The sequence below is a fragment of the Coptis chinensis genome, chromosome 2, assembly GCF_015680905.1.
Source record: "Coptis chinensis isolate HL-2020 chromosome 2, ASM1568090v1, whole genome shotgun sequence".
Lineage (NCBI taxonomy): Eukaryota > Viridiplantae > Streptophyta > Magnoliopsida > Ranunculales > Ranunculaceae > Coptis > Coptis chinensis.
The window spans coordinates 75,471,584-75,543,672 of record NC_141457.1 but is presented as its reverse complement, the minus strand read 5'-3'; the positions used below and the strand labels follow the sequence as shown (position 1 = coordinate 75,543,672).

Below are 72,089 nucleotides of genomic sequence, written 5' to 3'. Positions count from 1 at the left end.
TGCATGAGTAAAGTTAATCCTCCATATATAACTCTCCATAACTTTCTCTTTCTTCTCTTCTCTAAGTAATTTAGAATAAATTTGTTATTGTAATTTGAAAGTTAATTTAAAGTAAGTGTAGTGTAAAACTTCCACCTAAAAGCCTTCTCTCATTAAAGGTTTCTTGTGATTAGTCGAGCTAAGTTGTAAACCAAACGTGCTTCAATGTTAGGCATGGGGCGATACCTTTACTCGAACTATATTTCAACATGATTTAAGAGTAAGGTAATTGATATAAGTGTGAGTTGGAGAAAGTCCAATTAACTACTTATCAGTTGCTCCACGAAATGAAGCACCAAGTTCACAGAGTACAAGTTGGTATGCAGCGATTGGTAGCGACTAATCACATGACTACTTATTACACCAATCTGGAATTTCCTCATGCATATAATAGATCTGATCAAGTCACTGTTAGGGATAGACAAGCTATAAACATAGCTAATACTGGTAACATTACTTTATCTAATGCCTTCTTCAAAGTTTCTACTTAAAGATGTGTTGCATGTGCTAAGAATTTCCTAAAACCTTTATCGTGCATAAGTTTACCTCGATAATGATTGCTCTTTGACTTTCACATCATCCCATTTCTTTGTGAAGGACAACAAGTCCTGAGAGGATCCTTTTTTCAAGGACCACATAGGCATGGCCTATATCCAATTTCTCTATCAACTTCTCGCATCAAGCACATTTCCTTCCTCTGTTTTCATTGATAACAAGACACAAGCATTTATTGGTGAAAGAGTTGTTCTTATCCTTTGGCATCAACGACTTGGTCATTCTCCGCATCTTTTGTCTTCAACAAAATTATTCACAAGTTTCAAACTCCTTTGAATAAAGACTTCGAGTCAAGTTTTTGTAGCAACCCGGTTTGGCAAAAGTTGTAAACTCTCTTTTGAAAGGTCCAAAACTAGAGCTACTTGTCCTCTAGAACTTGTACATGTGGATCTATGGGGTCCATCACCATTTATATCTACTTTTGGATTCAAATATTATGCTAGCTTTGTGGATGATTTTTCAAATTACCATTTGGATCTATCCTTTGTTTGTGAAGTCGATTTTCATGTTATTTTTCAACACTTCAAAACTTAAATAGAAAATTTGCTTGATAAGAAAATAAAGATTTTTAGATCGGTTTAGGGAGTTTACTAGCATTGCCTTTGAAGACTTTCTTATCACTAGTGGTATTAAACATCGGTTTTCATGTCCTCACACTCCACACAAAATGGTGTTGTAGAGAAAAACAAAGACACATCAACACGACTTTAGTAGAACATTATTCTCTCAAAGCAATATGCCTTACTCTATTGAACTGAAGTCTTCCAAACATCGAGTTTTCCCGATCAATAGGTTACCCATCAAACATTTTGACTATATTTCTCCCTATGCAAAACTATTCAACACAAGTCCAAATTATACTTTCCTTAAAAGTTATGGTTGTGCATGCTACCTTTGGTTAAAACCCTACACAACAAACAAGTTTCGTGCTATAAGCAAAGAATGTATTTTCATAGGATATAGTCTTTAATCACAAAGGCTATAGATGTCTAGACAGATCTTCTGGGGAAGAGTATATGTCTCACGGCATGTTGTTTTTAGTGAAAAACATTTTCCTTTCAAAAATCATGTTTTCTTCTCTCCTTCAGTTCAATCTTCTTCGATCAAATTCTTCAACATTAATGTTCAACCCCTTCATACCTTCTGAAAATTCATCCAATTCTTCATTTGTCCAAACATCAGACTCAAGTCATTCTTCCGTATTACCAATAAACAACAATTCTGCATCAGAATCAAATCCTTCATTACATGATATACAATGCAACCATCTACTACAAATGTTACAGAGCACTCAATGCAAACAAGAGGGAAGGCTGGTATTATTAAGAAAAAGAAAATCATTTCAGTATTGGCTACCCTCAACAGCACTAAACACCCTCTTCCTCAATGCTATTCAGCTAATGTTCATAACTTACCATATGCACCAACATGTTTTAGTCAAGCCATTAAAGACTCAGGTTGGAGACAAGCCATAACAGAAGAGTTTAATGTATTACAGAAGAACAATACTTGGGTTCTAGTTCCTTATAGAAATCAGCATGTGGTTAAGAATAAGTGGGTTTTTCAAGTTAAACAAAAACCTACTGGTGCACTTGACAAACTAAAAGCTAGATTAGTTGCAAAAGGCTTCAGTCAACAAGAGGGAGTGGACTACTTTGAAACATTTAGTCATGTAGCCAAAGCTGCTACAATTAGACTTGTTCTAACTCTTGTTGTTCAAAAGAATTGGAAGGTAAAACAATTGGATGTTTCTAATGCATTTCTACATGGAATCTTAAGAGAAGGGTGTAGCCACAAGGATTTGAAAACAAAGAGAAGCCTACTCATGTGTGTAAGCTTAAAGTCACTCTATGGCTTGAAACAGGGCACCTCGAGCTTGGTACTCTTAAACATATATGGTTGTGTTGTTATCAATGGGCTTTTATGCGGCAAGTGCAAATAACTCTTTGTTTGTTCAAGATCAAAAGGTAATCTCACTTATCTATTAGTGTATGTTGATGATATACTCATTCTGGGATCTTCAACTTCTCATTGTCAACAAGTTATTGAGTTTCTAGCCGACAAGTTTGCCATTAAAGATATTGGTGAGTTAAGTTACTTTTGGGCCTTGAAGTAACTAGATCACAAGAAAGAATGCTTATCAATCGGTCAAAAAGTATGTAGTGGATTTATTGAAGAAATATAATATGGAGGGAGCAAAGCCTATGTCAACACCGATCATCTACCTTGAAAAGCTTGATACTACATCGGTGACGAACTACAAGATCTCAATCTACATATCAATGGTTGGGGCTTTGCAATATCTCACATGGACTCGGCCGGATATTGCATACTCGGTTAATCAAGTATGTCGAAGACCCACATTGTCCAAGAACACCACACTTTCTTTGCAAAAGGATTCTTAGATATTTGAAAGGTACAATCTCAAATGGTCTTTCGATTACAAAAGGTTCAAATTTCAGTTAATGCCTATTCAAATGCAGACTAGGCTAGTTCTCCTTTTGATAGAAGGTCGACTAGTAGATATGTTGTTTACTATGGTTCAACCCCTATTTCTTGTTCTGCCAAAAAGCATCCAACTGTAGCTCGCCCCGGCCGTAAATCGAGTATCGATCTTTAGCACACTGCTCGCCAGCAGAGCTATCTTGGTGAAGAAATTGTTTAAGGATTTGAAACTAACAATGTATCACTTACCAATCTTGTGGTGTGATAACTTGAATGCTATATCTTTAGCTTCAAATCCAATTTTTCACGAGAACAAAACATATAGAAGTTGATTACCACTTTGTCGAGAGTTAGTTCTCAAGCATTAAAATCAAAATACAATTTGTTTGTAGTCAAGATCAACTGGCGGATATACTCACTAAAGGATTATCAAGACAAAGACACATTTACTTGCAATCCAAGCTTTCAATACTCTCAAAGAGTACTTGACTTGAGGGGGTCTGTAGGCAGGTTATGTAAAGCTAAAGCTTCGGAAGATAGTCGATTCTGAGAGTTTGTTGTTATGTTGTAACAAAGTGACACTTGTCACTCATAGATAGGTTAGTGTAATCATATATAAATAGGATTGTAATAGTTTTACAAGTTAATGAAATCATTCATTTTTCAAAGTGCACTCTCTATTCCTCAATAACACTCTCTATATATGGAGAGTTATATTGAGATAGGGGGGAAAAACCATTGCCACTCTTTCCGCTTTTGAGGGAATGGAGAGCCATTGCACCCAGCCTAATAGCTCCGAATGTATGTTGAGTTTTAATTACACAATAGATGAGGCCCAATTGTGGATTGGGCTCAGTGATAGCTAAGGTGGTGACAGTATTAAGCTTGGGTGAAGCATGTTGAGAGATGCGTGAGGCTCCATGCGGGAGCCTTATGCTTTTGGTTCCGGTCTGACATCTTTAGTAGAATGGTCATTGCCTCCACCATGACTCTTAGCGTTCAATTTATCCTTGTCATCATTGTTAACCACTTAACCACTGGAATATTGATCATATATCAGATTGGCGCGAACGCAATCACGGCCGGAGTCTGTTCTAGACTTACTCTGAATTTACATATGTTGTTGGAGACTTTTGGAGTTCGACAATAAAAAAGAAATGAACTTTAGGGTGCAGGCAAAAAGCCCAAAAAAACATGGATCTGATTTGGTATAAAAATGAACACAAAAGGCACTAGCATAATGATTATTTCATGTTGTTTTCAATTATCTGACAAGCCCATTTCTTCTGCACCAAAAACAAAAATTCGACAATAAAAAAGAAATGAACTTTAGGGTGCAGGCAAAAACCAAAAAACATGGATCTGATTTGGTATAAAATGAACACAAAAGGCACTAGCAAAATGATTATTTCATGTTGTTTTCAATTATCTGACAAGCCCATTTCTTCTGCACCAAAACAAAAAAAACAAAGCCCATTTCTTTTCCAAGATCCTAGATGACACTTTTCTCCATTGGCAAAAGTTCCAGCTTAACCTCAATCGTATATATCTAGCTTGTCGTGGATCGTGATATTCAGAGCTTCATTAACTCAAGGGTGTAGCCTAATGAGCACGTCCTTTGAATCACTTTGAAAAGGATACGTACGACTGGTGATTGGCGAGCACAATTATCTTTTAGCTTACTTTTTACATGTGAGATGCATACAACACTTCTTCTTGGCAATTTCAGGTATATATAATCGTCAAAGTCAGACTTTGTTAGTTCAAAACATTCAAAACATTCTAAAAGGATTTGTCAGTGATAAATCACCTAGCACATTCATTGATCAGGTTCTTTAGTTATGACTTATGAGCGCTTATAGTTGTTAACCAGCCTTATAGGGTTTGTCTAAGAAATGGTGATTTTTTTGCTGTTTGATTTAGGTTTCAAAACAAGTCACAACTATGGTATGAAATTTTGCTCACAATAACTTTAATTTGTGGACAGCCTACTATTTGGTGTCCACAAGACAGCAAATGGTGATTGGTGGAGTTGGTGCCCGAAAAAACTGTTTATTCTGCCTGAAAAACTATTTGTGTCCTAAAATGGTTCGGACCAATGAGAAGCTGTTGTTTGTGGACAAGCCTCTCGACAAATTCGCTCACTTTTGCTCCATCAACACAAAGACTATTTTTTGATAATAACACGAAGACTATATAAGAGAGGGAGATCTCATATTAGGAGATTAAAGTCATAAAACTTATAGTTTGGGCTTTGGATTGGGCTTCATCTTTGCAAGTAATAAACCATGCCCAACATTTCTTAATTAGGCAATACTATAACCGATAAGCCTTACTGGTTTAGGTTTAGTATTTGGTTTGGTTTGGGCTCAATTACAAGCCCAACATTAAGGTAAACTTGGCTAAACTTTATTATTATTATTATTAGGATTATGTTTAATTTGGTATCACTTTTTAGACCGATATTAGAAAATACTACTACATTTCAAATTATTTAGGAAATAGTGAATTGAGCATTGATTTGTAAGTTGAAATCATAAACTAAGCTGAAATGCTCATTGGTTTTCCATGGAAATAAAACATGACTCCATCGCCACCACGAACCTTGGATCGTAGCAGGCTGACCCAATTCCATCACACTTTATTAAGTTTGCGGTCTATGAAAGGGGAAAAAAAAATAGAAACAAATTAGTTAGACTCATAATATACTAGCTAGCTACGAATTTGATAGATGTTTGATTACTATAAAAAAATATATACATATTTTATTTTATGAAGCAAAATACATAAAGTACAAGTGTACACTTCATATCAGTATCAATCTATCTATTATAATCTCAATTTTTTCTTACTTCTGCAAATGGCTTCACATTTTTTTGAATTGCAATCAATGAACCTTTGGTGGTGGTCTCGATTTCACTCCCCGCCCCATTACGTGTGCATGATAATTAGTTCATCTTGTATCTCTAGATTCTTTGTTAGCTTTTGCAAGAAGTGATCGAAGAAAGATGATTTGCAGAAAGAGAAGCAGAGGACTAGCAGTAACAAGTAATCCCAACTCTTATAAAACAAAATCCCCCAACTGACTTTTTTTGGGCCATTATATTGGATTGAATCTCTGATTTTGACTCGTGTATTAGTGACTTAAGTTGGTCAACGGTTATATGCCTACTCACGTGAAAAGCACATTAAGGTATTATGGACATTATGAATATCCAAACAAATTGAAACAGTGTGACATTGGTAAACTCGGTCAATTGACGAACAACTAATAGAAGTGGTATTATTTCTTAATTAATTTGAAATATGGTAGTATTTTTTAATATTCAAATCCTAAATAACCCTTATTATCCCTTATTATTATTAACACCTCCCCTTCCAAAAAATAAATAAAATATTGACTATTTTTTTTTTTTTTTGGAGGGGGGACCTAATTTCCCATCTAGTGGGGGTGGGTGGGTAGTTAACCCTTATTATTATTTGATAATTTCTAGGTTAAGTTTGAGTGTTCTATACCTATGAGTTGGTTGAACCTTAATAAAATATTAGTAAGAGTTGTGATGGTTTCAGAGAGCTAAAAAAATTAAGTGAACCTTGAAGGAAAAAAAATCTTGATCTATTGAAGTGTATAGTGTGTGGAAAATGTGAGTGGTTGGGTGTTGTAATGGAAAAGATTAAGAGTGGTTAATTAATTTATTTTCTATAAATATATAACTTAATATGTTTTTTTTTAATATGAATGAACTTTTATTTTTTATAAATATATGTTAGTTTAAACTAAAAATATCTAACTACTTTAAAGAGAATTGTTCGGTGAATAGTATATTTTTCCAATTATATCCCTATCCGGTTTCAATTATTACAATTATGGTCATAAAGACATTTTGTAATAACATAGGTGAGGGATGGATAAAACTGTCATGTAAAATCCAGACGTTTCTCCCTGATTTTACTACATTGCCCTCAGTTTTACAAACATTTGAGATATTACCACTAACCGAAAATTAGATTTTTGTGCTGCCCAGCATAAACCAACTGACAGCCTATCCCTATTTTATGATATTGCCCTCCATTTTAGAAACATTTGCGATATTACCACTGACCGAAAGTTAGATTTTTGTGTTGCCCGACCCAAAGCAACCGACCGCACACGTTGCGTAGACACATGCCAGAAACTAGTATATATAATAAAAGAAGAATTGATTAACATCGTTTATTGATGATTAAGAAGAAACATGCATCTATAAAATTAAATTAAATTACAACAATTGACTTAATGTTGGTCACCCTTAATGCTCCATAGATGCTCGACAAGGTTGCTTTTAAGTCTATCATGCATAGTCTTTGATTGAACTCATAAAGTCCCCTGAATGTAGTGTCTCGAAAGTAGGTGAGATATATGTGGTTGCTCTTTTGGATCAGGAATGTAACTCCTCATTTTATAATTTTTATTCTTAGCTCTGATTATCATATTGCGCAATATGATACATACTCTGATAACAGTATCCATTGTCTCCACATGCCATAATTTGCAAGCTTTTGCCAAAATCCCAAATTTAGATTACAAAGCCCTAAAAGCTCTTTCAATATCTTTTCTTGCAGCTTCCTACATCGTTGCGAACCACTACATCTTTAGAACATTAGGTTTTGAAATTGTTTGTATAAGTGTCGCATAGTTAGGATAGATACCATTAGGGGTGTGCACGCATGGGTCGAGTTTGGGTCTAAACTGACAATCGAACTAACCCTATCGGTCTATAATTTTTTGGAACCGAACCGAACTGGCTGTGTTATACTAACCAACCCGAACCAAACCGAACTAATTTCCAACCAAATCGATACCCAAACTGAACCAACTGGGTTACAATTTAACTGATGTTAACCGACTCGAACTGACCGGTTTTTACATTTTTTTAAATTAAATCAATTATATATATAGCGGGTTGATTTGGGTTTGTTTGGAACTAAACCGATGACCAAACTGACCTTATCGGTTTTCAAATATACTTAACCAAACCGAACTGACTCATAAACATAACCGATCCAAAACCGACCGGTTCGGTTCGGTTTTGTCGGTTTTATGCACACCCCTAGATACCATCAACTAAATAATATAATAACCCGTATTTTAGCTATGATGATTTACATCAAAATAACACAGGTGGGGAAGTACCATTGATCATGTGCTCAAACACCGACGAGTTGTCCAACACGATAATGTCATTGTGTGACCCTGGCATCCCAAAGAAAGAATGTCATATCCACAGGTCTTCGGTTGCAACAGCTTCAAGAATAACAAATGGTTTTCTAGAACGACCACTGTGAGCACTTTGCCATCCAGTTGGACAATTATGTCATCCACAATGCATGCAATCAATGCTTCCCAACATACCAAGACATCCACGTTCGGCAGATTGTGCAAACAAGCATTTGTCTGCAATGTTTGGCCTTTGCAAGTAGACTAAACCGTACAATTTGATAATTGCATCACATAAATGCCTCAACGCCTAGTTTCCAGATTGCTCGAAAATGTATAATTGATCGTCAATTTGATCAGCCACCGTACCATAACTAAGAATACGCAAAGCTACAACCACCTTAATCACAGGATCTATCCCAGGTTTACCAACATTGTTAATTTTATGCTGAAGGTACTTAAAATGAGTCTGAAAGATCGTTGAAGATGTGAAGGAATAAAAAAAAAATCATACCAAAGCATTGTTTGAAATCCTCTTTCGAAAAATAGGACAATCGATGAAGTAGTTGGCCTTCAAGATTTCCAAAGTGAAAGCATAGTTTCCATAATTCTCTTTTCGACCCTTCTTTGAACCACCATGCATGTGGTACCTTCAGAGCATACACTTGTGCTTATGCAAGTACAACAAAAATGTGTTTGATAAGGGGAATGACGTTAACAAATTCCTTATCAAGACTATCTATTGAGTCTTCCACCGAAGAAAATGAAGAAGAAGACGAAGATGAAGATGAAGACAAAGATGAAGATTGAAGGGGGGAAAAACTCATATACTTCATGATCCATTTTTTGGCAATGTGTGTGTGTTGTTTGTTGAGGATTGATGTGAAATGGTTGAGTTGTTTGAGTAGAATGTTTGAGTTGAGTGTATGTAAAATGAAGAAGCTAAGGAAATGAGTGTAGATATATGGATATGGAATTCCGACCATTTTTTGCCCCTTTTTTTCCCGTTGGAGCATGCGATAGTGACAGTATCGCGCTACAGTGGAAATGCCGCGCGACATTAGTAGTGGCACGGTGGGTTCTGGTCAAAGTCAAAAAATAAGTTTGGATGACATTAGAAGTGGCACACGACAGTACCACTGGCGGGTTGCATTAGCATCCGAAACCACAAATTTGCATCCACGAATGCGGCTAGACAGGTGATGCCTCCACCTAGAGATGGTTTTTCACAAAATTCTGAATTGTGGAGGCAAATGTACAAGTGATACTTCCATCTAGAGATGTTCATAGTCTAGGAGAAGGCTAACTGGGAAAATGGTTATCGACTTTGTAAAAAATTGATTTATACCATTGTTGGGCTTACAAGCCCATTGCTGTAGTGAAAACACAAAATTCTTAGTCTGTGTACCTTTATCTTCACACCATGTTCGAAGAGCACAAGATATCTTAATGGGCCTCGCACGTAGGCCCATTACCCATAACAGATTTTGGATCTCAAAGAAAAACCTCAAAGTTAAAATGGGCTCCAGCAGAGACAAGACTAAGGCTGGGTGCAATGACTCCCCATTCCCTCAAAAGCGAAGGGAGTGGGGGTAGTTTTTCCCCCCTATCTCAATATAACTCTCCATATATAGAGAGTGTTATTGAGGAATAAAGAGTACATTCCACGCCACTTGAAATGGCGTGGTTTGTAAAAACCCAAACGGCACCACTTGAAGTGGCGTGGAATTGAGTCAATTGTTTGTGTCCCCACCAAATCAGAAACTAATTATAACTAAAATTATTACCAACCCAAACGGTGCCACTTGGAAGGACGTAGAATGGTCTAAACCATTGGACACCAAAATTGACTCCCCATCCTCAAAATACTGTTTTTTTGTGGAATAGAGATAAAGGGTGGATGCACCATTGGACTCAGCCTAAGAAGCCCATATCTCTTTTAACAGTCTATTTTTTGCCACAATGATTCTAGACTTCTAGTTGAAAAACAGTGAACTTTGTCTCTTTGGTGCCTGGAGTGGTTATAGTATTTCTCTTGTGAAATGGGCCTCAACTCCTCCATGATGAATTATAAAATACACAATGTTGGAGCCCTGAAGGCTCTTTGAAGAGTGAAGAACTTACAGGAACACCATAAACAATCTATTGGGTACCCTAATCTATTTTTGTGCATATTCCACTTGCTCATTAGAGGGGCAAATCATCAAGCAAACCTAATATATATTCTACAAATACACTAATTTTCTGAAGATTCATGAAGATTCACTTTATGAATCTGAAGAATAGACGACAATTGCAGTGAAACGATTTCTTCTATTCCATGACCAATTGTTGTTAGTATTTAAACACTTAATGGACCCAACCTAGGTAAGAAACAAAATTCATGAAAACTTTCTTTTAAACAAGTTCAATGTGCACTAAGCAAGAGAAAAACCAATGTAACATAGTGGGTCCTTGGGAATGAAATCATATACTGAAAGATTTGTACTCATGTACCTAACAATGAAGCATGTCTTGGGAGTATGTTGCGATTTACAATTTGGCGTCTTTAGTTTAATTTTATTATTATTCTGGTTGTAGTTCATCTATAATTATATAATTCAATTCTATATGTATTTTTAATTATTTTAGCGTTTGGTGATGATGCATCCAACAAATGAAATGTGATAGTGCCACTCAAACCACTCACTGAATATCAATTTCTACAGTACTGCATACAATGCTATCTTCCAGAAAAGAAGACAACTTTGGCTTCTCACTCTCAATTAATATATGTGTCTCCACCATGCCTGCAGCTCATACCCCACCCAACCCAAAACCCTTCACTTCTTTCTGTTTTCTTTCTTATCTTCTTCGTTGTACGTTTGCAATTATGCGGGAAAAAAAAATGGCCACTCGAATAAAATTTGGCTAGTGAGTTGTATGAGAAACTTACACCCAAGTGGAGTATGTAAAGGTGTGATGTGTTATTCCTCTACAAACAGTCTCTGGGGACTGATATGAATAGATGGGTGAGACCGAGTTCGGCTTTTGGAGCGAACTGCCTACGTATCTTTCTCTGGGGGCTGGGCTCAGAGTAGAATCAGGTCTGGCGTAGTTCATAGGAGTGGTATTTATAGAGATTCGGAGTGTATCCTCACCCTCCACGTGTAGAGGATATCACCAACGTGGGGTGTGGATCATGGGAGCATGTGAGAAATATCTACATAGGTCTGCTGTGATGATGAGGAGTGACAGTCTGAGCAAGTAGCTTCGGTCGTGGATCGATGGACCGGCGGTTAGGGATTAGTGCAAGTACTCCTTTGGTCATGATTGCTTATGGATAGGGAGTATGTGTCATTTGCTGGCGTAGTTCGCGTGATGATGCGATCGTCTTTGTGGCGCGTTGTTGGCTCGTGGATGCGACGATATCACAGACCATGGTGCCTTAGTTCCACCATGCTAAGCGCGTGCTGTATAGAGAATATCACTCCCCTACACAGCCCCCTCTTAGTAGGTTGTGAAAACGACCTGCTGAGAGAGAACGGTGGCACGCGCGTACTATGTGATAGTTGGGGATCGGCCACGATCAGTGTAGAACAGCTAGTGCTAACCGCGTAAGTTGGTTAGTGTGATCGTGTGACGCGTGTGCAGCACGTGACAGGATCTGAGCAGTTGCAGCAAAGGGAACGTGGCGCCCCGTTTTTTCGGGATGTGAAAAGACAAGACAGTTACTTGGAAGTCGTGGGGGCTAGGGCTACGGTGTAATCATAATGCCTTGGAAATTGGAGGGGCGGTTGTTCAAAAATCTTACTTGCTTGACTGAGGCTTCATTTGGCTACTTCGTTTGGTAGAGAGAACTTCATTAGCGCATCAACCCTCAGGTTAGTTTTCTGCCATTTTTTGAACCCGTTTCCCTTGTTTAGTGTTAAACTTCCGTGCTAGAGTAGTTAGGGTGCTCATTTAGATACCGATAGCTAGGTTTGTTAAGTTTAGAGGAGAAGAATGTCGGATTCGATGACACTCTCGTTCGAACGAAGTCGCGTGAAGTTTCCCTTGGTTGGGAAGGAGGAGGAGGAGATGCATTTGAATCACCGGTAGTCTTTGGGATGAGGATAGGGATAGGGATGAAATTTTGAGTGAAGAAGCGATGCTCGATCTGCTACGTGGTTCTTGGCGTTGGCTTCGTGACGCGGTGAGAGGTCGGCTTCGGCGAAAGCTACCGCCTAGGGTTGTGGATAAACACGCCTTGAGGGCGTTTCCATATCGAGGAAAAGATATGGTATAACCGTAGAAGGTGCGGAGATCCACGAGCGACCGGAAGCGTCCGGTCTTTTAGCGATAGGTACGTCCCATCATTTGCCGGGGGGTGATCGTCCCGTGAGGGCGGTGAGGGCACACATGACGATACCATTTTTCGAAGTTGGTTTGTCAATTTTGAACCGCCGTGGCAAAGCGCTGTCTGCGGTTCGTTAGGTAACACCCGGCGGTTGTTAAAGGTGTTCGACGTTGAACGCCAGTGAATACCGGATCGAAGTCGGCGATATTATTGAGCACTTCACTTTGAAGCGATCTAGGGCATACAATTTTAGCTTGCAAACCCGAGCTACTCGTCGCCCGATGGATGGAGTGAAGTAACGAGTCTTGGGATAAAAGACCGTTCTGCTAGTCGGTAACTACTTGCGGCGAAATGGGTTCGGTGTGGATGACAAAAAAACGTGTGATTTCAGCGGGTGGGTACCGATGACTTTCTTAGGTTTTTTTGATATCGATTGATTTTGTCTTGATCGAACATTTGGTGTTTTGTCTTTTGTGCAGATACCCGACTGCGCATGCCGACAGACGAACCGAAAGCGTCCGATCGAGATTCGCTTTCGGTGACTTCGGGGCGAAAAATCGCCAAGTTGCCGAGGTCGCCGAATTCTTTAAGGGCGTGGAGGACTGTCGTTCGGAAGAGAAGAGAAGCTCGAGAAAAGTAGGGCTCGTGGTAAGGGGAGCGTCAAAGTCGTGTTATGGAGAAGCGTGGAAGTGATTTGGTGACCGGGGAGGATAGAAACCGGGGCGTCTTGGGGTGAAGCGACCCCTCGAAGTCTTTGGGGCCTCCGTGCGGGTCGGGCATGGGTCGGGAGGATGCTCCGCCGGCGTTGAGGGCGTTCCTTCCGATGTTCCGGATACCGACCTGCTAAGATCGCGAGGGTGGCCCGGATCGCCTGAGGTGGTGGTGAGGTGCGAATGGGTGGGAGGCAGCTTCATAACCCGAGGTCGAGGCCGATGCGACTTCTTCAGCGTTCTAGCCGAGGATGCCGCGGAGGTTGCCCGGAGGGTCATTCGACCCGGGTGGTTGGAGATGCCTCGAGCAAGATGAAGGGAAGGTTGGCTCGAGAGGAAGGCGGTAAGGAGCCGTCCGATCTTGGCAAGGACGAAATGGAGGGCGCAACGATGTATGTTGATGAAATGGCGGGAAAGAAGCTCTGTGAAGAGGTCGGATTGCAGCTACAAGTCCGCACCCATAGCCGCTTGCTTGTTAGAAGGGATGACACTTGATGGTGACAGGAAAGACCTTGACTCCAAGGAACTAGAGTCGAATGTGAGAGCGGTGGATAAAGGCGATTTGCACGGTAAGTGGAAGTGTTATTACCGATTGTGTTATCCCTTATTGTATTGCTTGTTGCTTATCGTTTGTTTGCGGTAATATGTGCGAAGCTGCAGATGGTTGCGGGTATCGAAAATCAAGACAACGCCTTGTTTGCCGAGATGGAGAAGTCGGAGGTTGAGGCCTTGAGGCTTGAGGTCTCCGATCTCGGGCGATATCTCAATCGGAGAAAGTGGAGCTGGAAACGCCGAAGGCGCAACTAGTTACTGCTTGTCTCTCGGAGAGGACGTCGGCTGTGAAACGAAGGCGGTGAGAGGTAATGAGGTCGATGATCTGAAGAAGAAGGCTGTTGCTGCTAATACGCTCGCTGCACGTTGTAAAGCTACTGCAATGGAGGCGAAGGCGGCCTATCTTGCCATCCGTGCTGAAATAGAGGAACTGGAGGCGAGGTATGGCGACTGCCGAGAGCGGCTCGAGGACTGCAATAGATCGGCCAGTCGACTTCGCCGAGGTCGGTCGTGCTGGTTCTGCGGTCGTTCTTGCTCCTGCTGGTGAGGTGGTTGCGGATCAACCTCCCGTCGTTGGCGGTCTGGGTGGGACGCTAACTGAAGCAGTATTGGCGTCTTCTGGTGATCCGAGCTGTTCCCAAGTGCTGGACGTCCCTCTGGTTGAAGGCTTTGAAGATGTTGTTTGAAAGTTGAATGTCTGGTTTTTGCGTTTGTAAGCGGCCTCTGGCCTAAAACAATAGAAATTTGTTTTCCGGGTTACCCGGCGGTTAAATCTTTTTCTTTGTCTGTGCTTATGATCCTGATGTTTTAGCTGGGCTGGATTTTCTGGGTAGACCCGGCCGCCTTTCGGCTTTATCCGGCGACTGTGGTCTTCAGTTTGCTAACTGTTTTATATTAATGCCATGTTGTTATCCGTTGTTTTCTTCCTTGCGTCTTGTATGTCCGTTTGATTTGTATGCCCCCTGGTTGGTCGACTTTGTATCAATCTTGAACCGTGTTTTTTTGTGAGGTCGGTGTTAGCGTCCTCACGGTTTTCGATATTGAGTACGGCCGAGTGTCTTGTGAGCAATGGTCACTTCCACTACAGTGCGTGCTTGGCACGTGTGCGATGTCTTGGATATGACCGGTTTGCGAGATAGGAAATGATGGCTGCCAGTTGGATTGGCGTTTGGCGTCTCGATGCCTTAATGAGCTGCCTCGGGAAGAGACGTTTCTTTTGCATAAATAGAACCTGTTCGGGGAGAGCGATGGCATTTGGACTTCCATTTGTTGCTGCCTTTGCTTCGCTGAACGTGCTTGCTTTTGTTGGTCATCTCCTCAGGTATGGCTGTTCTTTCGTTCTTTTGATCATGCTTGAAGAGATGCTATCTCTTCCTCATTGCCTCTGTTTTGTTCTTTTTGCTTTAGCTTTCCTCATGGCTCGTTGTTTACGCTTTTGGTGTGGGTGGGGGCAGTCTGCGTGAGAGCTCTCCTCTACTGATGGAGGAGATGGAGTTCCATCCGCATGTGCACGGTGACCGTGGCAAGAGGAAGGTGGTGGCATCGGGGTCAAAAAAGGCTAAACGGCCCCGGAGGTCGTGGCGCCCTACTGGAGGTGTGGTGATCAGGTCGCCCCATCGGGAGGACGGCGTACCTCGGGCTCAGCCCGAAACGGATGGGCGCTCACAGGCGGGGCGACGTCGCTAGTGGGAGTTCGCGCCCTCGCGTTGGGGACGTGGGGAGCGAGTTCTTCTATGTCGGGAGGTCGGGGAAGAAGCGTGCTGTGAAGCGTTCTGACTGCAGCTTCCACTCTGCGCCTATAGCGACGAGTCTTCTGAGGGGTATTGTGCTGGACGGGGACAAAGCTGAGGTCGAGGACGACGACATGGATACGCTCTTGGGGACCATGGACATGGCGAGCTGTCTGGTGAGTACGCTGTTTGCTAGTTTCTCAGTCGTTCTTTCTGATTGATTTTTATTGCTCTTTCGTACTTGCAGTTTCTTGCTGGTTATGATAAGTTGAAGAACGTTGTGCAACGCTCTGCTACTGATGTTGATGCCCGAGTCGAGCTGGGATGTCTGCGAGCTGCTCGGGTAGCTGACAATAAAAGGCTGGAAGCTATGTCGGCCAAATGTCGTGCTGTTGCTGATGAAAATGAAAAACTTGCTGCGTCTGTTGTTGATCTGCAAATGGAGATCACGGAGGTGACCGAGTACGCGAAGCAATGCCAGAGGGTTGCTCGTAAGGCTCAGAACGCGTATACCACTGCCTGTAGTGAAGTGCATGCCAAATTTGGGCCGAAAATATTGCCGGTGAAGAAGAAGCGGGTGGTGCTCAAGAGGTCGGTATGCGTGTTGCTCTGCGAGCTGCCAGACATGTTCCCTCAACCAGCACTGTTCCTGAGGATAAACATGTGGTCGCTCCGTGATGCTGATTCTGTCTATTGGTGAGGATATGTTTTTTGTTTTGTTTGATCTGACCGCGCGTTTTCTTTGCCCCTATGAGGGTTAAACATTAGAGCTGCGTTTTCGGGCTTACCCGACCAGCTCGCTTCTATTGATTTGGAGAACTGGTTTCCACGAAAGTGGCAGTTCGTTCCATTTGGTATTTTGTAACTCGGTAACCGACCTGGATTTTCTGGGTAGACCCAGCAGGTCGGTGCTCTGGAGATGATTTCACTAGGTCCGATATGTGTGCTTGTTTTGGTTAACACTTGACTAATGCTGTATATGTTTTGGTCTGACTTGTTCATGGCTTTGATTCTGTGTACGCCTTTTGCTTCTGAAATGTATTCTTGCTACATGTTATGCTGCTATGATAATGTATGGGAACACGCCATGTAAGCGTTTGATCCGTTTGATCTTTTAGGACGAAAACGGGGCTTTGCCCCCAAAGTTAAGTGGGCTCTGGTTGCTCACCGGGGGCGTTCTTTGCTGATTAACCTTAGGAGTATCGGTCCTTGTCTAGTGAGGATGAAAGAGGCTCCTAAGGGCGTTCTCACTTAGTTGATTCGAAAAGTGTATGCCCCCAACTTAGCGAGACTCGGAGAGGCGTTGAGCCTGTAAGCTCCTCGAGGCGTCTTTGGCGGCGTATGGCTAGCGTGTTTAGCCCCCGAGGGCGTTACGCTCTGAGCGTTCACCAAACTTAGTTGAGTTGAAAAGTATATGCCCCCAACTTAGCGAGACTATGAGAGGCGATTATTAGCCCGTGAGCTCCCCGAGAGCGTCCCCGCGCGTATGGCGTGTTTAGCCCCCGAGGGTTACGCTCTGAGGCGTTCACCGCTTAGTTGATCCTAGAAGTATAGGTCCTCAACTTAGCGAGACTTCGGAGAGGTGTTGAGCCCGTCGGCTCAGAGGCGTCCCCGCTGGCGTATGGCGTGTTTAGCCCCCGAGGGCGTTACGCTCTGAGCGTTCTCGCTTAGTTGATCCTAGAAAGTATAGGTCCTCAACTTAGCGAGACTTCGGAGAAGCGCGTTGAGCCCGTAAGCTCCCCGAGCGCCCCGCTGGCGTATGGCGGCGTGTTTAGCCCCCGAGGGCGTTACGCTCTGGCGTTCTCGCTTAGTTGATCCTAGAAGTATAGGTCCTCAACTTAGCGAGACTTCGAGAGGCGTTGAGCCCAGTAAGCTCCCCGAGGCGTCCCGCTGCGTATGGCGTGTTTAGCCCCCGAGGGCGTTACGCTCTGGCGTTCTCGCTTAGTTGATCCTAGAAGTATAGGTCCTCAACTTAGCGAGACTTCGGAGAAGCGTTGAGCCCCGTAAGCTCCCGAGGCGTCCCGCGTGTATGGCGTGTTTAGCCCCCGAGGCGTTACGCTCCCCGAGCGTTCGCTTAGTTGATCCTAGAAGTATAGGTCCTCAACTTAGCGAGACTTCGGAGGCGTTGAGCCCGTAAGCTCCCGAGGCGTCCCCGCGTATGGCGGCGTGTTTAGCCCCCGAGGGCGTTACGCTCTCCTCGTTCACCGTTTTAGTTGATCCTAGAAGTATAGGTCCTCAACTTAGCGAGACTTCGGAGAGGCGTTGAGCCCGTAAGCTCTCGAGCGTCCCGCGTGTATGGCGCGTGTTTAGCCCCCCCGAGGGCGTTACGCTCTGAGCGTTCTCGCTTAGTTGATCCTAGAAGTATAGGTCCTCAACTTAGCGAGACTTCGGAGGCGTTGAGCCCGTAAGCTCTGAGGCCCCTGGCGGCGTATGGCGTGTTTAGCCCCCCGGTTACGTGGGGGCGTGGTTTGGAGATGTGAGTAGGTCCGCCATTTATGATACCATCTTGACTTTCTTTCATTTGAACTTTGTTGTGCACGGGAACGGGAATTACAATCGTAATACAACTATTGGAAAAATTGCTTTAACAAGTATGTGTTCCATGGTGGTGGGCGGCATCTTTCCTTCTTGGGTTTTAATCCAATACACTGCCGTTATAACGACCGCGTTCCACGATGTAAGGGCCTTCCCATGTTGGTGCTAGCTTAGCATCATCTTGAGTTTTCTTCAACACGAGATCGCTGGTTGAAAAGATCGTGGATGTACTTTCGTTTGTTGTAAGATCTCTTGAGGACTGTTGGTAGTCGCTACTCGGACGGCTGCTAGGTCGCGCCGTTCCTCGAGGAGGTCGATCTCGAGCTAGAACGAGTCATTAAGGCTGTTTCGACAAGTTCGGATCGGGTTGTCGTGATTGTCATTTCGGTGGGTATGGCGGCTTACGTGCCATAGCATAGGGAGAATGGTGACTTCGCCGGTGCTTGAAGCGAAATTTAGTAGTCGATGAGCCAGTATGTTCTCCAAATGATTGGGCCAGCGGCTTTTGTTCTTTTCAATTTTCTTTTTCAAATTCTCCAGAATGGCCTTATTGCTGGCCTCTGCTTGTCCATTGCTTTGAGCGTACTGTGGTGTAGAGAATGCATGAACGATCTTCCATTTGGCCAGAAACTCTTTGACTGTTTTGCCCTTGAACTGGGAGCCATTATCCATCACCAGTGTATGTGGTAGGCCAAACCGGGTGATGAGATGAGTCCAAATGAAATTTCTGACATGTGATTCTTTGACGTGTGCTAACGGAATTGCTTCAACCCACTTAGTGAAGTAGTCTGTGGCAGCTAGGACAAAGCGGAAGCCGGTGCTCTTCTGAGGGATGAATGGTCCCATAATGTCCATGCCCCACATGTGGAACGGCCAAGGACTCGCAATGTTAATCAGTTCGCGAGCTGGTTGCATGATGTTGTGACCAAATGTTTGGCATTTGATACATTTGAGGACATACGCTTTAGCATCGATCTGCATACGAGGCCAGAAGTACCCTTGGGAGATCGCTTTGTGGGCTAGTGACCGACCTCCGGCATGGTTGCCGCATTCTCCTTCGTGAATTTCAGCAAAAATTAGCTGGCCTTGCTCTGGGCTGATACATCTCAGATGAGGTCCGCCTGCGGATTTGCGGAATAATTTGTCGTTCACCAAACAATAGCTACGTGCTTGGTGTGGAACCTTCTTGGCCTTGCGCGCTCCTCCTCGAGTGTGCCGCGTCTTTGATATCTTGTATAATAGGCTGCATCCATGAGTGACTCGTCTGATCTTCAGAGAGTGGGACCAGGTCGCTAATTGTCAAGACTTGGTCCGCTTGGTAAAAGTGTCGGTCGACTACTTCGATAATCGGTTGTCGAGGGACCGCGGTTCGATTAATCCGGGTAGCTAGATATGCCAAGCTATCTGGCGTGGCGGTTCTCGTCACGCAAAAATGGTGTATCGGCGCTCGCTAAATGATGAGAAGCAAATTGTTAACAACCCGAAGGTATTTAGAGGGTTACTTTCCGGTAGTGTACTCTTTTGCAACTTTGGCGAGCGACCGATTCGCGAGTCACTAAAGATTTGGATCTCCTTTACTCCCAATTTGGATCGCCACATTCCCATTATTAGTGCCGTACTCGCCGTTGTTTGGCGTTCGCGAAGTCTATCCGAACTTCTTCTCTACCATAGCTCCCTCGGGGAGACTAAAGACGATTCCCATACCATCGCCTCCGGGGTTCTTTGGAACCATCGGCGTAGGGGACGGATCGCTTTTATGCGTGCTCCCTTTCTTGGGTGCGACCTCTGTTTCGACCTCCCAATTAGGGTCGCCAACCGGAAATCTGCTAGGAAGTCCGCGACGACCGACCCTTCCGTGATATCGCGGGGGCGAAGTCCATATGGTGTTCGCCCGACTCTTACGCCCATATTGCCATCCCGGTAGTCTTGTTGTCTTTGTGAAGAATCCTCTTCAAAGGGAGATCGCTCGGCACTTTGATTGGATGAGCACGGAAATCTGGTCTGAATTTTCTTGCCGAGTATAACAAAGCAAGGACCTCTTTTTCTATATAAGAGTAGTTCTTCGGCTGGAGTGAGTGTCTTGCTTGTGAAGTAGATCGGCCTTTCGAATTGTGTTAGATCCTTGAACGGGACCCGAACCGATGGCGAAATCGGATACCGCCGGATAGAGCCCCGAGTTTCTCCGTCGGTTGGTTTAGCGAGGGCGGGGGAGGTGTTGTGAGGTACTCTTTGAGGGTGGCGAATGCTTGGTGGCATTGATCGTTCCATGAGAATTGCTCGCCTTTCTTGAGTATTTGTAAGAATGGTCGGCACTTGTCTGATGCTCTGGATATGAATCGGTTGAGTCGCGACCATACGACAACTTTTGTATCTGTTTCTTTGTTTGAGGGTCGGGCATGTCGATGAACGCCCGAATTTGGTCTGGATTTGCTTCGATACCTCGTTGCGAGACCTGATATCCGAGAAATTTTCCGGAGGACGCACCAAAAAGACACTTCTCTGGGTTCAGTTTCATTCCGGTTCGTCGTAGTCTGGAGAACGCTTGCTCGAGGTGGGTGAGGTGGTCGGCTGCTTTTTTGCTTTTGACAACCATGTCGTCAATGTAGACCTCCATGGTATCACCTAACATGTCCTGGAACATGTTAGTTACTAGCCGCTGATAGGTCGCTCCCGCGTTCTTTAGTCCGAATGGGAGAACGTTGTAACAGTAAGTTCCTTGTTCGGTGATGAATGATGTCTTCTCCTGATCTTCTTCAGCTAGTGGTATCTGATTGTACCCGCTATACGCGTCCATGAATGATAGCAGCTCGTGCCCACAAGTCTGGTCGACTAGCTGGTCGATTCTTGGTAGGGGGAAGCTGTCTTTTGGAGTTTCTTGATTGACGTTGGTGAAGTCGGCCGACAAACGGGATTTGTGCCATTCTTTTTCGGGACTGCCACTATGTTGGCGATCCACTCTGGGTAGTCGACCTTGCGGATGAAACCGACTTGTTTGAGCTTATCTACCTCGTCGTTGATTGCTTTTTGAAAGCGTAGTGACAATCGTCTAGGACGTTGTCGAACTGGTTTGGCACCAGGGTTGACGTTTAACCGGTGGCATCGACACTAGGATCTATACCCGGCACATCAATATTACGACCAAGCGAACACATCTTTATTCATGGACAGAAACTTTACAAGTTGAGCCTTAAGTGTGGGGTCGAGGTTGGCTCCCACATAGACGAGTTTAGGGTCGTCTTCGGTTCCCAGGTTCACTTGCTGCTTGTCTTGAGTCGGTGCTTGGCTCTGTGCGTTCTGCGCGCTCTCTGGAGGATTGTTCTTTGTAGAGTCCGGTGCTAGTCTTGTTTGGTTGGTATGTAGTCGTCCGAGGAACTGGGGCGTCCTCGTGGTTCACGACAACGGGTCGACGCGTGGCTGTTGGCGTGACAACGGGGAGGGATTCCACCTTTCTTCCAGTTGGAGAGGGAGGCGGTGGTGGTGTCACGAGACTTTGCTTGTTCGTGATGCTTTCGATGGGGCGACCTCCATGATTAAATCTTTGTTAGTGCGCTCTTTGCTTTGGTAGTGGTCGAGATCGGGTCATGGCGAGTGGAAACTCTTGTTGGATCCCCAGTTTCGTTTTTTGTCGCTCGCTCTCACCTCGACCACTAAATCTTTAGCCATTGTATAACTTGTGGGTTCGTAGTGATGGTGATGGGAGGTTCAAATGACCTTGCTTGCTCGATGATGATCCGGTTACAATGATGGGCCTCGAAATGATTGCTTCGTTCCATCATTCCCTCGGGCGGAAAACGGATGACCCGATGTAAGCGTGGAAGGTATGCGGCTGCATTTGATGTATCCAACGTCGTCCTAGAATTGCGTTGTAGGACGACTTGGTATCCAGGACGCTAAAGCGCGTGTTGAAGCTGACTTTGTCTTCCCGGGATCCCACTGAGACCGGGAGGATGATATCTCCTATTGGGTCGGCTCTGGAGCCGTTGAATCCGAAGAGGGGTGCAATGGGGTCTATGAAGACCGACTTTGGTAAGTTCATCTCTTGGATTGTGTGGTAGAACAGAATATCGCAAGAGCTGCCAGGGTCGATCAGAACTCGCTTGACGGTCCAGTCACTGATTTTGACGTGGACCACGAGAGCATCGTTATGTGGGAGGCAGACCTTGTTGAGGTCGGCCTCTGAGAAGGTGATGTCTCCCCGTTCATACCACTGATCGCGTGGCGGCGGCTGCGGCTTCGTGAGGAGAAATTGTATACTTCATGGAGGGCACCTACGCGCCTTCTTTTTTCCCGTGAACTTGAGACGGAATCATCTTGGATGGTGATCGTGTGGATGGTTCTGTCTTGGTCGCGACCTCTCGATGGTTGGCGGCGATCCTGATAAACGCGTTCTCTGGAACGTCCTCGGCTGTGAGGGCGGCTTTGAGGCCTCTGATGGCTCCTTCGTGGTGGGGACCTGCTTCGTGTTCGGCGGGCCATCAGCTTGTGGCGCAGGTCGCCGTCGGGTATACTAGTGTACTGCTTGATGTGGCCGGCTTCGACCAGATCTTGTAAGTAATGCTTGAGCCCCCAGCATACGTCGGTCTCGTGGCAATTGGCGCGGTGGAAAGCGCAGTAGGCCTGGTCTGGGCGATCTGCTGGTTGTCTTATCTCTGGTCTGTAGAATGCAGCACGCTTGATCTTTTCTAGTATGTAACTGGGAGATCTGGTGAGCGTGGCGAATTCCCGATCATTTCTTGGTTTGGGTCGGGAGGGTTGCCCTTGTTGTCGGGGTCGTTTCCTAGAGGGTGCTGCTACTTCGTAAACCTCTCCCTCTTCTGCTGCTTCTTCTTCTTCTCTTTTCTGCTTTAGCAAAGCCTCTTGCAGCTTGATGTACTTATCCACGCGAGCGTACAGCTCGGCCAACGTTTCGGGCTGGTCTTTCAAGAGCGACCTGGTTAGGTCGGTTTTACGTGTGCGGCAGGCGGTTGTGAAAGCCACTGCGGCGAATGATTCCTTGAGGCCGCTTTCCATGTCCAAGAGTTCTGTTTTGAACCGGCTTAAGAAGGAGCTGTAGGTTTCCTCCCTGCCCAGAGTGAGTTGGAAGAGTGAATTGAGATCACCCTTCTTGCGTCTGTTGTGTACGTACTGGCTCGCGAACAGGTCGGTAAGCTGTTCGAAGCTTCTTATGGAGTCTGGTTCGAGGGAGAAAAACCAATCGAGTGGGCCGTCCTTCAAGCTTGCTGGAAAGAGCCTGCATCGTAGATGGTCGAACTCTGGGGCGCTGTATAGTGCAAGGCTTTGAGCATATCGTGCTATATGTTGGCCTGGGCATGTGCGACCGTCATATAGTGGGAACCGTGGTTGGACAAAGTCTGGAGGGGAGACCTTGTGAAGTACTTCGCAGCAAATGGAGATCTTGCGATAGGTTTTCAACATTTTCTGCACTATCATGGTGGAATCCTTCTTGACCGCATTCTTGTCGAGCCTTTGGTTTTAGCTCGGTGATCCGTTGGATCGCGTTGATGACGCCGTCGTCGTCGATTGCCGGCTAGTGGGCTTTGTGTATCTACTTGTGCACGTAACGCGTGGCGTTTTCTTGCCCGAGTTGGGCAATTTGTTCGCTCATTGTTCCTAGGCGGCCGGCCAAAGTGTTGAATTGAGCTTGAGGCTTACCATGCTTCGTGGGCTTGAGAATCTTTTGGTTTGGTTTTTGTTACTGATTAGTGTGAAAGTGGTTTGGTTTCTCAAGTAATCGAGACCACAGACGGCGCCAATGTAAAGGTGTGATGTGTTATTCCTCTACAAACAGTCTCTGGGGACTGATATGAATAGATGGGTGAGACCGAGTTCGGCTTTTGGAGCGAACTGCCTACGTATCTTGCTCTGGGGGCTGGGCTCAGAGTAGAATCAGGTCTGGCGTAGTTCATAGGAGTGGTATTTATAGAGATTCGGAGTGTATCCTCACCCTCCACGTGTAGAGGATATCACCAACGTGGGGTGTGGATCATGGGAGCATGTGAGAAATATCTACATAGGTCTGCTGTGATGATGAGGAGTGACAGTCTGAGCAAGTAGCTTGCGGCCGTGATCAGTGACTGACAGTCAGGATTAGTGCAAGTACTCCGTCAGTCATGATTGCTTATGGATAGGGAGTATGTGTCACTGCCTGATGTAGTTCGCGTGATGATGCGATCTGTCTTGTGGCGCGTTGTTGGCTCGTGGATGCGACCTGATATCACAGGTCGGTGCCTTAGTTCCACTATGCTAAGCGCGTGCTGTATAGAGAATATCACTCCCCTACAGAGTACATTTTTAGAATACGAGGCGATGATTGGTTGTGTTGAAGAAAATAAACATTGCCACTCTCATTAGCTGAACATAGTGTGTGTACGTGGTTGAACTTTTGAAATCAGGGCGACTCGAGATCGTTCCCAGCAGCTGCAGGACAACAGCGTCCTAAACTGCTACCTTAGCGACCCAAATTAGATCCATTTTGATATGGAGCTTGTATTATAAACTTTCGTCAGATTCAAGGTGGACACTTTAACGACTTATTTCACAAAAAATTAAAGACCTCTCCCCAAATCCCATTAAAGAAATATAACATCTTTCGTTATGAGTTTCAATAGATGGGTCATCCGGTGAACATTATAGTAGAATTAAGATTAGGATAGGTAACAACTTCCTTTTCTTAAACTATGATTATGGAATGTATAGTAACAACCTTAATTATTGAGTCCATACTTCCTCAAGTGGTTATCATCTCACTTTAACAAAGTTATCTTTCAGAGTAATCATTGTTTCTTTTGCCATCCCACTTACTTCTAAGACAAAACATGTGAATTTACATCAATTAATCAAAGCTTTGATTACTACAGCTTAATAGCTTATCTTAAGTAACAACTTTTTGTTTTGGGTTGGAAAACTAATACTGTGTTACCTCAATTACAGCAGCAGTAATCAATAAGAACCAATATAATAAATCAGTTGCAATACAGTCGAGGCTTGCGAAAACACAATGCCCTGAAGGTGAAATTGTAGCCAGTATGAACGCTGACGGCCTCTGGCACACACCTCCTAAGATACAACGACTAAAGATCCGTAAGACAACACTCAAGCAGATTCTAAGAACTCTCAGATGCACTCTATTATAAGCAAAACCATAGTTTATGTAAAACAGACAAAAGTAAAAGGACGGAGTTCCAAAGATAAAGTTTTTTGTGTAGTTCAACTGATTTTATAGAAGAAGGTAAGACGATAAAACCTCCAGCAGATCCACTTATCACGTACTGTGAAAGAGGAGATCGTGTGTGGAATCGTGGAAAAAAAACGTGGTTTGACTATTTCTAATGTAGAATAAGAAAAAAGCCCAAAACCTGTTTTTCCAAAAACAAATTCATACATATTAAAAGGTTTTTATAACAATCCCCCACATGTATGAAATCAGAAAATAATATAAGCTAGAGTGGGTTAAAAGTTATGAATGGGCTGAAGGTGTCATAAGACTTGAACCTTCGCTTGGTATTAGTCTGTCGGGTTTACTTGTTGACCAGTGAACTCAGTCTTGAACTGTCCAACTTTTGTGTAAACCAAGTCAACAGTTAACTCCCATAACTTCAAAAATCATCATAAAGTTCCTCGATTGTACTCGTAACGGCCATGAGTTTCCCAGGTTTCATAAGTGCTACTAGGGACTAGCCTATCCAGCTCCCATAGGAAGTAGCTCCACTTCCTCACTTATATAGGTGCTTCTATCAGGAGTGTATTGTATCATTACACCCCACTGGATCCAGCTATAGAAAGCATTAAGAGTTAAAACTCATCCTTAAGAAGATACAGAAGGTACTACTACATCATAGTGATGGGTACAGAGTTTTCACTCTAGGTTGTAGTACCCCCACAAATCACTCGAATAACTTGTTTTTCCATTGAACCTTGTTTATGGGATCTCCATTCACTAAGGTTGGGTGACAATTATCGGTGATTTTAACAAATAGGCTTCAGTCTTTAATAGACTTTAACCCCCATCCCCCTCGATGTACTAAAGACAAGCTCTCTAGCTAGGCCTTTAGTTAGCGAATCAGCTATGTTATCTTTTGACCTCACAAAGTCAATAGCTATGATCCCATCTCGTAACATCTGTCGCACAGTGTTATGTCTACGACGTATCTGTCGAGACTTCCCATTATAGGAATTATTTTGGGCCCTCATAATAGCTGGTTGGCTATCACAGTGAATAGAAACAGGTGGAATAGGCTTAGGCCAAATAGGGATATCCAACAACAAGTTCCTGAGCCACTCTGCCTCCTCACAAGCTATATATAAACTCAGATTCCATAGTGGAACGAACAATGCAAGTTTGCTTGGTAGATTTCCAAGACACTGCACCTCCTGCTAAGGTAAATACATACCCACTTGTGGACTTTGATTCCGTAGAATCAGCAATCTAGTTAGCATCGCTATACCCCTCTAGTACAGCTGGATATCTACCATAATGAACACCAAAATCTGAAGTACATTTTAGATACCTCAAAACTCTAATAAGAGCTTCCCAATGCTCAGAGCTGGGATTAATAGTGTATCTGCTTAGTCTGCTTACTGAGTAAGCAATATCTGGTGTAGTACAGTTCATAAGATACATGAGACTGCCTATTACTCTAGAATATTCTAAAGGAGATACACCAGGTCCAGTATATTTTCTCAAGTGTTTACTAGAATCATATGGTGTTTTGGCAGGTATACAGTCAACTTGATTAAACTTTCTAAGCACATTCTCCACATAATGAGATTGGGTCAAAGTAATACCATCTGACCTATTAATGATTTTTATACCAAAAATAACATCAGCAACACCCAAATCTTTCATGTCAAAGTGCTTTTCCAAGAAAAGCTTAGTCTTATTGACTACTTCTAAGCTGGTACCGATGATTAACATATCATCCACATATAGACAAATAATAACACCAGTTTGTTTCTCAAACTTGCAATATATGCATTTATCTGCCTCATTAATAGTATAACCATTAGAAGTCATTACATAATCAAATTTCTCATGCCACTCTTTGGGAGCTTGTTTTAGACCATAAAGAGATTTCTTTAGTTTACAAACTTTTTGCTCTATCTATGCCTTTGATCACAAAGTTTTCAGGCTGATTCATATAAATCTCCTCTTCTAAGTCACCATTTAAGAATGTCATTTTAACATCCATTTGGTGAATTACAAGATTATGTAAAGAAGCAAAGGCAATTAATATTCTAATAGAAGTTATTCTCGTCACAGGAGAGTAGGTGTCAAAAACATCAACTCCTACTCTTTGTTTATAGCCTTTAGCTACAAGCCTTGCTTTAAACTTATCTATGGATCCATCAACCTTTAGTTTCTTTCTGAACAGCCATTTATTACCAATAGTTTTAAAACCAGGAGGTAGGGTCACTAACTCCCAAGTGTGATTAGTCATAATGGAATCATACTCACTATGAATGGCCCCTCTCCAAAATATAGCATCAGGTGAAGACATAGCCTCAGAAATAGTCTGAGGGTCATCCTCTACTAAATAAGTAAGGAAATCAGGTCCAAAGGAGGTTCCAGTTCTAGCTCTTTTACTCCTTCTGAGTTCAGATTCATCTCCTGACGGAGAATCCTCTCTAACTCTAGGAACAAGTCTAGTATAGCATGAAGCTCTTTCAGACCTCTCAAGAAAAAGGAACTCGTCTTCGAAAAAGACTGTATCCCTTGATTCAATAATGGTATTATCATCAACAAACTGATTTTTAGATTTAAAAACTAAAAACCTGTAAGCACTGCTGTGCTGAGCATAACCAATAAAAACACAGTCAACTATTTTAGGTCCAAGTTTGGTCCTTTTGGGTGCTGGAATAGACACCTTAGACAAGCACCCACCCCCACACTTTCAAGTATTTATAAGAAGGTGTCTTCTTTTTCCACATCTCATATGGAGTTTTGTTTGTGTTTTTAAAAGGTATCTTATTAAGGATATAAGATCTTTGAAAGTAACGCCCTCCCCACACCCACAGGTTCTTAGGTGCTCCTGAGACATTGATCATTGAATTGACCATATCTTTGAGAGTCCTATTTTTCCTTTCTGCTATCCCATTAGACTGGGGAGCATAAGGGGCAATAGTCTCATGTATAATACCATTATCTTCACAAAATTTAGTAAAGGGTCCAGAATATTCACCTCCCTTGTCAGATCTAACTATCTTAATTTTCCTTTCTAGCTGGTTCTCAACCTCAGTTTTGAAAGATATAAATTTAGATAGACTTTCATCCTTACTTTTCACAAGATAAACATAGTAGAAACGTGAAACATCATCAATAAAAGTAACAAAATATTTATTGCCACCACGTGTAATATTGCCATGAAGGTCACACAAATTAGTATGAATCAATGCTAACACTTCATAAGTTCTTTCTACCTTTTTAAAAGGTTTTCTAGCATATTTTGATTCTACACATACTTCACATTTCTTGTTATCTAAAGCAATAGACTTAGGTATATTACCAATATGCATTAACTTTTTAATAGATGCATTATTAACATGCCCAAGTCTATCATGCCACAAATCAAAAGAGTCTACGATATATGCAGAAATAGAAGTTTTATTAATCTTAGATTCAATTACATTCAGCTTAAATAGACCATCATCAAGATAACCATTTCCCACAAATGATCCCCCCTTAGTCAGGACAAACTTGTCCGACTCAAGTACAAGTTTAAAACCCTTCCTACTCAACATGGAACCAGACACTAAGTTTTTCCTGATATCAGGAACATGCAGCACATCTTTCAGTGTAAGAATATTCCTAGAAGTGAACTTCAGAACAATAGTCCCTTTCCTAGCAACTCTGGAAGCAGAGGAATTCCCCATGAATAGACTCTCATCGTTTCCACCAACAGTATAGGTGGAGAAAGCACTGTTAATGCCACAAATATGTTTGGTAGCTCCAGTGTCTACCCACCAGTCTGTCATATTGCTAACCAGGTTCACCTCAGTAACAACAGCAGAGAAGTTGCCATCCTGAACCACATTGGCATGTGCCTTATCCTTATTTTTATTTCCATCATTTGGAAGTTTCTAGTACTTACAGTCACCAGCAGTATGACACGAGTACCACACACATAACAATAAATATTATGATTATATGGCTTTTTCTTGAATTGAGGTTGGGACTGCTTGTTCTTGTTCCAAAAGGGTTTCTTTTCATTGGTCTGGGTATAAGGGGCTTTGTTCTTAGAAGAACTAGCACTACCAGGCTTTCCAGTAACAAGGTTAGCCTTAGACTTCAGTTTAGAAGTCTCTTCTTTTGTTTCAAAAATACGGTTATCTTCCTCAATGCGAAGATTCACAATGAGGTCTTCCATGGTCATCTCTTTTTTTCTTGTGTTTCAGGCTGTTCTTACATTCCTTCCATGAAGAAGGGAGTTTTTCAATAATAGCTACAACCTGAAACCCCTTACAAATATTGTAACCCTCTTGCATAATTTCATTAATGATAATCTGCAATTCCTCAACTTGAGAAACCACGGGCTTGTTATCTTCCAACTTAAACTCCAAGAACTTAGCTACTAAAAATTTCTTAGAGCTAGCATCCTCAATTGCATATTTCTTATCTAAATCATCCCAAAATAATTTAGCAGAAGCACATACAGCATAAACATCATACAACTCCGGAGTTAAACAATCAAGCATATAATTACGGCATTGTAGGAACCGTTATGGTTGCACCGAATGATTATAAACTGCGAACACCCACGCGCAGCAGAATAAGGGGTGTCCACGATTTTGGTTAGAAATGTACATTTAGATCGGCTAAGATAACTCTAAGAATCCAAGCTTTACGATTTTGCAACCTCTTGATCTTCTGTTGTATTCCTATCCTTAGATTGGACGTTGTGTAGGCAACGATCTACCAACCCTTTCTTTCTCTCTTTCCTTTCCTCTCTTTTTCAATAAGTGAATAGTGAATTTGGCCAGGAGAGAAGGGTTTCTATTTATAGGCTACAACAGGGACCATGAGGAGAAATTAGGGTTGGGCCTCCTGACGGGCTTGGGCTTCCCATGTTCGCCCAGAACACATGGCCCAAGTCCGTCAACAAATGGTTTATTCCACTAAAGACCATTGTTGCACTACCGCCCTAATCCCAAATTACGTGTTACGTTTATGGGTTCCATATTATATGCTTGTTGATCTCCCCGTATTTAAGATATCGAATGTCCGTTGATTAAGTCAAGTTACTAACAACTACATTAATTAGCTTCTTATGTCCTTGAGTAGTACCACTCAACCTGATTGTCATGTCGGATTAAATCCACCTGCAGGATTTACATGACAATCCTTATGAGCTCCTCAATGGGACATCATCAACCCGACTTTCTACGGGTCACGGATTCCTTCTATAATCAACAGCACGCCTTACATATAATGTCATTACCCAATCCATTGAGTTTGTTGATTCACAAATGAATCTCACTCATTGATGATTTAAAGCAATATACAATGCACGTAAGTGCCCGTTATTATATCTGGATTAAGAGGACAAGCATCCATAATAACAGAGGTGTTTGTTCTCTTATATAGTCAGTATAAAGAGAAACAACCTCACTTGGTCATGTTCAATACACACAAAGTGTACTATTGTAATCCTGTAGTCAAGATAGACTAATACCAGATTATACTACAACCATACCAATGGTTTGTCCAAATCCATCTAGGTTGTGAACGTTTACTTGTACTTTATAAGGTATAGATGATATGATCTTCTGTGTGTCACCACACACCATATCATCTACAACATAAAGTATTAGACACATGCATATAACTAATAACATATATAATATGCATAATATTTGCTCATATGATTCTCATTCAAAATATAAAGAATTAGAGTTAATACAAAAATAATGCTTTTAGTATATAACCCTATTAAGCATAAGTAGTCTTTCTTATCCCATTTTTCAAGTCTATCAGAGCGTGCAGGCTCATGTTCATTTTCAGTAAGAATTAGTCTACTTTCAGTAGTCCATTCAACAAGTTTCAAGGTCGTAAGATAAAACTTCATTTTCATCTGCCAACGCTTAAAATTCTTTCCATTGAAAGTTTCAGGCTTAACAGACAATTTACCATGCTTTTCCATTTATTAGTAACGAAGTAAAAGAGTACAACAAACAAATTTCACCTTCAGATTGTTGGAAAACTAATACTGTGTTACCTGAAGTCCAGCAGCAGTAATCAATAAGAACCAATATAATAAAGCAGTTGCAATGCAGTCGAGGCTTGTGAAAACACAATGCCCTGAAGGTGAAATTGTCGCCGGTATGAACGTTGACGGCCTCTGGCACACACCTCCTAGGATACAACGACTAAGGATCCGCAAGACAGCACTCAAGCAGATTCTAAGAACTCTCATATGCACTCCAGTATAAGCAAAACCATAGTTTATGTAAAACAGATAGAAGTAAAAGGACGGAGTTCCAAAGATAAAGTTTTTTGTGTATAGTTCGACTGATTTTATAGAAGAAGGTAAGACGATAAAACCTCCAGATTCACTTATCATGTATTGTGAAAGAGGAATCGTGTGTGGAGTCGTGGAAAAAAAAACGTGGTTTGACTATTTCTAATGTAGAGTAAGAAAAAAGCTCAAAGCCTACTTTTCCATAAACAAATTCATACATATTAAAAGGTTTTTATAACATTTTGTTGCTAGCTTGATAGAATAAACAAAACACATCTCACACACTTCAAAATGTGAACGATATTGCAAGGTCCATGCGTATTGCTATACTTTTATTCTGAATAAAACATGAATCTCCTTTGTTTCTTATTTTTCAAGTTTTGATGTACTTCTGTACCGAAAAGGAACTTCAACGTAGAATCAAGTAGTCAACATCCAAAGCAATTACTACAGCGGAAAAGGAGCAACCACAACAACGGCTCTTTCTCTCTCTCTGAGACCTCATCGGCTCTTTGGGCTTTGACCACCACCGCGTTGTCGGAGCTCAATTCCACCTTGGAAATTAGCAAGAGAAGCATCTCCACCTAAGGCTAGTCCTTTTTGAGGTCAATCCTTAACTGATTTTGTCCAAAATCTCTTTTATCTTTATCCAAAAAAAAAAAATCAAAATCAAAATCTTTTCCCCTCTCCTTACCAACACTTCCTCTCACCACCTCTAAGGGAAGCTTTGTTTCAAACCTTATCCATCAAACATTACTACATAAAAAATAGTTGATTTTGGCAAGCGTTTAGAATACCACTCCTTCGCCTCATTTGACTGCCATGAGTGGGTGTGATAGGAGTTTGTGATTTGGTTTTTTGAGCACATCATAGTGCTGAATCTGAGATTAATTTTGCGGAAGTGAATCTTAGTTCTCCTTAATTTTGCGGAAGTGACTCTTAGTTCTCCTTCATCTCAATTTTTTGCTGAACGGCTCTAAGTAGCTAAAATTCTCCTAGCATTTCCCACCAAGTTCTTGTATTAGGTTGTGATAGAAAGGTTTGAATTTGGTTATTGGGTAAATCGTATATGTGAATCTGAGATTGAAGTCTCACCACTAAAAGTGAAGAACTAAGTACAGTTTCAAAAACAACTTAAGTACTAGCGCTTGAAGCACTTTCGGATCTTGAATCCACATTCAGTTCGAAACATCAAGTGAGGCTCTCTTTGTATCATCGATAGTCCGCCACTGCCTTTTTTCTCATTGGTTTCAGTCATTTTTGCTGCTGCACCGGCGATTATAGCAGCAGACCAAATAACTTTCTCAACTCTATTTCATTATCTTACCTTTGATAAGTCTTTAGTCCTTTTCTTTGTACACATATACTATTTTTTGCTATCTCTTGATCACTTCTGTGACACACTTCACTTTATGCTACATAGTTAGGTTATTGTTGTTTCTTGTTAGCGAGTATATGCTTTGTTTGAGGGGTGACTCTGTATATCTCTTAGTTTAGTAGTTACTTAGCTCCGTTATGTTGTTAGCGTGGAATTGGTTCTTCCACGGCAGTCCAAAATCTTATGGGCCTCATTCGGCAACACCAACCGGACGTAGTTTGTTTGTCAGAGACAAAAGCCTCAGATAAAAGGATGCAAGTTGTTAGAAAAACTATAAAATTTGGAGGTTATTTCTGTGTTCCTGCTGATGGATTAAAAGGTGGACTAGCTGTGTATTGGAAAGAAGGTTGCGAGCTTGAAATTATTGGAGCAACACAAAACCAAATCACAGGTAAACTTTCAAATTTTCATAGTAGTAAGGACTGGTTTTTTTACCTTTGTTTATGGTAATCCACATGCTAGTTTAAGAGAGCTTGTGTGGTCCTGAATTAAGGGAGATTGCTCCCCTGGTTCCTGGCCCTTGGTTGCTCTTTGGTGACTTTAACGCCATCATATCTCTCGATAAGAAGATTGGCGGTGACCGTGTGTTTAATAAAATCATGTTATATTTTAATTTGCTTATCAATGATCTGGGCTTGATGAATTTAGGTTATAAAGGCCCTAAGTTCACGTGGTCTAATTGTAGAAGTTTTAATGATCATATTGTGGAAAGACTCGATCGTGCTTTAGCTTCTACTGAGTGGGTTAAGTCGTTCTCTAATATGGCCGTGAAAACTCTTGCAAATGGCATTTCTAACCATTTGTCTTTGCTTATTAATCTCTATGCTACCGTTGATGATAGCTCCAGGCCTTTTAATTAGGTTTTTTGATATGTGGTTGTCTGATGTTTATTGTAAACTTGTGATTGAAAAAGCTTGGAAATCTATGAACCATAATTTGCCTGATCATAGTACCTACTTGAAATTGAATAAAACAAAAAAATGTTTGAAACAGTGGAATAAAAAAGTTTTTGGTAGTGTGACTGCTCACATTAGGAAAACTCAAAACGATTTAGAGAAAGTTCTTGCTTTACCTCAAAACAACGAGTCTTATGACAAGGCGAAGGTTTTGAAAAACAAATTGTTGACTTTTCTTGAGCATGAAGAGAGTATGTGAAAATAGAAATTTGGTATGCATTGGCTTAAGAAGGGAGGAAAAAACACAAGATACTTTCACATGTCCACGGTTTATAGGAGGAGAAAAAATTACATTGAAAAAAATCAAAGGTGAAGATGGTTTGTGGAAAGAAGGCAAAATCAACGTTGGGAAGGAGATTAACGAGTGCTTTAATGATATTTTCTCCTCTGATAATCCTATTCCTAATAATGATATTCTAAATCTTTTTTCCCCATGTATTAATGACAGAGAATTCCATTCTTACTCGTGTGCCTTCCGCTGCCGATATTTGGGTTGTCACTAAAAAGCTAGGTGCTTTTTAAGCCCCTGGATGGGTTTCAGGGGGGTTTCATAAGTATTGGGATATTGTTGGACCCACTATAGTAGACTGTGTCAAAAAAAAATTAGATATGGGGAGTTGCACCCCATTCACAACGAGACTTTTATCACTCTTATTCCCAAAATTTCTTCTCCTAATCATATTTCTAAGTTTAGGCCTATCAGCCTATGTAATTTTACCTACAAGATAATTTCAAAAATTATTGCTAATAGGCTTAAGAATCATTTGCATAAAATCATTTCCCTTTTTCAGGGAGCTTTTATTAAATGAAGGAATATTGGTGATAATGTGGGTCTTGCTAGTGAGGTTTTTCATAACATGAAAAAGATGTGTAAAAAGAAACAAGGATGGGTTGCTCTCAAAATGGATATGGTCAAGGCCTATGATAGAGTTGAATGGTCATTTTTATGGTCTATCTTTGAAAAACTAGGTTTTTGTAGGAAGTGGATTTATTTGATTAATAAATGCTTATCTTCTATTTCCTTTAGAGTTCTTTTGAATGGTTCTCCTCTTGAACATATTTTTCCCGAAAAAGGTCTGAGACAGGGTGATCCGTTGTCTCCATATCTGTTTATCTTGGTTTCTGAAGCTCTTTCCAGAATGGTTGGAAGAGCTGAGAATAAAGGTGAGATTCATGGTATCAAAGTTAGAACAAATGCCCCCTCTATCACTCACCTCCTTTATGCTGATGACTTGATCATCTTTACCAAAGCTTCTCTGTATGAAGCTGGGCACTTAAAAACTATTCTTAAGGATTATTGTGATGCATCTGGGCAGAAAATAAATTTTGATAAATCTAGCATCTTTTGTAGTAAGAATGTGCATTGCAAACATAAAAAGATTTTGAGAAAATTTTGGAAAATGAGATAATTTAACAAAAAGGACAAATACCTCGGTGTTCCCATAGTCATTTCCAAAAAAAAATGTTGATTTTGATTACCTGGTTGATAAAGTTCATAAAAAATGCAAAGGATGGAGAGCTAAGACTCTAGCTCAAGCAGATAGAGATGTTCTTAGCCAATCTGTTGTTCAAGCAACTCCTATGTATGTTGTGTCTACTTACGCGTTGCCTGTTAATATTTGTGACAAAATTGATAAGGCATATAGAAGTTTTTATTGGCATGGTACTGATGATACTAAGGGGGTCCATACCATCGGGTGGGACAAACTCTGCAAACCCAAAAGCTAGTGATATGAATAAAGCTTTGCTTGCTAAATACTACTGAAGAGCTATAACTGACACTACATCTCTTTGGGCGAGAACGTTTAGAGCCATATATGGTAATAAGTGGCTAGGGCAAAACCCTGAACCTGTCTCTAATGCTTCATACTTCTGGAAATGAGTACACAAACATTACGATGAGTTCAAGAAAGGTTGGATTTGGAGGATTGGACATGATACTGAGAGCTCAGTCTTCAAAGACCCCTGGTTACAGATAAATGGTAAAACCATTATTCTCAAAGACGACATAGTTATACCAAAATGTTTGGAAAACATTGGGGTTGTTGAGTTGATGTTGGATGGCGGTGTTCAATGGGATATACATAAGCTGAATGATATTTTCCCATCCCAAATAACTTACTTCATTCAAACCTTGACAATTAGGCATGATGTAGATAGGGATAAGCTCGTATGGAATCATTCTTCAAACGGCCTTTTTTATGTGAGATCTGCATTCAACTTTTCCTCCGGTGAAGATTGGAGTACACATTCATCTTCTTATCAGAAGAAAACTGTAGCTAATATTTGGAAGTTGAAATTATTGGCTGGTAAATGACAACACTTTAATTGGAAGATGTATATGCAAGCACTACCTACAGGAGATCGGTTGCTAGAAAGAAAGATATAAGGGGATATGAGTTGCCCCTTCTGTGAATCTTGTATTGAGACACCAGTACATATCTTCTTGACTTGTGATTGAACAAAGAGTTTGTGGTTCACTAACCTTATCAACTTGAGAGTTGAAGTGTATTCGGATTGGAGCATAAGACAGTGGCTTGATGAGGTTGTCAATTGGTGTCACAATAAGAATGAGGATATCGCAGCCAAAGGGCTTCTCGTTTGTATAGTCATGCATCACATTTGGGAACGAAGCAAGGAACTTGTATAAGTGCGAACATACAAACTTCAACAAAAAGGGTGTCATAAGAGGAGCAGTGGATATATGGCATAAATGCTTGGAAGCATATAAAACAGACAAAGAAGAAGAGGATTCCCTTCGTATCTCTAACCTTAACTCTAATCCTATGAATATGGTTGAATCGCTTCCAATTGTTAATGAAAATTGCATTAATATACGGTTTGATGCCTCTTTTGACAGGGAAGGGGGGAGAGGAGCAGGTGCAGCAAGAGTGATAGCTTAGAATATGAAAGGAAAGCCAGTTGTTGCAGTCTTCAGAACTTTCAAAGTTCGAAGCGCTGAAGAAGCGGAGTTTGTGGCAGCTGAAACCCCACTTGGTTGGAACTCTATATGCAAGTTGTTTTCTCCTTGAAGGAGACAATCAAAGAGTGATTCAAACTCTAACAAATCCGGCACCTTTTACTACTTTTGAGAACCTAGAGTGGCAACTAGAGTCCATTGTAACAGGTTCAAAGCTTTCTCTTAATAAGGTTATGTCTCGTAGTATAGTTCATATGCATTGGATTAGTAGTTAGGTTATTTAACGGGGAGGCCCATGAACTTGCTAGGTGGGCTATTAGGAATTAAGACATAGAGTCTCTTCCAAAGTGTATTGCAACTTTAAATTGTGATCTCACTCAAGTTTAAATTTTAATGTGATGGGTGATTAGCGGGGGTGGGTGGTCAACATCCGGTGATGACCAAATGAAAGTTATACTTATAGTCCATTATTCACTTTTAAATCATCGACATTTACCCTAGCAGATTTTAAGCATCACCATGCACCCAAATGACTGTGTTTTGATCGTGGTAATTAGTCTCATACGAACAGCACTTAAGGTTTTGAAGAACCCAAACTTTCTGGTTAGGAACCAATGCCAATAGTCAATTCCCTCAACTAGCCATTAGTGGTTTTAGACTCGGATGGCAATTTGGGATACTGGGTAGTACATGATTTCCAATCTCCACTCAATGTCACATCTTGTAATCTTTCCATACATCCATAATTTTTGGAATCCTGACTTGGTCTATGTTTTAACTTGTAATTTAATTAAGATTAGAGATGTCATAAAGACACCACTAATTTTACCAAGAGCATCACTTTTTAACTAAAATCAAACAAATGTGCTTTAGTAGATGACGAAGGTGGTGTCTTTATCACTTTTGAGGGTCTATTTGTTTACCACTAAAGTAGTGGTGCCCTTGGTAAAAACTATAGTGCCTTTATGAAAACCCTAATGTGATGGCGGTGTCCTTATAACTTTCGGAGACATATTTGCTTTGAGTTAAAAAAAGTAGTGCTCTTGGTAAAACTGGTGGTGTCTTTATGACAACCCGTAAGATTTTGAGGCCGGTATATGTCAAGCATAGTTCAAGATTTCAGAATATCTGGAATTCTGACAAATCCAAAAAACGAAATTCCATATTTTATTCCACTATATTCCAAATACATTCCGAAATTCCATACATATTTTTTGACCTTGAACCGGAATTTCAAAATTTTAAAAACCGAAATATTCAGCGGAATTTTTAAAATTCCGTCGAAATCAGGAACTATGATGTCAAGTAGTCGTTTGGTGAACACATAATGACATGTAATCTTTGATACAGTGTGATGTAATGTAAAAGTAATCCTACTTGAAAAGAATACATTGAACATGAGACATGTATCTTTCACTCTATCTAGTGTTGAGTGAGACCTCCTCAGCGTAATAGTAAAAGTAGAGACCACCTATTAACAGTGAACAGGACTTGCACTACATGTTAAGCTGCTGAAAAGTGATACAATCAAATCCAGCTAACAGTACGATTACTATTGGTGGAGAACTACTATGCTTTCAACATGCGGATTAGAGACAATAACCAAAAACCACCACCAGTTTCTTACTTTCTTGTCTCGCTTAATTGTGAAAAGTTCTTTAACATTATGCAAGGCCAATTATTGCACATAAGCTTCTGACCCTTGGTCCTTAATTAGAGAGAACTATCTCTTGTTAAATCCGTTGTTGTTTAGCAAAACTCAAAACATCAGAAAAAATATCCTTGCAATCAATTGATTAGTAACTAGTGAGGACCGAGGGAGGGAGTGTGTAAATGCGAGTGAAGAAGTTCGTTTAGTCCCACATTGGCCCAGGAAACGTGTACCATTGACTTCAAAGTTATAAATATTTGCTGCTGGACCAGCCATTCAGCATGATCCTTCAGGCAGTTAACGGGATATGATGAGTGGTCAAAACTCGCATTATTGTGAGTTGGGTGTCCGCCCAAGCCTGGTTACGACATAGGGGCACTCTCATTGTACCAATCTGATCCCTACTTTAAATCAGTTTCAAACTTTCTGTTCCACCAAAAAACAAGCATGATCGCATTACATGATCCATGTAGTATTGTACCCTGAAGTCCTTAACGTGACAAAAAAGGCCTACAGTGGACTTTTATTGTTACCCAGTTCCGTGGTGATGCTTGTTTGCAAGTGTAAAATACTAAAATGTAAAAAGATAAGGTTAGGGTACTAAATATGGAAGGGCAATGGATCCATACTACGTGCCTAGCCATAGTATAAACGTAATGGTGCAAGTATAAACTATAAAAAGAAAAGGTAGAATGTGGAGTACTTAATATGGAGCATGGACCCTTGATACCTTAGCGGCTGAATCTCGTATTCCTCTCCAATTCAATAGTATAATTGTTCTAGTATATAAACTGTAAAAAGAAAAGGTTGAATGTAGGGTACCTTAATATGGAGCATGGACCATTGATAGTTTGATACCTTGGGGTTGAAATCTCAAATATTCCGGTCAACAAACGTGGCCCAGAAAGATGAAAAAGGGAAAAGATGATGGCAAGAGGCTGTCATGTTCTGAAAATATCAGTTATCTTTCTTTGATTTTACTCTTGTCGTAAAGAAGAATTTGTTCACTTTTTTGGCGTTTTGTTTATATGATTTTGAGCCGAAGACCCAACAACAAACAACCCCCTTCCTCATCCCCATCCCCAAGCTTTCGCATGTGATTTACCTCATTGTTGGTCAACCCTTTCCTAATTATGCACATGTCATATGTTTGTCATACTAGGCCGCATGCCCATCAAATTGATTGGTCCTTTGGAGGCAGGGAACAGGGAATACATTTTTTCTTTTTCGTTAAACGGGAGAGGCCGGAGAGCTACATTATTATTATTATTATGTGGACTTGAGTTGTGAAAATATTTTGATCATAATCACGGTTGATTATTTGGGTCTGTATGGTGCTTAGCCTTCATCCTTCAACAAAGTCTTGACTCCTTAGCCATTTAACAACGCTGGGTATTAATGGTGCCTTCAATAAATGCTGGTCTGGAGGCCCAAGTACACCTTAGTTAGATACCGTTAGTGGTCAATTTGTGGCACTCACGACACAGCCTTGATCAGAATCTATGGGGTTGCAATCAGCAAAGCTTGTTTGTTTGGAAGCACAAACTAAACTGTGCGTCAACGCCATTAGATCTCTTTCAAAACTAAGGTATGTAGATGCATTCTTGTGTATCTTTCTTGTGATAATTTTTGGTCGTTTGGCTTTTAGTTGACGTACGAAGACATCAAGTGACATTTCTTTCCCAAAACCTTGATAATTGTAGTGACCTATCTTTTTGTTACTCTTAAATAGCTTTGAGTGGAGTTCAAAATTAAATTTGACAAAATCACAAAGGTAAGTGGCAAAGCACGATATACAGTGGACCCATGCGCTAATTGTACCTAATTTTAAAGTGGTAGGCCAGAAAGGCCCAGATCCAATAACCTAACACACTCATAGAGTACGACAGATGTTGATGGGCTTTAGCCACAACCTACTACGATATGTACCACACTACCACCAGACTTCATGATTTAATCACAATTATGACACCAAGTCACAATCATCTTCACAGAGACAATGGCACATGAACTTTAATGATCAAGATAGTCCAAAACAGCAAACAAGATAAGTACTGTTTTTCACCCTCTTGCTCTACTCAATAAAATATATGAATGAGAGGTAAAATTAAGGAGAGGCCAATCAAAATCAAATTTATCAGATTGAGAAAATCTGAAATTCCAAAACAGCACTTCAGATAAAAATTTGGCATGGGTAGGCTCAGCGCCTCAGCCACATAGCTGCCCCACTGTTCTCTTATTTTGTTCTTCAACTTATCGTCATATATTAACACACACTCGTCCCTTACACACCATTTCTTCATAAGAGTTCATCCACAATCTCTCTTCAAGTCCCATTTTAACTTAATTATATCCACTACAAGATACTCTTTCCACACATGGATATTGATATAGATCATATTAATCAGAACTAAAACAACTAAAATTAACTAACGAACTAAAAACAAAGCTACAACAAGTCACTCCCAAAGTGTATTTCGCAGCATTACTCTAATCAATCACCATCCAAGCTATAGAGAAGCCGGACAACCACAATGCTGATTGCCATTGTGTGAGTGCCATACCTGAACTTTATATTCACCGGCAACTTACATGACATTGCAACTACTGCTAGTGTTTTCGTCACTGAAGTACGTATAGGGTTCCGGGGATGGCGTGTAGGCAACTGCAGGAGGGGGCCTTGCATACATCATTCCATTTGCGCGTTGCTGATTCATCATAGCAGCCATGTACTGTTGTTGATGATATGGGTTCCCAGCATGGTATTCAGGGGCAGCCCCTTGGAAGTATCCACCAGCACCGGCATTCATTGGTGCTGCCGGTAGACCTTGAACTGCCGGAATATTCCCCATATGACCCATCGGAAAATTTCCCATTTGAGGCATGGGAATATTCCCCATTTGACCTACATTTTCACCACCTAAACCATGAGTGATATCAATTCCATTAAAGCCATGGTGCATCATATTGTTCATTACTTGAACCCCATCATTCTTACCTCCTCCTTTCTTGCCCCCGTTAGCATTATTGTTATTCCCACCACCAACAGGAATGTTACCCTTGTTATTATTTCCTCCTCCACTTTTAACATCTTGTGGAAAGCCACCACCATTCTTTCCTCCATTTTTTGCAGCTCCACCACCTTGGTTTTGATTTCCTCCATTATTTCCACCACCACCACCCTTCTTTCCACCATTACCATTTTTTCCATCGGTATTTCCACCCATACTCTTCACTTGAATAGGCACTTCTACACCTCCCCCTTTCTTGCCATTTCCGCCGCCGCCGCCTTTCATTATCCCATTAGCTCCTTGGCCATTACCCATTATTGGATTCATCTTATTAAGGGGTTGTTTCAAATAATCATCATCATCATCAAACTCGTCGTCATCAAAATCATCATCATCATAATCATCAAACTCATCATCATCAGTGAATTCATCGTCTTCTGATGGCATATCAAACTTCACAGATTTCTTGTCCTTGAATGGCATCATACCCTTCAAGTCCTTAAGCTGTGGCAGCTTTATATCCCCAAGCCCTTTCAGCTGTTGCAATTGTTGCTGAATCTGTTGCTGAGCACCACCACCCTTCGGTTGCTGCTCTTTCCCACCTTTCTGAGGCTTGTTATTATCTTTACCACCTTTACCATTATCAATTTGCATGTTCTTGAACTGATTGTTAAGCTGGTTTTGATTATTGTTTGAAGCCTTTTGAGCTCCCCATATCTCAACATGCTTTCCTGCTTTTGCAAACTTCTTTATAATTGTAGATGGATCAACATTACCTGAAACAGTCACCTTCCCTTGTTCTGCATCTATAGAACTTGTATACACTCCTAAAACATTACAAATCCACATTTTACATCAAATTCAAAATACACACTTGAAAAAACAACAAATTGAACAAAACCCAATTTCTAATTACAAAAAACATAGAAATGTATGACCATTCAACAAATAACTAGTGTTATAGTTGTAAAAAACATACCATCAATTTTCTTCAACAGTTTCTTCACCTTATCCTTACATCCATCACAGTGTATATGCACTTTGAGAACACAAGTCTACATGTTCAAACATCAAAAAATAGAATAAAGAAACAAAATTTATCAATAAAAACATTACACAACAAAAAAATATTATCTTTAGTTCATAACAGGTAAAGCCCAATAAAGAAAAAGAAGTTCAGCTGAAGTACCCGGATCTTCAAGAACTCTTCTTTACTCATATCTTCCAACACGTAAAAAGAGGTAACAAAAGCGGAGAAACAGAACAAGTTGAAACAGAGAAAGATGAAATGAAAGTAAACCCCACAAATGGTGTTCTCTCTATTTACTCATTCTTGTCTTTTTGCTACCAGCTACACTGAAAGAAGAAGAATGAGAGAGAAAAGAGTAAAGGTTTGCAGTATTTAATGGTGAGTGTGTGTCTGTTCAGAAGCGGTGGGTGTAAGTCATTTAAGCTCACTCACTGCCTTCCTTTATTTCAGGGTTTTTGTTTTTGTTTGTAAAAGAGAGGGTAGTTTTGAAGTTTTATCTTTGAGTTCTGTTGTTCTTGTAGTCCTTGGTGAGGTAACTGTTAACTAGCTCTCCCACATGTCCTTGTTCCTCGTGTGAGTTGTAGAGTCACTTTTGAGCAGAAAAGCTTTTTGATCCCTGTGTAGAAAAGATGTGTGAACAAATATGTATCTGCCATTTATCTATTCTTAGTGGTGATTAAGATACTTGTTGCATAAAGTTCCAGTGTGAAGATCTTATTTACAATCTTTATTACCTTGTCACAATGTGACTGACTGACTTGTAATCTTGAATTTGAGCTTAAAAAGATTTGTAATCTTGAAGCTTCAATTTCATAAATGGTCTGAAAATACTTGTGCCCAGAAGAATTTGGGTTGTGTGATTGTGTCATGGACTCAGGGTACAAAATGCCTTGAAATATCATAAAATATTGCAATATCGGTCAAAATCTGAGAAAACAATAAGATAGTTTGCCTTATCCATCCATATAATTGGTTTGCCAGATTTTGGGTTTGTAAATTGTATATGCAGAGATTTCCAGGTCGGTCATGGAGATTTTGAACTTTTTACTGATCAATTAAGGAAAAACGTTGTGGGGGTCAGGTAACATGGGTCATGAATGAAACTATGTTAGCGTGTGTAAGTGTGACAATACTCTCACCCTCATTGGAAGCATTTAGTAACTCAAAGAATGTACTATGTGACTATGTCAATCGCAGTCTGTGTGACCTAATTCCCTGAGATACACTCCCTACTCCCTAGTCTGAGATAAGGTGTCCTGTGACTCCTGTCTATATATGTTCTACACTTCTGGATATTTGGATGTTCTACTTCTATCAGATGCTGATATGCCATAAATTACCTATGCGGCTATGCCTCTACGTCATACATTAGTTAAGATCATGTTCTACTAATCATGACTTAAGGTGCCAGTTTGTTGATTTCAGAAAGCCTGTTTAGTGTGGAAAGTGTAGAGATAAACAACATAACTTCATGAACCCGGATATAGATAGTTTTAATAGTGAGCCAGAGGTTGCATGAAATGAGGTTAATGATCGAGCATGCTTTGCTAATAAAATTGTCATGAAATTTGGAGTCTTTGGTAAACTGAATCAAAAAATTTATAGAGAAGCAATTTATATGAAAAACACAATTTCTTCTGATACGATAATGATATATCGCAACAAAGAATCAATACTGTAGAGAAGCAAGTGAAAATTCGTCCTAGCTTTTGTATGAATCATGGTCCAAAATATCACCGAGATATCCGATATCTCGCCGATATATCTCGGTAAATTGGTACACCGATATCGATATTTTCGATATATATCATCTGACATATATCCACCGAATATTGAATCCCTTTTTTTCCGAGATATATCAGAATTTCCGATATGAAACTTTATATCGCCAATATAATCAATATTTCTGATATAATCGATATATATCGGTTGACTTTTTGACCATTTTTAAATATAAATCCGATATTTCCAATATATTTCCGATATTATATGTCCGATATATCCAATATTTCCGATATTTTAAATAGTTTGGACTGGTCACCAAAAAAACCAATATATCCGATATATCTCGGTTTTTGGGTACACCGATATATTAACCGATATCGAAATTTTGGCCTTGGTATGAATAAAAACATAGCATACACTGGTATCCGCATCGAGATATTACTTTTTAAAATGGTGCAATGTGTGAAAGAATCTGAATACTTCGATTTTTCATTAAGTGTCATGATATTTTTTTAATGACATCAATTGAATTGCTCTGATAGTCTGATTTGTATTTGAAATCATCTTTATAATGATTTTTTTGACAGCTAATATATGTTCTAGGTAACCATTTTAGCATATTTATTTATTTATGGAGCGAAGTTTTAACCTTAATCCGACCTTCTGACCACTTTTTCGCCTCTTCATTCCTCCTCTCTTCTCCTTCCTCGATCTTCAGTAAACCATCCTTGGATTCCCTCTTACCTTATGTTTCATCTTTCCTAACCTTCCAATAAGTACTGGTATATATGTCAAAATAATTGTTACAGTACTGAATTGATTTGATTTATTTATTTATTTTTGGATAATACAGTACTGAATTGAAATTAAAAGAATCTCAAGGGCGTCTAGCCCCGCCCCGCCCCCCCCGCACAAACCCCAAAACATATATATACTGGTATATATATATATTTGCCAATAGCTGTTACTCGCCGTGTCCATGCCGTTATCTCAATTCATGCTTCCACATTTCATGAGGAAAAAGTACCAGAGGCCATTGTACTATATATTCTCTAGCTAAGCATGCATGTAACCTCCTTGGGTGACCAAATTATTATGGCATCTTAAAAGCCTAACCCGTGAACACTACCAAATTCGTCCTTTAATAAGCTTTTACTTTGCTTTAACCTGCTAAAAAGGATGACTAAAGCTCTAAAAACTACAAAAAATTTCTTTCAAAAAACTTCAATTCATATGTTTGCAATCTGTGTACTGTAGATCACGTACCAAAAAACTCTCAAGTATTTCTAAGAATGACAAGACTTACCCCGGTGTAGGAACCTTTAGCCCCATAATCAGTAGGCTTGAACCCAACACTCGTCCAATGTCAATCTTTTCTAGTAACTTGGACTTACCCAGGATACTTAGGAGTGTTTGTTTTTCCTACTTATAAGTGGCTATCACTTATAAGCATTTGTAAGTGGTGGACCACTTGTTTTTACCCATTTGTTTTTACTCACTTGTTTTTATCCATTTGTTTTTTCCCAAGGTAAAAAAAACTTATAAGTAGGGCTGAAAGTTGTAAGCGATAAAATCCTACTTAGGCCAACTTATAAGTTGGGATTAGACATAAAATTACATAACTACCTATGGATGCATATAAAATTACATAACTAACCAAATAGCAAATGAGTTGATGCAAATGAAAAAAAGTTAATGTCTTTCCAATAGCATCTCATGATTATCATAATAAACAGTATGTCTATTGTAGATTGTTTAATACATAGTCTATATGAATTTATTTCTACTTCCATTAAATTAATTTCTTATATGATCGTTATTAATTTCGACAAGAGAGTACATGTGTTATTAAAATAAAGGTAAAATTGTAATGTCGCCACTTATAAGTGTTTGAAAAAACAAACACTCCTACCACTTATAAATACTTATAAGTAGTAAAAAACAAACAGATTTTAGGATCTACTTATAAGTAGCACTTATAAGTGTTTGACACTTATAAGTAGCAAGCATTTATAAGTAGGAAAAACAAACACTCCTTTAGTTTTTCTTTGTGTATGGTGTAACCATAGTTTCTGATTTCCAACAGAATCACAGAATTTTACTGAATATTTTGGTTTTTGAAAAATTCAAAATTATTATTAAGGGTCGAAAAATTGTAAATTTTGAAATTTGCTTGAAATATATAAAAATACCATCTGGAATTCTGGTTTTTGGAGATGAATTATGGCAATTCTGAAATCTTAAACTATGGTATAGATTAGGGCAAGGAAGGAATCAGGATTCAATGTCTAGGGTGCAAGAGTATATGCAACTATCACATTATGTAACTTTTTTTCAAATATTTGGGGATGCCACCCCTAGTTTCATCTATGGGTTAGGCCCGAGGGTAATGTGGAACTGGCGCCTAACCAGTCCATGTCCACCAGTGGTGAAATTCTTTTTTCCCAACTAGTTTTCACATAAATTTCAAGAAGGTGCTTTAATTGCTTTTGTCTCAAAAACCAATAAAACCCTGGCCGAAAAATGTTACCATTTGGCAAGAGGGTAATAACAAACCCTATAATAATTTGTCAACTTAGCTCAAGGATATGCTCATCATGTGACTGAAATGAGGTGATTGGACTATTGGAGTACCATTATATTAACGCACTTCCTAAAAGGCCAGGCCAAACAGGACACAGCACCAACTGTTTACTGGACAATGGGGAATCCCATAGTTACGAAAGACTAGTGCCCAACTCTTTTGTACACTTCAGAAAGCTACAAAATTAGTTGTTGTCTTTTTAGTTGAAAACAACCACACTAAACGGAAGATTATGAAGAACGTAGGTCCTCTGCTCATTGGAGTTAGTAGCAACTGGCAACATAACTCTCACACATCAAATTCATTTGAATTGCCAAATTTTCAACACATGTTTTCGGTTTTTACATCAAATATACTGACACATTCTTACTAGAATCTACCGAAGAAAGCAGGAAGACGGGTAAATATCAATGAAGGATGGACACCACACACACACACACATCAAATTCATTTTGAATTGCCAAATTTTCAACACGTTTTCGGTTTTTACATCAAATATACTGACAAATTCTTACTAGAATCTATGCACTTGGTGACCTTACGCTCACAGACATCAAATCATTTGAATTGCCAAAACATGTTTTCGGTTTTTACATCAAATATACTGACACATTCTTACTAGAATCTACCGATGAAAGCAGAAAGACGTGTTAATCTCAATGAAGGAATGAAGGATGGACGATATATATAGGGTTAGTCAGGGACCCCCGCGCTACTATTAGGAGGACGAGTTTGTTCGCCAGCATATTTGGCTGGTGAAATCTACCGGCTCGCTACAAAGAGGACGCCTTATACGGAGTCAGTGTATAACTAATTTTTTTTTTAAATAAAACAATATATTCAAAAAATCAAAAAAGAAAATAATGATTCTTGTAAAAAATTTCTCCCCAAAATATGACTCTCTCTCTCCACTTCTCTCTAACTTCCGTTCTTTCTCTCTATTTCTTATCTTCTCTACTCTTTTATTTTTTTTTCATATAATTTTTTTTAGTAAATCTTATTTGAGTATGATTTTAAAAAATACTATAACCAAAATTAAATAGGAGATTTCTTCTTATATTATCAAATTACATTAGTTATAATTAGTTTTATTTCTATTTTTTTTATTTGGTTTAATTGAACACTTGAATGGCTTGGAAACGAGATAGAAAGAATTTATATCCGTGTGGCATATTGAAAATTTTAGAGTACTATTGCCATAACAATCACTTCAAAACTTTAATGAACGTTTCTTCTTCTCTGTATTTTTTAAAATTTTTTTTGAAGTCTTGTTATAATGACACTTTGAAGTTGTTAACTCCGAATACAATGCTCATTAAATATAATGATGTCTCTATGGTCTAATAAGTATTTTTCCCTCAAAATATGCGTAATCTCTGTTATATTTAGATTATAATTTTTTTTTGGATATTTTTTTTATATGAGGAAGGATAGAGGAAGAAGAAACTCGTTGGAGAGAATTGGAGAGAGAAGTAGCATGTTTTGGGGAGAAAATCTTGACATCCTTTTTGGTTTTGTGGATATATTCTTTATTTAGTTTCTCTAAAAAAAAGAAATATGAGAGTTTTAATAATACACGTAGTCTCCGTATAGCGTTGGTAGATTTTACCCACCAAATATGCTGGTGAACAAATTTGAACTCTATTATTAGTTGCACTTCATGTGGAAAAAAAATGGGGAATCTTGCAACTCGAGTAATTGTTGGAACTAATAATGGGAGAGAGATAGCTCGCTCTCTCTCTCTCTCTCTCTCTCTCTCTCTCTCTCTCTCTATATATATATATATATATATATATATATATATATATATATATATATATATATATATATATATATATAGTTTAAAAAGAGTTATAACAATGCGCATTTGAACTTTGAAGTTTGAACTACATTCCAAAGGTATTTACAGATTAAATAACGAGTTTTAATCATATCCCTTGTAGGAGTGATATCCACTACGATTCTTTTACTGAACTAACGTAGAGAAGTGTCAATATATATGAAAAACTTATTGGCATGAATCTACAATACATTTGCTCAACTGCTCTTTGTTATCTTCCTATCGAAAAAAAATAAAAATAAAATGAAGTGCTCTTTGTTATCATTCCCTCATGCCCTAATCCAATCATCTCCTCATGCCCTAATCAATCATTCCCTAATCCAATTATGCCATGATCATGCCCTAATAAGGCCCAAATTCTTCACAGACCCATGTTTTTCATTAGGCCCTATTCTTTCTGGTAAAATTCTACACTGTAAACAGTGTTAGTTTAGAAAAGAAAAGTGTCTGTCCTGGCCAATTTCCTTTAGATTTGCTTGTTGTGGCCTTGGAATCAAGTCTGGTGGTCTCTCTTCATATAAAAATCAGTTTTTGCATGTGGCTTCAGAACTCTTATTGGGTGTTTATTCCTTTTTAGATATATTCCTTCTTTTCTTACTCCATCTTATCTTTGCCATGTAGTATACGGTTATTATGTGGTGATAAAATTTCCTGGGTATCATGCTTGGTACTGTGATTAGGCTCAAATATTGATACTGTCTAAACAAGATTTAACAAAGATTACATGTTATGATGTCTTTCTTAATCTAGACTCTTTTCAGTCTTAGTGCTGGTTGAGAAATCAATGGGTAATGATTATCTGTATGAAGATGAAGCCATTTGGCGGGTTATTTCTATAACAATGAAATTATGGATAGATATACAAATGGAGGTGTCTGAATGGGCAAATAATGTGGCTGAATTGAGACTACTTGTATGTGTTTGGAACGCTGGAAGGTTTGGGATATATAAGTGTTTACTGGAAGCTCAGTGGTTCTTTAGAGTTCATCAAGTGAAGTTATTTCAATTAGTTCATTATATGAGCTCCAACACCAACAACTTACCGTCTTCATCCAAACCCCCAAATTCTATTGAACTTCTTGCTATGGATTTTGATGCCAAGATGAAAATGCCTTACACAGATCCTCCTATGATCACCAGTTCTGAGGAAATGAAGAGTAAATATGTGGGCTACAATAAGATGACTTTGTTTGGTCGAGTTTTGGATGGTAGGCTAAATCTGAGCACAATCAAATCAGCACTCGAAAAGGCATGGTACCTTTTTAAGATAGAAGATATGGTTTATTACAAAGGTGAAAATTTTCAAATTAGGATGGAGTCTCAGGAACAGGTGGATGCCCTTCTGCTGGGGTAGCCTTGGATTGTAGCTCATCACATTTTTCAAATCATTCCATGGACGGAATTTTATGAAACAAAGGAGTTGAACTTCTCAAAATTTTATGTGTGGATGCATTTAAATCACTATCCTGATGTGTATTTGGATAAGGAGATTATTGAAGGCAACCTTGTTGAATCTGGTTATTTTGGCCTGTCTTTTCTCAAATATTTAGAGATTTATCCTAAGACTGAAACACAACCTAATTGTGTGCAAGTTAAAGTGTTGCTTGATGTTCATGAGCCAATACCTCCAGGCTTCCTTCTACCGGAATCAATTAATGGGGTTGACTGGATTTCTTTTGTGTTTGAGTATCTGCCAGTTTTCTGCTTTAAGTGTGGTTTTATAGGGCATCATTTCGCAGCTTGCAATGTAACAGATGAATGTCAAGGGAATGATGTTAGAATGTCACCAGGAGGACAACTGTTTCAGTTTTACTCTTCCAAAACTCGGGTTATTCCAAAACCCATTGGAGAAAGATATGTATTTGAGTTTTCTCTCTTGTTTGGTATTGATCTTAACCAACCACTTCTTCCTCTGATTACAAATGGGGGTGATTCTTCTGTGAATTCAAAGTTAATGAAGACATATGTTGAACCAACAAAAGGACCCATGATCGTTGATATATCATCACCTCAGGTGAATTGTCCTACTAGTCCAAGTAATGAACATGCATGGCTATCTGCACAAGATCATTTGCCTCTAAATGTGGAAGCACATAACCCTGGACAAATAGGGTTTTCTACTCAAATGTCTTTCCAGAGTTTTCATCCCTTGATTGAAGTTGAATGCCCTCCAGGATTCGCGCAGATTTCTAGTGATCCTAAGAACCTCCACTTTGATTTGTCTCAGTTACAAGATCATACTGTCCAAGAGGGGGTTTATTCTTTCAAAAGACAGGAAATCTCGCAAGGGGTAGCAGGCACAGAGTTGCAGAAAAAAGACAAGGAAATGTTCAATGACATGGTAGAAAGTTTTTTTGCTGACGATAGAGAGGCTCGATGAAAAACTCCTGTCCATGATGACCAAGATGTGGATGTTGTTCATTCTAACATTGTGCTGAAGACTTCTATTGAAAAAGGGAAAAAAATTCAGTCAGTTAAGGGTTTTGGCCGTAAGCAGACCCCAAGGAAGCCATGAGTCTTTTATCCTGGAATAGTCGAGGGAGTGGCCGACCTTCGATGATGGAGGAGCTGAAAAAGAAAATCAAGGATGTTAGGCCTATATTTATGCTTGTTATGGAGACTATGTGTTATGTAAATAAAGGAGTCAACTTAATTAGAAGGTTAGGAGATTTTGAGTCTTTTGTAGTACTGATCCAAGGGTTGTCTGGTGGCTTGTGGATATTTTGGGAACGGAGTGTAGTTGTCAAAGTTATTATGTCTAAGTCCTGGTTCATTCACTGTAAACTTTCTGTAAAAGTTAATGGAGTAAGTGAAAGTTTCTTTTTGTCGTGTGTATATGGCAACTCAAAGTCTTTCATTCGGAGATTGCAGTGGCCTGTCCTTGCTATGTTTCAACCGGCAAATGATGAATCATGGTTGCTCATGGGTGATTTTAATGAAATAACATGTCAAGAAGAAAAGTGTGGTGGCAGACAATTCAATTATTCCAAAGTCAGACCTTTCTTAGAAATGATTGATGATTGTGAGTTGTTGGATTTGGGATTTGTTGGTAGCATTTACACCTGGACTAATAGACAGAATGGTCACAACAAAATATGGGAAAGAATTGACAGAATGATGGCAAATGAAGTTTGGCGTTCAAGGTTCACAGATTGTAGAGTTTTGCATGAGTTGGCCATAAGTTCTGATCATAAATTCTTGATTTTAAAATTGATACAAGACAGGGTGAATGTCCGACGGCCTTTTAGGTTTGAAATAATGTGGGCACAACATGGAGGATGCCAGGAGCAAATACAAGATGCATGGTTCTCCGTCTTTCTTTTTATGTAAGAAGCTTCACAACTGCCAAAAAAATCTACGATGGTGGAATAAACATGTGTTTGGTGAGGTTGAGCAGAAGTTGGGGGTTGTCAAACAACAATTAAGTGAGATTCAAAGGTTAATAGAGAATGCAACTGAGACAGAAGAATTATTTTTGGGCAGAAAATGAGTTGATAGTGGAACATAATGATATCCTTGTGCAGCAAGCAAATCATTGGGAGCAGACAACTTGTTTAGATTGGTTCCAATTTGGAGAGCAAAATACTCGCTTCTTCCATAATATGGTTAACTGTAGAAGGGAAACAAATTATATACACTCAAATAGGGATCGAAATGGTGGTATTTTAACTGAAAGGAGACAGATTGATGATAGGCTCATGGAACTTTTTGAGGACACTGTCTACTTTGGAACCTGATCTTATATATGTCACAGATTTTCAATGTTTGACAAGCCTCTTTTTGTGTATGTAGATGGTGTATAGTCGTTGAACAAAACAGAAGCGTATCAAAACCTAATTATCCCTCAATAAATAAATGATGAGTAGGGTATCGTTCCACTTTTAAGTGTATGTTATGTGAAGGACAGGACTGGAAAGGGAGTTTAAGGGATTAAAAATTATGACTGTAGAGATTTTAGATTCTTATGCTAAACTAAACTAAATTAACTAAACTATTGAGATTTTATAAGAAAGGGAATTTAAGAGATTAGAATCCACCAATACTTTTAATCTATGACCTTCTGCTTTATGGTTGTTCTTACAAGTAGACTACAATTAGGCAATCGAGCGAGTGCCGATGCCCTCTTGGACGAAACATTGTTAACAATTAACTCTACTTAAAGTTGTTCCTATATTTATGCTATTAATATCTTCTTTCCTTTTATGTAAGCTCGGGCAGCCATTCAATGTATTACCAAGAGCAACATCAAGGAGTACTTCCTAATAGGGCAGCCATTCAATGAATCACTACTTAAGGCAAACACAAAGAATACTTCCCCTAGGTAGCCACTCCCTGAGCTACCCCTTCTAAGGAAACACAAAGAATACTTCCCTAACTCTAAAGAATTATTCTACTAGAAGAAAAGTAAAGAACACTAGCATAATATTAATATTGCAAAACATAAACCCTATTCTATACTTCCATCCCCTGGTGTGGGCAATGAAACTAATAACTAAAAACATAAAGAACTAACCTGATTGAAGAACACTATGAACCAGAAGAATAATTAAACCTTAAGATCGGCTTCATCTCCTCCCTTGAAGGAGAAGATTAGCCTTCCATAAAGAAGAAAAGAACACGAAGAATCCAGAAGAAGAAGAGTCAATGAACATAAGACTAGAAAGACTAATTTATTAAGACTTCACCTAGTTAAAACCGATCTTTTATTATTAATCTCTCTGCCCTCAAGTTAAGGAGACAAGAATATAAGTGAATTGGCAAATTACATAAGGCACTTAGGTCCTTTATTTATAGAGGTTACAATGAGCTCTAGAAGCATTCCAAACCGTCATTTGTTTCCTAATACAAATAGACTTCTTTCAGAGTTCAACTTCGTCTCCAAAACTAAGAAGAAATTGGCTACAGTGTTGATCCATAAGTCTGGATGCACTATTCATGCGTCTCAGACTCGATCAATGCGTCTGGATGCTCGATCCATGCGTCCTAGATGCGTTAGCCGATTTTGTCTCTTTTGCTCTATCCTTCTATCCTTCTTTGTGGGCTTTGGTCCAAGCAATGAATCCTTTGGCCTTGGGCTTCCAAATAGGCTTTAAAATAGGTCCAAGTTGCATCTTTAATAGCTCCAATTCCTTGGCCTTCTCCATGATTGTCCACGGGCTTCCCATGTGATCCTTAATGCTCCGAATTGCTCCGTTTTACCCATTTTTCTCTAATATTCCACAAACTTCTCTCTTTGACCTGTAGAATCATAAAACATAACTTACAAACATTATTATTCCACTAAGATGGCTAAACAAGAGACATAATCGAGGGTTAAATAGCACTTTATTAGCACTTATCACAACTCCCAACTAACCTTTTGCTAGTCTCTTAGCAAATAAGATAAAAAAAATAGATAAGTGATCAAAATCACATCCTAATAACAAAAATAAAATCCTAACTCATTTTCGTAGGCATCGCGATTGCATTTACCATATGCAACAAGGCTTTAAACCTTTAAGTTCCCCGAAAAGGACGAGTTATAGTCTCGTGAGGGTTTTCAGGTGATATACCCACAAAATCAATCAATAGCATGTTCAAGAATGATAGTATTTTTCAGAGAGAGAAATTCCTTACCCACTTAGTGCTTCCTCCATTGCTAACTACATTGCTGCAAAGACTCATAAATTATGATGGGAGATAGTAAAAATTGACAAAATTATTAATCAAGGCTTATGTGTGTACTTAGTCAATCTCCTATACTCTCCTATCCAAGAAACGGAATCCCTAGTTTACCATAAGTAGATAATCTCGACTTTCAATCCTTACCGGTCATACTCTCAGAAAAGAATCTCTCAGAAGATGGTCTACTGTTTTACCTCATGTATGTGGGGAAAAGAATAATGCATACGAACATCCCACATACTACCTTGAAAAACAGACTTCTAGATGACAGTAGTCTCATAGAAAGAATGTCAATCACATATGAAATGTCGGGTCTTTCAATTCACTTTAGCATCCTCTCACCTATTCTAGACTTTGTACCATACTGTAGTGATAAGTCATGGGTTGTAACTTGGCTTGGGTATTGGTTTATGAAGAAAAGGTAAAAATGATTCTAAGGTTGTTTCTGAAAACACTAAGGGTTTTCCTTCATTCTTTGGAAGATTTCTTTAAATTCTATATTGTAGAGAAAGTTCTTCCTTTGTCTTAGCTTTTCCATCCATTTTGTTCAACTTTTTTTTTAAAAAAAAAAAAAAACTCAGTGGTATATCCTTGATTAGTACTGGATATGCTTATTTTCCACTAGCTTTTTTCACTTAGAACAGAATGATGGTCTTCATTGTATCTCTCTTGTATTTCCTTGTAATCTTCCTTTTGTGCTATTTCTTTCTCTTTGTGCCCCTCGTATTCTCAAAAACATATGGGTATGGCTGATAAAGATTTTGGCTATACTCCTTGTCTATAGTTGGGTGACGAGTAAAGGGTTTTATGAAAGAAAATGGCTTATTTTAAGGCTCAAAAGGGTTTAACATGATGGTCTTACTAGGTGGGATAAAGGCTGAATGGGTTCACTACTTGACTTATCAGTATGATACTCTGTTTCGAATAGACTACAAGACCTAATGGCCATCTCCCCAGTTGATGTCACTTCGTGATTAACCAAATCAACAAATAATGAGACTATATTACAACGACATAAAAAACTGAAAGATGTTGAGTCACTAAGACTCAGATTTTTCATAAGAACTCTCCAAAGAATGGGTATAAAGCTCAAGTCTCACGGGCTAAGTCAAAAAAATTATACTTCCAGTTTACTAGGGGTTTAAATCTTTCTTTTAGCAAAAGTACACAAAACTGACCAAGTATTATGGTGGTGCCTTGATAAAGAATTCTATCAACAAGAACTATGTCCGAGCATAATAAATAGTCTAAGCGATAATGAAATCAATAATATTAACTATCTATCAAACTCAACACTAAGCAGTATAGAATCTATATCCCAGACTCATCATTAAAATTCATTTTTCTCATGCTACTGATATAGAAACAAAAATATTTTTGTTTTTGAAAACTAATTTTCGAAATTCATTTCTCAAGTACACCCTCCCCCTACTTACGCATGCATTGACCTCAATGTATAAAGAAGTAAATGAAATGGATGTGAAAAAGGTAGGATATTACCATTTATGCCGAATATCAGAATTAATTCAAGAAACAAATTTTTAGGTTTTTTTACGTCAGATCCCCAAGACGTAATGTAAGTCTTTTAAAGTCAGATCCTCAAGACTTTTGAGTCCTTTATAGTCAGATCCTCAATACTAGTATTCCCACCCACTAGGTTCCACTTTGTAGGAATTCTTTTGATCTCTCTCAGCATGTGATTGACAAAAGTATACCTTGTACCAACAATTTTCTCTTAATGGTCAGAACCCGGACAAGTTTCAGAATGGCAATTCTTACAGCAGCCTAGCTTACTTCCTGTAGACATTTTCTCTTGATCTACTAGAATTCCTTCCTTTAAAACTTGGTGACCCAACACTATCCCTTCCTTTACCATGAAGTGACACTTTTCCCAGTTCAGAACTAAATTGGTATCGCAACAGCGTTTAAGGACTAAGGAGAGATGGTGCAGACAATCCTCAAAAGGACATGTGAATGTGGTCTTTTCTTGGTCCTCAGGGTGAATATGGATCTGAAAATATCCTGAGTAACCATCAAGAAAGCAGTAGTAAGCTTGTCCAGCTAATCTTTCTAACATCTGCTTGATGAAAGGCAATGGAAAATGATCTTTCCTCGATGCGCTATTCAACTTCTTGTAATCGATGCAAACTCTCCATCCAGTCTGAATCCTGGTTGGAATCAACTCATTGTTCTCGTTCTCGATTACTGTGGTTTCGGACTTCTTCGGCACAACTTGAACTGGACTAACCCATTAACTATCAGAAATAGGGTAGATAATATGTCGGCGTCAAGGAGTTTGACGACCTCTTGCTTAGAAGTCTTGGAATCCTCTTCCAAATGAATCGTATGATGAACTATCATAGGCCTGATCCCCTTGATATCGTCAATTGTCCAACCTATAGCTGACTTGTGTTCCTTTAAAAGTGCTACTAACTTGATTCCTCGCTCCCTCACCAAATCGATGCAATGACTACTGGGTAGGTTCCCAAATCTCCCAAGAAAACATACTTGAGTGTAGACGGCAAAGGCTTCAATTCTAGCTTAGACGGCTCCTTCTTTAGCTCTTTAGATGGTCCATCAGGCATATGCGATTCAAACTTTTCTCTGAACTTGCTATCATCCATGATAGGTGATGAATCCAAAATTGCATTGATTTCCTCGACACTAAGTTCCTCATAGTCTGAGTTTATCTGAGCTTTCAATAACTCGTCAGCAGGATATGAATGAGTCAGATAATCCTGTGCTAACGCTTCAATCATGCATACCTCGTTCACAGCATACACCTCTTGTGGTTGCTATAACATATGGAAAACATTGGTCTCGACTCTCATATTACCAAAGGATAACGTCATATTACCGTTTCGACAGTTTATGAGTGCATTTGCAGTGGCCAAGAATGGAATGGTCTCCTAGAAATGATTGGTATCCGCCTACCAAATATAGGTTCTGTGTCTAGTACTATGAAATCAACCGGATAATAGAAATCTTCGATCTTGACTATGACGTCTTCAATGATTCCTTTAGGTATCTTTACTGATCTATCTACACACTGTAAAGTAACATCAGTCGGTTTTAGATCCTTCAAGCCAAACTTCTCGTAGACGAAATATGGTAGAATATTCACACTAGCACCCAAATCTAATAAAGCTTGCTCCTCCAAAGAATCTCCAATTCTGCATAGCGGTTGGACTTCCGGGATCTTTCGGTTTCCAACCGCTTGATTCTCAGAGTACGATGAACATCTTTGAGCGATAAAAGCTTCTTTCGGAATGTTGGTCTTCTTCTTCACTAGATCTTTCACGAACTTGGCATACGAAGGAACTTGCTTGATGGCAATCAAAAATGGGATATTAATATGCAAATTCTGAAATACATCACAAATCTCCTTGTACTAGTCATCCTTTCTAGTATTCACTAGTTTCAAAGGAAACGGTGCTGGCGGATTCTTCAATATCGGTTCTCTTCTTTCGGCTTCGGTTGGCTTGGTAACAAATAGTGGAGTGACAGGTGGAGTCACTCGTGATGACTTCTTCTTACTTACTTCCACAGTAGTTCCTTCAGCTTCTCTCTCAACAGTTACTTCAGTGGGTGGCACAACACTAGATATATCTAGAATGTTAGAGCTTGGTGGGATGGTGGGAACATAAGTTACCTCAGGCTCTGTAGAATCTTTTCTTGGTTCATAGACAATCTTGTTATCAACTTTCTTGCCTGACCTTAGAGTGGTGACAACTTTAACTTGTTCATGAGTAATCTCCAGGTTATCTACCTGCAGGACACCTCTTCCTTTCGGATTTGGCTCTGGCTGGCTTGGTAATGCTCCTTTCGATCTTTCTGTCAAGGCGGCAGCAATTTGCCCTATCTAGCCTTGAATGACACTAAAATTACTCTCCAACTTCGGGTTCTTTGATTTGTCCGTTTCATTTCGTTGGCGATGGTGGTGATAGCTTCTTCCGGATGTGGGATAACTACTTTGCTCGACCGAGGCGTAGGGCAATATATCCACTCATAAGATCCGTACTAACTCTCTGTTTGTGTTGGCTTGGTATTGTTGGTTCCGTATGACCGTTGGTTTTACGTATGGTTCTTTGGGCGGTTTTGGAACCGATCTTGGTTATTCTGGAACTTATTTGACTGATTTTGGAATCATGTAGGAAAATTCCTCTGATTTGTATTTTGTGGCTTCCAATAATTCTGTCCTTGATTGAACTGGTTATTTCTTCCTAAAGAGTTGATACTACATGCCTCTGCATTAGTATCCGATATAATCTGAACACTCTTGATGAGTGTGGCCTTCATCAGAACATAGCTCACAAATGGCATAACAAGGCTTGGTTGGCTGAGGTTTAGCTTGGAAATTGTTTGGTTTTGGAGGATTCATGGCGAACTGATCAAACTTCTTGTTCAGAGTTTCAAGTCCTGTTGATAGGCTTGCCATAATTGATATCATCGCTTGATTTAGGTCTTCTTGAATTTAGTTGTCAAATTGCTTCTGCATCCCCTCCACTCTAGCTACGTCCTCATTGCTAGTACTCCATTGTTGAGTATCTTCAGCTAAATTCTCAAGAAAGATGTAGGCTTCCTCTCCATCCAATGATGTAAACTTACCTTGATGCATTGACTGTATCATCTGCTTGTTCATAGTAGAAAGTCCTCGAAAGAAAAAATGAGCTAGTGTGCTCTTATCATAACCATGATGTGGACATGAGACTAGCAGATTATTGAATTTCTCCCAGCTTTGATGATATTCTTCAGTCACCTTCCCTTTGAAATTGATGATAGCTTGCTGCATGGCATCTGTCTTCTGGGGTGGGTAGAACTTGTTCATAAACTTTGTTCTCAACTTCTCCCCAGCTTGATTGAATTGATCGGCCGTCGCGCTTAACCATTCGGATGCTTTACCTTCAAGTGAGAGTGGAAAAGAATTAACTTGATAGTCTCTCCCCGATATTCTCGGTTCTTGAAAGTTCCGAGGATCGATAGAAATTTGTTCATGTGAACATAAAGTCAACATTTATGCGAATCATTGAACTTTAGAAGCATAGAGATTACTGATGCTCTAAGTTCAAACTGGTTAGCTTCTATCTCTGGAAAAACAATACTACTTGGTGGGTCTCCAATGATTGGTGAATAGAAATCACTCGGTTTCTTCCTCTTCATTTAACTTTGCGTGGGTGGGATAACCCGGGGATTATTGGTGTCCAAAACACCTCCATCATTGCGTGCGGCCATTGTATTAATCTCGTCTAGTATTCTTGTGAGTCAGTTGTTAAACCTTGTCCACTGTTGTGTTCTTACTAGACGATGATATGGACGATGGGGCATACACTAGAAAATGTTATGCGAAAATAACGAAAAACTATCCTACTATGCTTGAATAATATGCAATTATTCGAAGTTATACTAAAATGTAAAACTACTTTCCTTCAACTGGGTTGGGCTTTGCATCTAGTATCTTGCCTGTTGTCTAAAGCTGTCTCTTCTAGGGTTATGGTGAATCACTTGGATTGCTTAACTACCACTGCCCACAGACGATAGTTCGTTTGTCAAGATTCAGACAAGAAACACTAGAGTTTGATGTTTCACTGTGTTGGCTTATAACTTTAATTGTTGAAAAGGTCCTAAATGCAATTATACTAGAAAGGAATAAAACTAAACTATGATGCAACTATACTAAGAAAGCAATAAAACTAAACTACGATGCAACTATACTAAGAAAAATAAATAGAATGAAGATTCGACTAACCTGAATGGTAGATCTTGTCTTCGAGATGTCCTTCAAGCTTTTTTCTTTCTTAAAAGAATGGATGATGCGGCTAAAATTACCTCAAGATCCAAAATTCTAATCTTGAAAGAAAACGTTAAACATAAACAACTTAAAACGGTAGCGGCGCCATTTGACAAGCCTCTTTTTGTGTATGTAGATGGTGTATGGTCGTTGAACAAAACAGAAGTGTATCAAAACCTAATTATCCCTTAATAAGTAAAGGATGAGTAGGGTATCGTTCCACTTTTAAGTGTATGTTATGTGAAGGACAGGACTGGAAAGGGGGTTTAAGGGATTAAAAACTATGATTGTAGAGATTTTAGATTCTAATGCTAAACTAAACTAAATTAACTAAACTATTGAGAATTTATAAGAGAGGGAATTCAAAAGAATAGAATCCACCAATACTTTTAATCTATGACCTTCTACTTCATGGTTGTTCTTACAAGTAGACTACAATTAGGCAATCGAGCGAGTGTCGATGCCCTCTTGGACGAAACATCGTTAACAATTAACTCTACTTAAGGTTGTTCCTATGTTTATGATATTAATATCTTCTTTCCTTTTATGTAAGCTCGGGCAGCCATTCAATGTATTACCAAGAGCAACATCAAGGAGTACTTCCTAATAAGGCGGCCATTCAATGAATCACCACTTAAGGCAAACACAAAGAATACTTCCCCTAGGCATCCACTCCCTGAGCTACCCTTTCTAAGGCAACACAAAGAATACTTTCCTAACTCTAAAGAATTATACAACTAGAAGAAAAGTAAAGAACACTAGCATGATATTAATATTGCAAAACATAAACCCTATTCTATACTTCCATCCCCTGGCAATGAAACTAATAACTAAAAACATAAATAACTAACCTGATTGAAGAACACCATGAACCATTAAACCTTAAGCACTGGCTTCATCTCCTCCCTTGAAGGAGAATATTAGCCTTCCATAAAGAAGGAAGAACACGAAGAACGACAAGAAGAAGAGTCGAAGAACATAAGACTAGAAAAACTAATTTATTAAGACTCAGCTAGTTAGAACCGATATTTTATTATTAATCTTTCTCTGTCTCAAGTTCTAGAGACAAAAATATAAGTGAATTGGCAAATTACATGAGGCACTTAGGTCCTCTATTTATAAAGGTTATAATGAGCTCTAGAAGCATTCCAAACCGTCATTTGTTTCCTAATACAAATAGACTTCTTTCAGAGTTCAACTTCATCTCCAAAACTGAGAAGAAATTGGCTACAATGTCGATCCATGCATCTGGATGCACTATTTATGCGTCTCAGACTCGATCAATGCGCCTCGATCCATCGATCCATAAAGGCCCTGCAGCCCGATTTTGTCTCTTCTGCTCTATCCTTCTATCCTTCTTTGCGGGCTTTGGTCCAAGCAACGAATCCTTTGGCCTTGGGCTTCCAAATAGGCTTTAAAATAGGTCCAAGTTGCATCTTTAATAGCTCCAATTCCTTGGCCTTCTCCATGATTGTCCATGGGCTTCCCATGTGATCCTTAATGCCCCGAATTGCTCCATTTTACCCCTTTTTCTCTAATATTCCACAAAACTCTCTTGGACCTATAGAATCATAAAACATAACTTACAAACACTATTAGTCCACTAAGATGGCTAAACAAGAGGCATAATCGAGGGTTAAATAGCACTTTTTGAGCACTTATCAATGTTCAAGCGCCATGTCTTGTTGAGGGGGAAAAATTAAATTTACTAAGAGGAGTTGAGAATGAGGAGATTGTGGCTGCTCTTAAGAATATGAAGCCTTTTAAGTCTCCAGGACCGGATGGTTATCATGCTTTCTTTTTTCAGCATTTCTGGCATTTGGTGGGTGATTAAGTTTGTGAGACAGTCAAGTCTTTTTTCCTTTATGGTTCTTTCTATCTACAGCTCAATCATTCCTTCATTGCCTTAATTCCAAAGATCATGAATCCATCACTCCCAGAGCATTTTCGACCAATCAGTTTGACTAATATTGTTTATAAAATTATCTCGAAGATTATTGTCAACAGATTGAGGCCTATCATTCAGAGAATTATTGGTCCTTTTCAAACTGCCTTTTTACCTAAAAGAAGTATTCATGACAATGTTTTGCTTGCAAATGAGTTCTATCACAAGATCAGAAGTCATGGGAATAGGAAAGCAAAAAAATTCGCTCTAAAGATTGATATGCAGAAAGTTTATGATAAAATTGAGTGGAGTTTTTTAAGATTGATGCTTGTTAAGTTTGAGTTCCCTGTAGACTGGATTAACAAGATAATGTTTTGTGTTCAGAATGTTTCTTACTCTGTGCTACTAAATGGTGCTGCACATGGTTTCTTTAAGCCGTCGAGAGGGTTAAGACAGGGTGACCCCCTTCCTCCCTATCTTTTCATATTGTGTTTAGAGCTTTTATCATTGAATTTCTTGAAACTTAACAGAGATGGCCTCATTCATGGTTGCAAATTGGGGAGAAATTGTAAGCTAGTGTCTCATTTAATGTATGCGGATGATCTTTTAGTGCTGGGTAAGTGTGGATTTGATGAGCAGTATCAATTGAACAATCTGTTAAAGGAGTATTGCAGAGTGTCAGGCCAGACTATCAATAGAACCAAGTCTCAAATTATCCATCACCCAAAATTGCATCGGAGGTTTGTGTATTTTCTGCAGAGATGTTTCAGTATGCCTTCTACTTCTGTCATGCCAGCGTACTTGGGAGTACCTACTCTAACTGGGAAGGGTAGAGTTCAGAAGTTCAGTCCTATACTGGAAAGATTTCAACGAAAGCTTGCAGGGTGGAAAGCCAAGTGTTTATTTAAGGCAGGTCGGCTCACTTTGGTTAATGCAGTTTTATCTTCATTGCCAACTTATTCCATGTCATGTACTATTTTGCCTGCACAGATAGTGGATAGGATGGATATTATCAGATATCTTTTCTATGGGGACATATGCCATCAACAAGGAAGCTTCATTATTTCCCTTGGCGATTAGCATGTACTTCAAAGAATAATGGAGGACTGGGTATAAAGGAACTTCAATTACAAAATTATGTTTTACTGGCAAAGAAGGCATGGGATTTACTTAATCCAACATTATTATGGGCTCAACAAATGAAACAGAGGTACTTTCACAACTCCAGTTTTTTGAAGGTGGAAGTTAAACCTAGTTCTTCAGTAATGTGGAAAAGGATTTGTGAAACACGAAGGATTATTAATGCTGGAGCGGTTTAGAAGCTGGGGAATGGTACTTCTATTAGTGCATGGGAAGACAAATGGATTCCACATTCTGAGGATTTACAGGTACTTAATGGGAAACCACCTGACTGTCCTTTTCAGCTTATTTTTTATTTCATTGATATGGATACCAATAACTGGGATTGGGATAGGTTGAATGAATTTTGGCCTTTAGAATATGTGGAGAGAATTGTTTATATTCCTATTATGCCAAATGAAGAGGATACTTTGGTTTGGAAATGGGCGGAATCTGGAGAATATTCGTGAAAATGCATCTACATGGCTGCATTCAGGTTGATTCTTGACACAAATCTGATGGTTCAGGATAATTATATATACAAACATGTTTGGAAGATGAAGGTCTCGTTTAAACAAAAAAATTTCGTATGGCAATGCTTGCAAGGTGTCGTCCCAACTGCGGATTTATTGGCATCTCATCATTTTCAAGTACAACCTAAATGCACCCTGTGTGAGAGTTTTCCAGAAACTCAAATTCATGTCTTCTTTGAATGTTCTTTCTCTAAAGCCATTTGGTGTGGAACAAATTTGAGTGGAATAATTGATCAGAGGAATATAAATGGTGTCAGCTTTAAGGAATAGTTAGCGTGTTTAATCAAGGATATTAGAACGATGCAAAATGATGATGTGCAGTTTTGCTACTTTGTTGGGGTTCTGTGGAATATTTGGCTTGCAAGAAATGACACAAGGTTTAAAGGTAAACGCCCTCATCCAGTTAGATACATTAACAGAGCTTCAAAACATATTCAACTAGTTCAGGAAGTCATGTCCCAGAGAATTCACAGAGAAAAAATTCAGGTTTATGTTAAATGGTTTCCACCAAAGGACGGATTTGTGAAACTCAACACTGATGGTGCTTCGCTTGGAAATCTAGGATATGCGGGGTGTGGATGTATTCTGAGGGATTCGGCATGTAAATTTTTAATGGGAGCAGCTACTCCTATTTTTTATGCAACCAACAATGAAGCAGAATTCCTTGCTCTTTTCTATGGACTTCAAATTTTAACAAAAACAGGATATAGGAAGGTCGAAAAGGAGACTGATTCTCAATTGTTGTTCAAGGTTTTGACAGATGAAAATGTTAAGTGTAACTGGTTATTATCCAGAATCACTACTCAGCTTAAGTTATTGTTACATAACTTTGAAGAAGTACAATTCAGTTGGAGTTATAGAGAATGAAACGGCTCTGCAGACACTCTTGATTCACATGCTGCTGCTCAAGTAAAGAAGTTCCGAGTGCTAGGACAACAAACTGTGGAGTTCTCAATTGGACCTGCAGGAGACTTGTCATTCCTTCCAGTTTTTCGTCAGTATGGTGGCAAAAAGCCCCACTGTTTGTACATATGCATGTTTTCTCTGATGTTCTTGGCATTTGTAAATATCGTTTGGTTTAATTAAAAAAAAAAAAAAAAAAAAAAAAAAAAAAAAAAAAAAACTTCACTTCACTTTCTTCTTCGGACCTTCTTCTTCCCCGACCTTCTTCTTCCCCTCGAACTTGCGCAGACCGCCAGGTGCTGCCACCCTCGCCACCACCCACCGCCTCTCAAAACCCCTCTGCCGCACCTCCACCAGCACCCACCGCCTCTGCCGCACCTTCTCTGCCGCACTTTCTTCTCCCCTTCTCTGCCGCACCACTGGTGCTGCACCACCCACCGCCTCTCAAAATCTCGACCCTCCACCAAAGACCTTCTCTCTCTCCTGCCTCCACCACCCGACCGAAAAATTCCATCCACCGCCGCAGATCGCCTCCTCACGCACCACTTTCGCTGCACCACCACCACCGTCCACCCCCTACTGCCACCACCATCTTCAAATGCATTTCTCACGTCGCCCAACACCCCACTGCCCACTGCCACCGTAATCCAACACCACCTCGTCCACCACACAGCACCACCACTACACCACCACCATCCTTTATCTTTTCCCCAATCCCACCACCGCCATTTTCTTCACCACTGTTCGCCGCACCTTTGGCACACCACCATCTCTAATTCCCTAATCTATTCTCACATCCCACCACCACCATCTCTTACCTTCGTCTTCGCCGCTATAAAACCCGCACCCGCACTCTCCGCCATAAGGCCCAACCACTACCTCCCGCAACTGTTTTGGGTTAGTTTGGGAGTAGGAAATGACTTGTATTAGGTTCGTTAGGTTTGGGTTGGTTTGGTGAACTCATTTGTTTGGTTTTTGTGGTTGTCGGAGATAAACTTTTTTAGGTTGGTACCTTGTTCTGCTGGAAGGGTTTTGGTTTAGGTTTTGTTTGTTGGTTAAATGAGGTTTGGGGTTTGTAGTCTTCCGCCGGCGATTTTGGATTTGCTTATTTTGGGTTTTGTGTGATTGGATTTGGGTTTTGGCCGACTTATCGGCGTGTTTGGGATATGAGAAAGAAGAATGTTGTTTCTTCTAGTTCTATTGCCCTGCCTCTTAAGAAACGTGTTCATTGCCCTTTCCGAGATCGTCATGGATGCACTAATGGGGTAAGCGGTAATGGTTTTACTATTCCCTACTTTCTCACGCATTTTGATAAACAACACGTAGGTTGTCAGTTGAGTATTGATAGGGTACGGGATGAACTTAAGGATGATTGTGATTTGTATTTGTTATTGGAGAATTCTTTAAAGTCTATTGACAAATGGATGTGTGGTCGTTGTCTTGGTATCCACGCACTTGGTATACCGTGTCGTCATCCAGATGTTATCATATCACCACCTGTTTTGATGGAGAACGGGGAATCCCCATGTTTCATTGTGGGCATACCACAGCCGCCTCCTAAGCCCGGCACTATAGATCTTGCATCCACGACACAGAGGGGTGGTGGTGATACCCCTGACCCGCTTGTTGTTCCTTCTTCTCTTAATGAGAAATTATTGGATGATGCATTTCGTATACCTTTCCGAACCGTGAAAAGTATACCACGTGCTTGTCGATTGGCTTTTTCTGGTGCATTGAAATCGGCTCTCTGGGATATTACAACCGATCCTAGTTCAGTTATGCCTTGGGTTCGTCTCCTCCTTTTGCCACGTTGCACCACTCGCAAGTTTTTCGACCACGAATCGTCGAACGCCGTTTACGCACTAGGAAAAACTTTCAAAGAAAAAATTCTCCATGCTTTGACGACATGGAATGAGCCTAGCGGGATGTTTCGTCTTTTAGAGTCTGTCATAGAGCCTCCTTCATTCCAACCAACTCGGAAATCTGCCTCCACTCAGAATGTGCGTCAATGCCTACAGAAAGTTGCTGATGGACATTTTGCTGCAGCGGTTAAAGTGTTATCATCATCAGGAGTTGCATCTAATACTGCGGAGACTATATGTGCATTAGAGGAGAAGCACCCAATGCGACAACCACCTGTAAGACCGACTATTCCCTTTGCTGAGCCCCCTTTAGTGGTAGAGAGAGACGGCCTATTGTCATGTATTAGGTCATTTCCGAAAGGTACTTCTTGTGGTCGGGATGGTCTTCGAGCTCAGCATTTGTTGGATGCCATGAGTGGGGCTGCAGCAGCTATATCGTCTGATTTGCTAGATGCATTGACCCCGGGTGAATCTTTGGTTCTGTGGTCGATGTCCACAGCCGTTAGCAGAATTCATTGCGAGTGCTCCGCTTACTCCGCTTCTCAAGCCGGATAATAGTATTCGTCCTATAGCCGTGGGGATGGTTTGGCGTCGTTTGGTCTCCAAGATTGCGATGAGAGGAGTTTCCAAAGATGTGGTAGGATACTTACAAGATTTTCAATATGGGGTTGGTGTTTACGGTGGAGCGGTTTTATTTTTTGCCTTATTGTCAACCGCATAGTGTATGCTAACAGTGATAGTACCTCTCTTTCGATGCTGCTTGTAGATTTTCAGAATGCTTTTAACATGGTTGATCGGACTACCATGTTGAGAGAGGTTCGTATCCGTTGCCCAGCTATTGCCCCTTGGGTTGAGTACTTGTATTGTCAACCTGCGAGGTTATATATGGGGGATGGCTACATATGGTCGGCTACTGGGGTCCAGCAAGGCGACCCTTTGGGTCCCCTTCTCTTTGCACTGGTGTTGCATCCCCTGATTCTGCGGATCCAGTCCAGTTGTCAGTTGATGCTACAGGCTTGGTATCTAGATGATGGGACTCTGATCGGAGAAACAGAACAGGTGGCGACAGCTTTGGGTATGATACAGGAAGAAGGACCTTCTTACGGGCTGGTTCTTAATGTGGCTAAAACTGAGATATTTTGGCCATCACTGGATCCACGACGCTCCACTCCTGGTCTCTTTCCTTCAGATTTATCTCGTCCTCAGCAGGGAGTCAGATTGCTTGGAGGTGCGGTCAGCACTGATTCATCCTTTGTCATGGGCCTTGCTCGCAAGCGTGTTGAAAAGGTTGTGACTTTGATGGACCGTTTAGCTAGTTTGGAAGATCCACAGTGTGAGTTAGCTCTCTTACGTACTTGTGCTGGGCTCTCTAAGTTGGTCTTTATGATTCGCGACTTGTCCACCATCCCTTTTAGAGAGGCAGCCAAAGACTTTTGATCGGCATCTCCGCAGTGTTCTGCAGGGTATTGTGGTTTCTGATGGTCCTTGCTTCGGTGATTTGCAGTGGCGTTTATCGACACTCCCAGTACGTCTTGGTGGGCTAGGTATTTATTGTGCCACTGATGTCTCTACTTTTGCTTTTGTGGCCTCGTTGTCGGACTTCGAGAGCTCCGAACCACATTCTTCGGAGTTGTGGGCGGTGCCTTTGGATGAGATTCTTGATGTTGCTAGCGGTGCATTGAGTATGTAATCCGCCCGATTTTGACCTCGCCTATGGTGTGAATGCTACCGCCCCTCAAAACCACAAAAGTTTTGGCGGAAGCATTCTATGGTAAGATTGTTGCCGGTCTTGAGAGGGAGTTTGTGTTATCTGCTTCGTCGTCGGCAGTCATTGGATGCTTGCAAACCAACACGCAAAGGATTTTCTACTTGCTATTCCGATGGAGGGACTTGGGCCGGATATGTCGCCGGTGGAGTATCGTTCTATTCTCCGCACCGCCTCATGATTCCTTTGTACTCGATGGTGGTCTATGCCCCGCTTGCAAAAAGAGTAGACTAGATGCTTTTCGGGGACCATGCAAAGACATTCGCAGGACATTTTCCGGTTTCAAATACCGACATGATCATGTCGTCGATATTTTATGTGATGCATTCGGAGTATCGGGTACAAGTGAAAAAGGAGGCTCCCGTTAATTTTCTCACTGATCCGAATGAGGGAAGATCTACACTTCGGCCTGCGGATGTATTGATCTACAGTTGGTCTGAGGGGAGACATGCGTGTGTTGATGTAACTGGAGCCTCTCCGTTGGTAGGGCTTGGGAATGGAGTCTTTGAGGTGGGAGAAGCAGCTAAGAGAGCAGCGGCAGGGAAGATAGAGAAGCATGAGGAAGCTTGTATAGCTAACCAACATTGTTTCATTCCGTTTAGTTTTGACACTTTCGGTTTCTTGGAACAACAGTCGGTTGAGCTTCTCAAGAGACTTCAGAAGGTTATGGACAGTAACGTTTTGACAGCTGGTTCCAACGAGTTTGTGTTTAGAAGGATAGGATTTGCTATTCGAAAAGGACTTGCGGTAGCGACTTGTTTGCACGCTTGTCCTAATTATTTGTAATCCTCGTTATCATTATCAATAAAATTTCCACTTAAAAAAAAAAAAAAAAAAAAACAACAGATTAAAATTTGGATTCCAATATACAGGTGTACAGGGCCCGGTGGACCTGGATAGCCTTTGTTCAGTTTCACCACTTCTGAGGTCCAGTCCATTAGCTCATATGGGTGCATCATGCCATCATGGTATGTCCTAGACTCCTAGGCTCCTAGCAATCTAATAGTAGAAATGCTATGTGCTTAATGGATCTATTAACTGAATGAATTGAAAATGAAATTTTAACCTACTTAATGACTTATAGTAATATGATTTAATACAGATAAATTGGTAAATTCACTTGGACAAGAAATTGTAATGAAAATTTTAAGTTATTTGATTCCTATATACTAAGGGGTAAGATTGTAGGAAAAGAAAGTAAAAAAACGAAACAGTAGTTCGAAATATGCATGACGAGCCATGTATTTGGCATTAGGAAAACCTTTTAGGTCTAAAATTTATTTGAAGTGAAACTTGATGATTTTACACAACAATTCTGCCAAAAGAGAGAACAAACTTTATGAATACAAAAGATCTTCTTCAGAGAATGCAGATGAGACCGTAATGTTGGGGTTAATACCGATACCAATCGATCCCTACTACATAGATAACTTGTAATATGAAACACTTTTTTTCCACTCCAGACAAATTCTAAATATCCACTACAACCTAACTAACATGCCCAAGTCTCTAAACAACTATCAATAACAAATAATAATGTAAAGAGAAGAACAAGCATACCACAACACAAAGATATATCGTAGTTCGGCCAATGGTGCCTACTTCCACAAGAGCTAATCCTTTTATAAGGTGAGAAGAAAGATTACAATCACTCCTTTCAGTCTCTCACCTTACAAGATCACTCCTCTCTCTTTACAGGCTTGTCTCTCTGTAAAAGTTATCTCTCAATCTTGATTGCTTTCAAGATTGGGTTTTCTCTCTCTTGTGTTGCCTTGGTTTGTATGTTAGGTTTTGCCAAAAACCCCAACTTATATTGCAAACTCGTGGTTTCACAAAAATAGAATTCTGCCCAAAATAGGCATGGGCGCGGGCGCGCTCTCAGCAAGGCCAATGTCAAGCGCACGCACCCTCAACGTACTATTTCTTGTTCACGGTATGGGCACGAGCACGCCTTGAGCAAGACCAATCTAAACGCGTGCGCGCTCAGGCTTCTTCACGGAAACTGAACTTATTTTCCTCCTCATGTGAGGGATAACTCCAACAATCTCCCCCTCCTGAACAGTGAAGGGGGATACCTCCATGCAATTTCTAAATCAACATGAGGAGCCTGCTACCATTTCGGCGGTAGCACAACAAACATCAAACTTACCTTTCAGTAAGACTTTGGTCATCATATCTGACCCATTCTTGTCGGTATGGATCTTCTCAATACACAAATGCTTATCTTCGAGTACTTCTTTAATCTAGTGATAACACACATGTATGTGCTTGGATCTAGAATGAAAAATCGAATTTTTGCTCAAATGGATGGCGCTTTGACTGTCACATAGAACTACAAACTATTTCTGCTTTAACCCTAGTTCATCGAAGAACCTCTTCATCCATAACATCTCTTTGCAACACTCAGTGGTTGCAATATACTCAGTTTCTGTAGTGGAGAGGGCAACACACTTTTGCAACTTAGATTACCAAGAAACTACTCCCCCTACAAAAGTAACCAGATAACCGGAGGTGGACTTCATCGAGTCAACATCACTTGCCATGTTTGCATCAGTGTAGCCTTCAAGTAAGGGCTTACTTCCACCAAAACACAAACACGATTTGGAAGTGCCCTTGAGATATCTCAATATCCACTTAACACCTTCCCAATGCTCCTTACCCGGATTTGACAGAAATCGGCTTACAACACTAACGGCGAAAGTAATATCCGGTCTTGTACACACCATTGCATACATCAAGCTACCCACTGCGGATGCATAAGGAATCTTTTCCATTTGACTCTACTCATGCTCACCCTTTGGACACATCTCTTTGGTCATGCAGAACTGGCCACCAAGCGGACAACTGATTGGCTTCGCTTGATCTATGTTGAATCTCCTCAACACCTTCTCAATGTAGCTTTCTTGAGAAAGCCACAACTTCCCACTCTTTCTATCACGAGTGATCCGCATCCTAGGTATCTGCTTTGCTTGACCCAAATCCTTCATCTCAAAAGACTTACTCAAGTCTTTCTCCAGCTTGGATATTTTGTTGATATTCAGGCCAACTATCAACATATCATCCACATATAACAAAAGTACTATGAAATCCCCATCTGGAAATTTCTGAACAAACACACAATGATCGGAAGAAGACTTCTTGCATCCGTACTTCGCCATAAAGGAATCAAACTTTATGTACCACTGTCTCGGTGCTTGCTTCAACCCATACAAGCTCTTTATCAGCTTGCATACTAGGTGCTCCTTGCCTTTGACTCGTCTATATAAACATCTTCTTCAAGGTCTCCATAAAGAAAAACTGTCTTGACATCTAGTTGTTCAACCTCTAGGTTCATACTTGCGGTCATACCCAATACCACCCGGATAGAAGTCATTTCGACTATAGGAGAGAAAATCTCATCAAAGTTAATACCTTTCCTTTGACCAAATCCTTTAACAACAAGGCGAGCTTTGTTACTTGGGTGTGGATTATTCTCCTCATGCTTGACTTTGTAGATCCACTTATTCTTAAGAATTTTTCTTCCTTCCGGTTTCTCAACTAACTTATAAGTGTGATTCTTATGCAAAAAATATCTCTCATCATGCATGGCCTTCAACCACTTCTCTTTGTCTGTACCTTCAAGAGCCTCTTGATAGTATATAGGTTCTCCACCATCAGATAGTAAAATATAAGTATGCATGTGGTGGATACCTGGTTGAAGCTTGTCTCTCTCTATTTGACCTCCTTGTCCCATCTGCTGGTGCCTCAGGAGGATGCACTTCTGCTTGCTCTGGTGGTGGTTCATGCACTTCATTTGTATCTTCTATATCAATAGGTTCTATCCCATCATGAGCAATAGGATTCTCATCATGAGCTTCAAGCCCATGGTTCTCTGAATTCTCAATGCCTTCTGCATATTCCACAGTAGGAACTTCTGATTCTGAATCAACAAGATCATTAG

The 72,089-nt window shown here is 40.1% G+C and overlaps 4 protein-coding genes and 1 non-coding gene across 6 annotated transcripts; 4 read left to right on the top strand and 1 right to left on the bottom strand.

Annotated features, from left to right (window-relative positions):
* The first annotated feature begins 15,470 nt into the window (after positions 1–15,470).
* Positions 15,471–16,565, top strand: LOC147517864 (uncharacterized). The gene is made up of 2 exons (XM_086593735.1): positions 15,471–15,722; positions 15,794–16,565. Exons 1-2 carry the CDS (start codon positions 15,471–15,473, stop codon positions 16,244–16,246), a joined length of 705 nt encoding a protein of 234 aa, XP_086449861.1. The 3' UTR covers positions 16,247–16,565.
* Positions 16,566–38,742: 22,177 nt separating this feature from the next.
* On the top strand, positions 38,743–38,842 carry LOC147517863 (small nucleolar RNA Z279/snoR105/snoR108). The gene has a single exon (XR_015214649.1). It is a non-coding gene; the product is annotated as a small nucleolar RNA Z279/snoR105/snoR108 (small nucleolar RNA).
* A 1,705-nt stretch (positions 38,843–40,547) lies between these two features.
* On the bottom strand, positions 40,548–43,348 carry LOC147517862 (heavy metal-associated isoprenylated plant protein 32-like). Of its 2 annotated transcripts, XM_086589925.1 has the most exons (4): positions 43,216–43,338; positions 42,641–43,097; positions 42,431–42,506; positions 40,548–42,278 (listed from the first exon to the last, which is right to left on the bottom strand). In XM_086589925.1, exons 2-4 carry the CDS (start codon positions 42,668–42,670, stop codon positions 41,029–41,031), a joined length of 1,356 nt encoding a protein of 451 aa, XP_086446051.1. In that variant the 5' UTR covers positions 42,671–43,097; positions 43,216–43,338; the 3' UTR covers positions 40,548–41,028. The 2 variants fall into 2 exon arrangements, with proteins under 2 accessions (XP_086446051.1, XP_086446050.1); XM_086589924.1 differs by having other exon boundaries at positions 42,641–43,348.
* A 7,793-nt stretch (positions 43,349–51,141) lies between these two features.
* LOC147517861 (uncharacterized) lies at positions 51,142–51,960 on the top strand. Its single transcript, XM_086593734.1, has one exon. The coding sequence runs from the start codon at positions 51,142–51,144 to the stop codon at positions 51,958–51,960; it is 819 nt and encodes a 272-aa protein (XP_086449860.1).
* Positions 51,961–63,919: 11,959 nt separating this feature from the next.
* Positions 63,920–64,486, top strand: LOC147517860 (uncharacterized). The gene has a single exon (XM_086593733.1). It carries the CDS (start codon positions 63,920–63,922, stop codon positions 64,484–64,486), a length of 567 nt encoding a protein of 188 aa, XP_086449859.1.
* Positions 64,487–72,089: the final 7,603 nt, after the last annotated feature.

Coding starts and splice junctions, on each gene's coding strand:
- LOC147517864 (XM_086593735.1), top strand. CDS start 15,471: ATGGGCGCTCACAGGCGGGGCGACGTCGCTAGTGGGAGTTCGCGCCCT. Junction 15,723..15,793: donor TGGACATGGCGAGCTGTCTG/GTGAGTACGCTG, acceptor TCGTACTTGCAG/TTTCTTGCTGGTTATGATAA.
- LOC147517862 (XM_086589924.1), bottom strand. CDS start 42,670: ATGAGTAAAGAAGAGTTCTTGAAGATCCGG. Junction 42,507..42,640: donor AAGAGTTCTTGAAGATCCGG/GTACTTCAGCTG, acceptor TTGAACATGTAG/ACTTGTGTTCTCAAAGTGCA. Junction 42,279..42,430: donor ACTGTTGAAGAAAATTGATG/GTATGTTTTTTA, acceptor GTAATGTTTTAG/GAGTGTATACAAGTTCTATA.
- LOC147517861 (XM_086593734.1), top strand. CDS start 51,142: ATGAGTCTTTTATCCTGGAATAGTCGAGGGAGTGGCCGACCTTCGATG.
- LOC147517860 (XM_086593733.1), top strand. CDS start 63,920: ATGCAAAATGATGATGTGCAGTTTTGCTACTTTGTTGGGGTTCTGTGG.